We start from the raw sequence: 58,784 nt of genomic DNA on the forward strand, positions 1-58,784 counted from the left end.
CAAGTCAAGAGTGAATGGGATCGGAAAGAACAGCTCTCACAAGACGTAAAATAGAAATTGATGTTTTACAGAGCTGGAGAAAGGGATGAAAAGATATGAATGTGTTTAGGGACACCATTATGAAATGAATATGTGATGAATTCCACCTCGCAGTCCAGTTCTAAGCTCAGCAAACATCGTTTGCACTTGTCTTGGTCAACTATGCGCTTTTGTTTGTTTTGCCATGCGTCTTTGTTTTGGTTTTGGTCCAGTCTCCATCCCTGTCCCGTCACTGGATTGTTCCTCAAGTGTGTGCACCTGTTCTGTGTTTAGCCCTTAATTAATCTGTCTATTTATACCCTGCTGTTCTGTGTTTCATTGCCAAGTCTATCATCTATAATACATTCAAGTTAAGTCAAGTCAGAACCTTAGATCTTGTGTAGGTCTTATTTATTGATTGATTGATTGATTTATTTATTAAACTCATGTCATTTTTTTCAGATTTTGTTATGGATTATCTCAGTTTTGTTGGCTACCCTTCTTTTCTTTTGCATCCTGCCTCTCACTCCGATGAGTTGAAGAGAAATAACTGAAAGATTTGCAACACAAGTAAGTGTGCGCAAACTTTTGCACCACAATTTTTCATACAAATTACGCTCGATTCGTGATCTAGACAGAATACAAAGATGGAACATGAAGGAAGATATGACAGTGGCTTTAAAGATGGAGAAGTACTATGGCGCTAATGCACACAGGAAATGTGGCCATGTGAACATCACTTAATCCTTTGAGTGAAGACCGTTTATCCGCTGGATGAAGAACAGGCTGTCGCTTTCTACGAATCAATATTATTACATAATGACTTTTTAAAAGACAGTAAGAGACAAAAGTGCACAAGAAAGTGCACAGTAATGACATGAGGGATGAAGAGTGAAATAATGCTTTAACACACACACACACACACACACAATCAGGTCAGGATGTGGAAGCTTTCTTAATATGTATTTGACACCAAGCATTTTCTGCATATATAAATTTTAATCCCATGGAATGCCAATCACTACTAAATCTGAATTCTCAAATCTGATTGGTCAGAAGGTATTGATTAGTTCTTCTAATTTTCTATATTCTAATATATATATATTTTTTTGTCTTATTAACTTAAAGAGAACGAGAAAACAAGAGAGGTTTGTGAAGGAAGGACTGTTCATAGCTGTTGCAACCTAAATGATAAAAGAACCGAACATTAAATGTAACTATAAATGGATAAAAAAGTATGAAAAAACAAAACAAAACAATTGTCAACACTGGAAAATTGCTGTGGTATAAGAGGAATATAACACTTTGTGACATGCTGTTATTAAAAGGTAATCAACAGTCGTATTTTATTCTTTACATCGACCAGATCCACATCTTATAGCTTCACAAGCACTTTTCTTGTTCTTCATCAGCTGTGCTCTCATCCAAAATAAATCTATCTGAGCAACATTGCTAAGTTTATCCATCATTGATTTAAAAGGTTTTTTTAGTAGACTGCAAGAACATGATGTGTCTTTCGGAACGTGTCCAAATCTCTCAAAAGAAGGTTGTGTATCGGTTTACTTGACAGACTGAATGTACTATGCGAGTCCCCCATGTAAAAATAATACCAAGGAAGGAAGTCCAAATGTTATCGAAACCATCCTCTTCCTCTATTCATTTCTCTCCTCGCTCGATCTTGCTTAACCCCGCCCCCCCCCTTCATATTTCATTTTTTTTTTCTTTCTTTGCCTAATACTATTTATCTGCTCAAAAAACTCCATACTTTCTTCTTTCTACATAGTATGTTTTAGTAAATACATACATACATACATACATAAATAAATAATTCCTATGTACAAGACCTCTATGTTAAAATCTATAATAAAAGTTACTGTAGCAAAGCTTGACTATAATAAACCATTACCATAAATCAGAAAGTAAAACTGGAGCTTTGACATTTTTTAGACATTAGAATGTAGTTTTTAGTCTGGTACTTTTAACTAGGAGTTTCACTGTAGGGAGACGATAACTCCGCCTACAAATAAACAACTAAATAACTTCTATCTAACCGACGCATTTGCAAGCATAGGATCCCCCCCACCACCACCACCAGCACCACCACCATCATCCCCCCCTCCCCCACCCAGCTAGCCAGAGTCAGTGGGTGTAAATAACATGTTACCGTGTAAATCGAAGACTTAACACTTTGCTGCTTAAGATCAGGCCTTAAAACGTATGGACAGACTTGTTCCTCCAAAATATAACTTTGCACAAAGTTTCCTTAAAATACTGTTCAACTGAAACCATACCCTCTTGCTACACATGTCTTTCCTGACCAATTTATCGTTATAAAACTGTGACAATAAACGTAATTACATTTAAGTGCCCAGACTGAACGACTCACGCTCTCCAAAAAAACAAGACAAAACAAAAAAAAAACAAATCCAACCTTGCCTTTCGGCTTTCACTTCACCATGGATACAACATCCCCATCCATCCACTGCTGCTGATAAATGATAAACTCTTCAAGCAGAAAATGTTTGATGGCTCAAACGCCAGCCGAGCAATTTAGCAGGACCATTTTACAAAGTGCCTCGTGACGCCCTTTCATTCAGAGGTATTACAATGATTTACACAAAAGCCTTTCACCAATTTGTACAGGCAATGCAATACGGTGTATAACCGCTCTGCTGGATTTCCATATGGAAGAGTAGCTGGAATGTTCTACCCTGATCAAACCAAGCACCACTGCGGGTGCTACAAGAGGAGCAGAACAAAGGAGATAAGCAAAGTGTGTGCTGATATTACACCACCATTACGCTCATCTCCATGTCATCAGGATTATAGACGCTTCTGTCTGGGATTATAATCTCTCGCATGAAGATTCAGCAAAAACAAACTGCTTTCAACAACACCTCATTGCCAAATGTTCACCTTCTCACTCGCTATCAGACAGACAAAACCAAGATACTTCTCATGCAGGGCTGCATTTGTTTTTGTTTTGTTTTTGGGATTCGTTCAGTGCGAGGCTAAGCCAGAGGAGAAACATATGGTCAAGACATATCTGGAGTACATGTACTTAGTTATTTAATCAAACGAAACATTTTAGGATTGCGTTAAAAAGGCATGCAGGTCCTCTGGTTCTGTTTAAAAGACACTGAGTCCCATAATTTAAAACCATTACAAAGACTCTAGAGAATTTAATGTAATATAAAAAATGCCCTAGGAGCATGTCTACACCTTAATCTTCATTACTAAAATTCTCTATGAGCTATGAATATAAATAATTGTGTGATTTTAAAACTATTACCCCACAGCTAACTGGTTAGTTAAGAGTTAGGAAGTTTAATAGTCATATTCTAAGTGATAATATACCCCTTACACCCGAGCGCTGTTCAATTCTTAATTCTGATTGGTCAGGATGTGTTTACTAATTTTTTTATAACAATAATTCTGATAATAGCATGTTTATGTACATATGTCGTTGTTTCTATAGTAACAGCTCCCTCACAGGGACATGTATATTGGACGCTTAATGGATTTAAAAAAAAAAAAAAAAAAACTAAACTTTTTTTCCCCTTTATTTGGAAGGAGTCTCCAGTGTCAGCACTTTGTACCAGTCAGAGTTAAATCTATAACTTGAAACTTTCCAACACAGGAAAGTCTTAAGAACAGAGGGCTTCTGCATTTTGTTCTATGTTTACCACTTTCTATATGGCTTCTGTTAATTACACAGGTAGATGTTGACATGCTAGGCATTACTGCCTGTCACAACCTCCTCCAGCAACATGCTTCATGCAACCAGAGCCATACAGACCTTCCCAGTGACCAAGGTCGTCACAAGCCCCACTGGCACAGTTAATGCATGCACCGTGCTACTGGTTCCGTATGGCATAGGTCAGCTGCAGGGTCGTCAGCCAGGTACCACCGCTTAACAACCCCTGCTCCTTTAACCCTGGAACGCCTCCTGGTGGCAGAGCAGAGGCAGGGACATCTCCCTGCCACCCCCTGCAACTAGACCTCGGGTTAGATGTTACTACCCCAACACTTCTTTCTCCTCACCCAAAGCCAAAATCTGCTCTTCTAATGCAGCTACTCTTCAAGTGAAAGAAAAAAAAAGGCGAGTCTGATGATGAGCAATAACGGGAACTAACTTGTTGACGTTCTACAACATTAAACCTAAAGATAAACAGATTTTAATTGAAATTGCTATGGTATAAGAGGAATAAAACACTTCATGCACATGCTGTTATTGGAACGTATTCCACTTCAGGATTCCACCTCCCTGTCATTGATTATTTTCATATAACCGCATAGCCTGTTGCGTTTCTTCCCCCTTACATAACACGACAATTTTGTTAATCCTATTCCGTAACCTGACCTAAGCCAGCGAGTTTAGCTTACAGGTTCTGTGGCAAAGTGTCCAGGTAGGACCAAGCTTCCTGGATTAGTTTTATAAGGAAATACTGAAAGCGTCTGAGTGTTCAGTGCTGTGTTACCAAATTTAACACCAATATACATATACTCTTAGTCAGGAAATACATCAATAAATAAATACAGTTCTCTTAAAAATCCATGTTCAGGGGAAACTCGTACACAGCCATACTTTCTTAAGAATGTATGGAAAGAAACACAATAGCTGAAAACTACTGATGAAGAGGCTAAAGCCACTATTTTACAAGAATATTCGTCTAATCAGAAAGAGAAAAGCCGAGAGAACGCGCTGAACAGCTTTGAACAGTCTGACAGAACATATAAAGGGGAATTGTTGGAATATCAGCTAAGCAGCTTCTGTAAGTGTGGATGGTTTTAGAGTTGGTCAGTGTTGGTCTGTCCTCATGACCGTCACCAGCCTGACCTTTCCTGCGTCACTGTGCCACACAAAAGAACTCAATGATTCACTCCGTCCTTTCTTTTAAAACGACGATCAAGCTTCTGCTGCGTGACCAAACACAGTGAAAAGTGTCTTTCATCTCTGAATGCTGCATCATACAGATTTAAGAAAGAAAAAGAACTCATGGCCAATATAATGATACAATATCAATATATTAAATGATTTGGGCCTTATTTAAACGATCTTGTAAAGTCTTTTTTATACCAAAACAAACAAAAATATTCCTGCTATACTTACAAAAAATTTCATTTTTCATCCGTAAAACATCCAGAAATGATCAAGTGTGCTCATGGCACAGCTGATTAACATTTAGGGATGCCTAAAAAAAAAAACTCCATAAAAGGCAAAGCTCAGAGTGTAAAAGAATGAAATGACTACTAAACGGTGAAATAGTGCCTCCTAGAGAGCAGCATGCACCGAATCTTCCAATAATGCAGCTCAGTCACTGCAGCGAGTTCACAGACACACGCTAACTAACTCCATTTCTTTTGTTTCAATCAAACAGCAAACATATTTGTCTTCATTTATGGATTTGCTCTAAAAGATTGAAAAACTCCGTTGTTATTATATTTAACATTCTATTTACCGTTCCATTTTTCCTCGCTGTCTATGTATTTCCTTTTTTTTTTTTTACGTTATCCATTAGCATTAAAGTGCTAATATGAATTACAATATTATGTGTATTAATATTATGTGTATTAATATTATTACTAATATGAATCACAATTAAAAAAATAAAAAAACGTGCCAATGTTGAAACATTCATCCTGAAGCTTTCATCATAAACACTCTTAAAAATGAATTAGCATGTACAGAATATCAGCGTAATATATAAATGTTTTTTCATTTTTAATCATTAATGTATAAAGTATCATGAAAATGCCCCCCCCCCCCCCCCCCCCCCCAAATATGCCTACCCATGCTTATGTCTCTCCTCACAAAAACACAAAGATCTGGAAAGTTGTGAGGAAAGGTTTTTTTTTCGGGAACATGAAGTGCACGGTTAGAACATAACCCGCTCTTACAGTAATGAGAATGAGGAAAATGTTCTCTGTGGTTTTTCCAACTTTTCCATCATGTCCTGAATCTTTCTGACATATCCGTAAGGCTCAACAAGGACCAGGATGTAATTACACACATTCCGTGCAGCCAACTAGTGTTACTATGTTCAAGACAAAAGAAACTCACTTGAGAAGAACAAGCCTTAGCTGCGCCAGTGATCTCTTTTACAGACCTGAAAGACAACCCCCCCCCCCCCTCTCCCCCACCACCAACACACACGCACACGCTCCACCACACATCATCGCCTACTTCTGAACAGTTCACTGGCCTTGTTAAAAGTGATTCCACATTTCTCCTTACCATGGTGGGTGTCCAGCACAGCCGCGTCGTCCAGCTCCATAACTTCAAAGCACTGTGAAATCAAATTCAGACATAGTGCTGGAGCAGTTCAGTGATCCGAGAAGCCTGTTTATCCACACAGGTCGCGTGCTGCCTCTGTGCTCTGCTGGCTGAGCTGCTGCGTCTGACAGTTAGAGTGGAATGGATTGGGACGAGGCCGGCTTTCACTGCTTCTCAGGGGCCTCTCTTTTCTAAACCTCGCTCCAGCACTCTTAAAGACACAGCGCTTGGCTTTTTCACTATCTCTGTCTGCCTCCCTCCTTCTCTGTCCCTGCCTCCTGTTTAACCCCCCCCACCTTACTTTCCCTCCCTCCATCCCGTTCACTCACTGTCATCCTCTCTTACTTTTTCGATGTCTCTCTAACAGACTGTTGCCTCAACATCCGCTCAGAATCTTTGCCCGACCTGCGTTCACATCAAATAATTGCCGAGAGCCAGCAAATGGCTTTCATAAAATAAAACCTCTAAGAGCTCCAAAGTCTGAGAGCATTAGAGACTGGCTCGAAGAGATCGTTAAAAAAAAAAAAAAAAAAAAAAAAAAGGGGGCAGATCAGTTTCCCCATTTTGTGTGCTTCACCTCAACCTCTTAATCCAAACCTCAAGCAGTAATACTCAGCCAGAACTAACCAAAATTACAAGCAAAACCCAATCCTTAACCAAAGACCTACATCTGAAAGCAGGTGGAGAGATTGTTGTGCATTTTAGCATTACAAAAATTTAAGTGAATGCAACATTTTCCTTTTTTAAAATTTTTTTTTTTTTTTTTTTTTAAGTGAGGTAGTGTGTGTGTGCATCATAAAAGGTGCATTAAAGCTGCCATTTATGATTCTTAAAACTGTTGTGAGACCTATAACAAAGATATCTAAGAAAAACTATGAGTTGCTATGTACCCATTCATTGAATCAGGCTAGTTTATTTATTTGTTTATTTAGGGGGGTATTTAGGGGGGGTAGGGGCTTGGAGGGAAGGTAAATGCGGTTTGCCTGTTTTTATTTATTGCAGGTTGCAAAGGACTCTAAAAACTGCATATCGCTGCTTTAAAAGGAATGAACTTGATAATTAGAGCGTCAGTTACTTAAAAGAGAAATAATAAAAATGTACACAATCATGCATTTACTCTACTGTAAATGTACTCAATGTTTGGTGGATGAGGTTTGCTTCTTGACGTCCTTTTGTTCGTTTTTATAGATTATTTCATTGCCATCAATACTTCCAATCAAAATATCTGTGAAACTGCTATAAGCAGTGAATGTACCTATTACAGTCCAACTACTATTCAGAGACAAAATGAATCAAATTTATCAGTTGGAACAAATTTGAATCAAATTTATTGAATCAAATTTATCAGTTGAAACAACCACAGTAAGGCTGGGTAACCTTACGTTTTACGTTAATCTATTTACACCAGAGTTTGGATCATCAATCCCGTTCGCTCACAATCTCTCCTCGGCTCAATAAACTAATTGGACTCCTTCGCGGACTGATATTTTGATATTCAATTTGAAGTCTATTCCAACGCAGTGCCAGAAGATAACGGCGCACGGCTCATAAATTGTTCACAGAGGACTCGTTTTAAAAAACGAAGCGTTTCTGTAGAGTCGGAGAAACTCTGCAGACAGGGCCGATTTTTAAACAAAGGCATCCTGTGACAGCATGGTGATTATTCCACCCACTGCAGATTAGTGCTCTGTGGCCTGCTGGAGGTTAAACTGGACAGAGAGAAAGCACCAGAGCATTCACTCTGTCTGGAGCCTCTGTACACAGTACTCGATTACAGGTTCACTCATTACTGTATGTGTCTCGGTGTACATCAGGCAACTATATCATTTGTGTCCCCTGTCTTACTCAAAACATATATTTTACAAGATGCTTGTAAATGTTATGGAAAAAGTACATGCATTTCACGTATGATTGTGTGAGTGAAACTTGTCATTCCCAGGCTACTGAGTAACACAACTCATCACCTGGAGATTGCAAGGTCGAACCCCGACGATGCCAAGGGAGCACAATTCGCTGGGCTGTCCCTTGTCAATCACAGTGACACTAGCCAATCGTGTGAATCCGAGAGCTCACGTATGCAGAAGAGGGCAGAAAGCGCTTTCCTCCGAGCATGTTACACTCCTGTGATGCAGCATGAGTAGCAGTTTGAAACGATGTGATTGGCTGGCTTCATGTGTCTCAGGGTAAGCACATGTTAGCCTTCATCCTCCCTGGTTGGTAGCTGTTGTATTATAATCACACGAAAACATTACAAGTGGAAAAAGTAAAGCTTTGGCAAATGAAAATGTGTGAAATATAACACAGTCTCTAAAAACCATGTGATGTTCATGTGACCTTTCCGTATTTCCATTCGAAGGATACAAGAGATGAATGAAAAAAACCTTGTTGGTGCTTCAAATAAAATCAAGAATAATATAAAAATAAATCAAAGCTCATGAAATAAATCAAAATTATTATAACACCGCTACAGTCCTTACTAGTACCTGGAAGCACTGTACCAATCCAAAATGAAGTCCCAGGTTAACCACCTGAAAGGTTTTAAACCTGTAGCTGGCCATATTATTATTAATTGCAAATGCTACTACTGCTACTGCTGCTACTACTACTGCTGCTCCTACTACCACTACTACTGTTGCTGCTACTACCGCTGCTGCTACTACCTCTACTGCTGCTCCTACTACTACTACTGCTGCTGCTTCTACCACTACTGCTGCTGCTACTACCTCTACTGCTGCTCCTACTACTGCTGCTGCTACTACCACTACTGCTGCTGCTACTACCTCTACTGCTGCTCCTACTACTACTACTGCTGCTGCTACTACCACTACTACTGTTGCTGCTACTACCGCTGCTGCCACTACCTCTACTGCTGCTCCTACTACTACTACTGCTGCTGCTACTACCACTACTGCTGCTGCTACTACCTCTACTGCTGCTCCTACTACTACTACTGCTGCTGCTTCTACCACTACTGCTGCTGCTACTACTACTACTGCTGCTGCTACTACCACTACTGCTGCTGCTACTACCTCAACTGCTGCTCCTACTACTACTACTGCTGCTGCTACTACCACTACTGCTGCTGCTACTACCTCTACTGCTGCTCCTACTACTACTACTGCTGCTGCTACTACCACTACTGCTGCTGCTACTACCTCTACTGCTGCTGCTACTACCACTACTGCTGCTGCTACTACCTCAACTGCTACTACCACTACTGCTGCTGCTACTACCTCTACTGCTGCTGCTACTACCACTACTGCTGCTGCTACTACCTCTACTGCTGCTGCTACTACCACTACTGCTGCTGCTACTACCACTACTGCTGCTGCTACTACCTCTACTGCTGCTCCTACTACTACTACTGCTGCTGCTACTACCACTACTGCTGCTGCTACTACCTCTACTGCTGCTGCTACTACCACTACTGCTGCTGCTACTACCTCAACTGCTACTACCACTACTGCTGCTGCTACTACCTCTACTGCTGCTGCTACTACCACTACTGCTGCTGCTACTACCTCTACTGCTGCTGCTACTACCACTACTGCTGCTGCTACTACCACTACTGCTGCTGCTACTACTACTACTGCTGCTGCTACTACCACTACTGCTGCTGCTACTACCTCTACTGCTGCTCCTACTACTACTACTGCTGCTGCTACTACCACTACTGCTGCTGCTACTACCACTACTGCTGCTGCTACTACCTCAACTGCTACTACCACTACTGCTGCTGCTACTACCTCTACTGCTGCTGCTACTACTACTACTGCTGCTGCTACTACCACTACTGCTGCTCCTACTACTACTACTGCTGCTGCTACTACCTCTACTGCTGCTGCTACTACTACTACTGCTGCTGCTACTACCACTACTGCTGCTCCTACTACTACTACTGCTGCTGCTACTACCTCTACTGCTGCTCCTACTACTACTACTGCTGCTGCTACTACCACTACTGCTGCTGCTACTACCACTACTGCTGCTGCTACTACCTCAACTGCTACTACCACTACTGCTGCTGCTACTACCTCTACTGCTGCTGCTACTACTACTGCTGCTGCTGCTACTACTACCTCTACGGCTGCTGCTACTACCGCTGCTGCTGCTACTACTGTTGCTGCTACTACCTCTACTGCTGCTGCTGCTACTACTGCTGCTGCTACTACCGCTGCTGCTACTACCGCTGCTGCTACTACTGCTGCTGCTGCTGCTACTACCGCTGCTGCTACCGCTACTACTACTATTACTAGTACTGCTACTACTACCTCTACTGCTGCTACTACCTCTACTGCTGCTGCTACTACCTCTACTGCTGCTACTGCTACTACCTCTACTGCTGCTACTGCTACTACCTCTACTGCTGCTACTACTACTGCTGCTGCTACTACTGCTGCTGCTACTACCTCTACTGCTGCTATTACTGCTGCTGCTGCTACTACTGCTGCTGCTGCTACTACTACCTCTACTGCTGCTGCTACTACCTCTACTGCTGCTGCTACTACTATTACTAGTACTGCTACTACTACCTCTACTGCTGCTGCTACTACTACTGCTGCTACTACTACCTCTACTGCTGCTGCTACTACCTCTACTGCTGCTGCTACTGCTGCTGCTGATGCTACTACTACTGCTCCTACTTCTACCTCTACTGTGGCTACTACTACTGCTGCTACTATTACTACTGCTACTGCTGCTACTACTACTACTACTGCTGCTGCTGCTACTACTACTACTGCTGCACCCACCACCAGCACCACCACCACCGCTGATACTACTACTACTACTACTAATAATAATAATAATAAGAAGAAACAACCATCAAATTGCTCTCCACAGTAGTACAAGGGTACATTAATAGTCCAAGCACCAAGACAAAAATATGTTGTATCTGGGCTATTAGTTTTATTTATTCATAGCTACCTGGCAGAAGAGTAGCATCAGTAAGCTACCAGTCATCAGCCTCCCCCCCCCCCCCCCCCCCAGGGTTAATAAATGAATAATAAATAAACCAGGGTTAATAAATGAATAAATAAATAAATAAATAACTTTCGCAAAACAAGTGTTTGTATTTGGTGTGTATATGTAAACAAAATGCGATTCATGGTTCCATGGTGAAATAAAATGCAGAATACAGAACAGGCAATCACTTTGTGGTTAAACAGTGTACAACGACTTGAGGATGCAAGCACAATGTACTACATCAGACATTTACTTACTACTAAAAGCACTTAACTAGCTCACTCAAATTTATTAAATTATATTACTTTATTAATAGGCACTGTTTCAAAGATGATAAAATGTTTGGTTGTCCAAATAGGTTTAAAAAAAAAATCCCTAACAACAATTTCCATGGGGTGTACTTATTTTTTCACATGACTACGAGTCAATTATGTCCAAATCTCTTTGTACTGCAGAAAAAGTGCTATACACGTTCAGTGTTTGATTCATGCACTCACTGCTGTGTGGGGTCTGGGTGCTCTTATCCTTATAGAGCTGCCGTTGCTCTGGCGGACTGATGTGTCTCAGGAGCCACATAGTGCACGACTCGGCTCGTCGCTCTCCCAACGGTAACCAACTGATCTGTGGACAGTTTAAGTGGTCAGATTATCTATGGGAAACAGCACTTCCTAACAGTTTATTCAATTCCTCACGGAGAAGCTAATCCCTTGGTTTGCTGATCTGCTAGCTTGAGATCTGCTGCCCTCTAGAGTACAAAAGCATCACATGTTCTATACACACTACAGAGCCATCAGCATCCAGACCAGTGTTTAAGGTTCTAGCATACTGTATCTGGTTGTAATCATCAGCTAAAGCTTTGAAGAGCTCAAAGGAGCAAAGTTTGACTCTTATAGTTATGTCTAAGATGTGAAGAGCACTTCTAAGCACTCAGGGGAAAAAAATATTGCATCATGCGCCATTTCTTCTATGATACTTAGTACCCATCATGTCAGGTAAGGGGTCCCCCCCCCCTTTGACTGACTAAATAATTCAGCTTAAGTTATTCAGGGCTTTCATTGCAGTTCCAAACAATTTCTCAGATATTCTATGGGACATCCCATAATCAGGTCAGTCAAGGTTCCCAGCGTTCCATCATGATCATCGGACAACCCTGACCAGAATAAAGTGCATACTGAAGATGAATGAATGAAGAATGTACTCATACCTGTCCTCAGTACTAGTCCTCAGGAGTTCATGTTACAATATTCCTAAATATAGTCTTCTACACTCATGGAAGCACCCACCTCTGCTTTATCAAATAGCACCAGCTCACACTTTGTGAGCAGACAAAGCTTCACCCTCCAGCTAACTGGCTCCATCAGTGGCTGCCCACAAGATATCCAGTGCACTGATGAGCGGGTCATATCTGCAAAGCAAAAAAAGTGTACATCCGATTATAATGCTGCTTCGCTACACTGAATAATAATGACACTTATGGTCATGTATGGTCACGAATCTGCATTAAACAACGAGATGATTCTGGAAGTTTTTCATCTGGTGCCATTCTAATGAAACATATGAAGATGACTGCCTGAAGAAAATCAGATTTCCCCACTCATTTATGACATGGGGTTGCATGTCAAGTAAAGGACCGTGGGAGACCTCAACAGTCAATGCAGAGGTGTACAATGAAATTTGACACTTTTTTTCCTTGTTCCATTGATAGAAAATAGGTTTGGTGGTGATGAAGTCATTTTATAGGATGATAATGCATCTTTTTGTGTGTATGCACCGGCCAGCAAACAGTCCGGATCTCAAGTCTATTGAAAATTTATGGTGGAAATTATAAAAATTGGTCGATGACATTGTTCACTGTCCATTCTGCAAAGCTGATCTGTCAACCACTACTCAAGAAAGGAACCAGCTTGATGGAGAATATTGTTTTCCATTAGTGAAGTCCATGCTTCAATGCATTCAGGCCATCATGAAAGTGTGTAAAAACCATCATGAGTCTGTAATGGATATCCTGACATGGGCTCGGGAATACTTTGGTAAACCTTTGTCAGCTGACACATTTCGCTGCTGCATCCACGGATGCAAGTTAAGGCTTTACAGTGCAAAGCAGAAGCCGTACATCAACACTGTCCAGAAGTGCCACCGAATTCTCTGGGCTCGGTCTCATCGGAGATGGACAGTAGCACGGTGGAATTGTGTTTTGTGGTCCGACGAGTCAACATTTCAAATAGTTTTTGGACAAAACAGCCGTCGTGTTCTCTGTGCCAAAGAGGAAAAGGACCATCCAAGCGGTTATCAGAATCAGGTCCAAAAGCCACCGTCTGTCATGGTATGGGGGTGTGTCAGTGTCCATGGCATGAGTAACTTGCACATCTGTGAGGGCAGCATTAATGCAGAAAGATATGTACACATTTTGGAGTAACACATGCTGCCATCCAGAGCAGGACAACGCCAAATCACATTGTGCCCGGATTACAAGCGCATAGTTGCGTAAGCAGAGAGTGCGGGTGCTAGCGTTACCTGCCTGCAATCCTGACCTGTCTCCCATTGAGAATGTGTGGCACATTATGAAGTGCAAAATAAAGCAACGAAGGGCCTGCACTGTCACGCAGCTGAAGAAATGCATAATGGATGAATGGGGAAAATTCCACTTGCTAAACTTGACCAACTGGTGTCTTCACTCAGAGTCCAAACGCTTAATAAGTGTTATTAACAGAAACGGTGATGTTTACACAGTGGTAAACAGTCGACTGTCCCAACTTTTTTGGAGTGTGTTGCAGTCATCAGATTTAAAATGAGTGTATATTTTCAAACGTAAATTAAATTCGCAAAATAAAACATCAAATAATGTGTCTTCAATATAGTACAGGGTGAACTCAATTTTCAAATGCCTTTTTTTGCTGTATTTTTTTAAAATTTTCCATACTGTCCCAACTTTTTTGGAATTGGGGTTGTATGCGAGTACACACACACGCACACACACACACATATATATTATATATACACACATACATACATACATACATACATACACACACACACCATTACAGGCAAAGCCCAAGCAGATTCTATAGCTAACAGAGCCAGGGTTGATTCAGACTTCAATCCACAGCATGATTAAAGCTTTCAATAAAACAGACTACCCCCTGCTCAGATGTCAAGTTAAAAAAAAAAAAAAATAGATGAGTACAGACCTACCAATCACTTTCATCCAGCCCTGGTAGTGACAGCGGGTCATCACCCGATCCATTGTGCCGCGCTGTCTTCTACTTCTTCATCTTGCTGACACTTTCTTTTCTTTAATTTTTTTTTTTTTTTTACAAAGACCTTTGGTTATTGCACTGCCTTAGTAGGTCAGAGCTGACGGAGTCAGCGGCAGAACAGCAGGAGCGATCTCTCAATGCCAAATCAAACTGACACTTAGCCTGCAGCCATAAAAACTGTTGAAATACCCAGACTTTTCTGTCTGTCAGGAGGAAGAATTAGCTTTGTCTAGAAGACTAGCTTGGATTACAAAGTGCACAGCAGTTACAGGGTCCCAACACCATTCAGCACCTTAATTAGATTAACGGATTACAGGACAGTAGCTTCGGCTTTTCTCATTTCAGTCTTCTATTGAAACTTTGATACACTTACTCAATTCTGTATAGAACCACTGATTTCATAGGGCCACTGATCAGTCCTTAGGAAATCAATGGTTCTAAGGAGGATTGAGGAATTGAATCAAAAGGTTCAGACTTGGATTAGGAGGTTGGAGCAATTTGGGATACAGAACAGACCACAATGTCTTTTTATGGACCTCTGTATACACCTCTAGGTAAACAAACAAAGATTAATTCAACGCAGAACGTGTGGAGCCCATGAAGCCGAAACATTTTGGATTAGGAGTATGGAGCAATTTGGGCTACAGCCTGTAACCCTGAAAAGACTTGGATTAGGAGTATGGAGCAATTTAAGAGACAGCCTATGACACTGAAACTGACTTGGATTAAGAGAATGGAGCAATTTGGGATATGGACCATGAAGCTGAACCCTCTTGAATTAGGGTTATAAAGTCGGTGGGCGTTACCTATTGATGACCGTGTTCCAGGTTCACCAAATTACATTTCTTGTATATACAATACAGTATACGAGTGTGAAGGATACCGATTATTTATTTATTTATTTTGGACTGTGGCAGCTACACATTAGATCTTTATTACCGCCACCAACTCCTGGTGCCATCTAGTGTCCACTACATTTATTACATTACTTTTTCTAAGATTGACCAAATGAAGTCAGTAATTCACATCAGATTGGATAGAAAAGGATCGGAAGTGAACGGAAAGGGAAAGAGTAAAATAAGAGAAAGGAACAGGGGAAAGGAATGAAAAGGATGCGGAGAGGATTAATGGATGAAAGGAACGGTGAGGAAAAAGATAAGGGAAAGGGAAAAATAATAAAGGGCTAAAAAGAACTTTAAAAAAAAAAGAAAAAGAAATGGAGAGAAAATAAAAACAAAATGAAAAATCAAATCAGTGCATGATACATTCTGACAAAATGCTTTTTATTGTTTAAAACTGGAGTGAATGGTTCATGAGTGGCACACCAATAATTACATATTGCAAAACCTATGTTAAATATCTAACATATGATAAACATAAGCAGAAAGGTTCCTCACACACAGCTTAAAGCATGTTACAACACTGTTATTCATAGGAAACACTGAACTGTTCTCTCACTAGCTTTACTTACAGCCACATCAGGATGTTGTGGAAGTAGATCAGATCTGGGAAGCTTGCGGGCTGATGCTATTCACAGTTCACTCTGAATGAAAAGCAGACCAATTCAACTGCTACTCCAGCGATCCCAACCAAAACAGGCAGCATGAAATACAGCTTTAAACAGAGCTTGTGTGGATGTGTTTGGCAGCTATATCGCCACAGCAGCTCTTTACTGGAACTAATACAAGATGAAAAAAGGTGTGACTTTAAAACAAGATAAAGATTAAAAAAAAACAAAAAAAAAAAACACAACCAAACAAACCAACCAAAAAAAAAAAAAAAAAAAACCCAAACACCTTCAGAATCAGCAGCTGAACTTACCAAGCATTAGTTCAATGTGATGATGTTAAAGTTTTGGATAATGACTTATATTATGTCTGATCTACGTCACTGAATTTGTATAAATTTGCATAAAATGTTTGTACTTGGGGAAATATTTCCATAAAACGTTTTATATAATCGATAAGACGCACAAAGTAAGTGCTTCGTATAAAAGTTTTCTTTTCTCTTCTGATCAATTATAAAATATATGACATATCAGTTAAGCAAGAATAGTTGCATAGCTGAGAAAACGTGTTAATAGTGCAATACAATAAAAGGGGGCTAAACATTTGTCCAATTATATACAGGTAAATAATAAAGTATATTTCTTTTTAACACTGTAAAAAAAAAAAAAAAAAAAAAAAAAAAGAGGAAAAAAAAAAAGACTAATAATGTCAAAATAAACTCATCATACTAATATGATACACTCGGTTTTTAAACTAGCTTCCAGTCAAGTGAAACTTGGGTAGATTAAAGGTTAGGGCTCGGATACACAGTTATATTGAAGCAATATATAAAGGAAGAAAAGTCTTTGGAAGCGATACGACATACCAGGATACAAGTTTGAAATGTGTACATAGTATATGGGCGTACAAAGGCCAAAGTTTTCTATTGCAAATGGATTTGTACACTGATTAAACTTTAAGGGCTTTCATGGGCGAGTCTTTAGAGGTCACAGCACTACCGATTTAGTGCATTCTCTGTTCACACGCAGATATTCGGCTAAATCGGACATTCGGTCCATCATTGTAGGTGGAGATTTCTATATAAAAAAAATGGCTACATAAGTCAGACGTGCTCACATTACATTTGTGATCAATGAACATGAATGACGGGTAAATGTATTGAACAGAAAACCACCCAGGTATGAAATCTGTAAATACTTTAAGTTGTAATATTGAACTTGAAAATTAACCTGCATAAATAAGTGCTACACGGTGAAAATGGAATTAACGTACTGTACTTTTCCCATCGTTATTGTTTGCCGCCGCATAATTAAGAGTAAGTACTGAATGCTCATTTGGCTGAAAATAAAAGAGGCCGATCTGACCCCCCCCCCCCCACCCCCACAGTACTCTACATAGTGGACAACATGGCTGAGTAATTCTAAATGACTCACGTTCGCACAGCAGATGAAAATTTATTGACAGATGCTGGAAGAGCGTGTGTCTTACACGTCTTGTAAACACGCCCTGTTTCCATGTAGGGAACCGAGGCCGTGTTCCGCTCTGAAGAGATGAGCCCTATGCATGGCACGTCCGTTCACGTTTGTCTACTCGTGCCAAAGTGAAGTGATGACGTGGCAAAGCGTTCTTCAAAATGATCGTCCTTGAAAGGAACGACCAAATGGCAATTTTGACCCCTAGACAGGGATCCTTCAGAATTTTCACTGTGAAGCGTGTAGCCGTCAGAGGGAGTAGGGGGGATAGTTGTGTTCAGAAAAGACCACATCCTTAAGATAGTTTCATTTACAGAAGGAGTATGCACCATGCCTCCTTCTGTAAACAAACAAACATAAAAATTCATCATGCATTAACTGAGTTGATGTGGGCGTGGTTAAAAAATGTAATACCGCGGCACGTGAAGGCAAACTGCCATCATGTTGTCCACTATTCGTACTGGCGATGGTTTAACACCCTTGAGGGTCAACATTTAATAAATGTTTTGTGTCATGGCTATATAATTTTAAAACATTATCTCACACAGACTTTAAAATTAAACCAGTCTGCAAGTGCGACAACTGAAACTAGAAAAAACGACAACAAAAACAAACAAAAAAAAAAAACACAAGTTTTAAGTACTAGGATGTTAACGGGCTGAATCGAGTGAGACAAGTGAGTTTTGTGCTGTTTATAGTGCCCTGTCAACAGGACACTGGGACAAAAACCAACAACAACAATGAAAACACACTTCATTACCCAACATGGGGTAAGTGCACAACCTATGTGTACCCATATATATTTCTAAGATCCTTTAGAAAACTACAATTGCACTAGAAAACTAGAATTCTGGAACTCAATCGTTTACCTGTTTGTGTAACGTAAAAAGAAGAAAGAAGGAGGAAAAAAAAATAAAAAAGGATAAACTACTGTAAGCAAGGTGACATTCTATAACGGTTTGCTCAAGTGTTCTTCAATCCCAACCCTGGAAGGTCACAGTACTCCAAGAGTCATCCATGACATCACTTTAACTATGATCTTAATGACAGGATGATGTTGGACAATCTGACTGACCACTTGGGCATCTGTGCCCATTTCATCTGTTCATTTTTTGGAATCTTGAACTCTGCCCCACTGTGACTCCCCAGGCCTGGAAGTGAAGAACCCCCATCTTGAACCTCATCTCCATTCGCATGCCCTCAGATAAGTGACTCAGTAAGGCGTGGTGCCTTCCCATTCCACCAGGTACTGCACCTTGCCCTCTGGCGTGACCCTGCGTGCCAGAACCTGGTACTTTTCGCCGCACGTGAGGCGCCCTGCTGCGCCGAAGTAGCTGGTAATAGAAGACTTGAGGTGTGAGAGGGACGTGTCATCTTCGCTCAGGCTTTCAAAGGTGTGGCTGTCGATGGCACCGCCCATTACGTCCCCGGACTCGACCACTGGCGTACCCACTGGACTCAGCTCGCTCTCCATCGCCTCCCGCTTACTGGCCAGAGCACTGTAGTTGGATGAAGGAAGCTTCCTCTTCCTGCTGCCCACGTTCTTCCTGTACATGTGGAGGTGCGAACTGATTAGTGCAAAGATACATTATTAAACCCCCCCCCCCCCCGCCAAAAAAAAAACCCAAACAAACAAAAAAAAAAAACAAAATTCACATAGGATATTAAAGTTAAACAATATTAAACAAGATTGTCTGGTTCGGTTAAACTTGCCAATTTCCTGGGAAAAGGAAGCCCCCATTCCCATTACTTTGAATGGGGAAAACTATTAATAATTCCTACTACTAAAACTACTACTACCACCACCACCATTCCTTAATTTTTTTCTACTCTCCTAATACCTTCTTTTCTCAAGTATGTTGGGGTTTTTTTTGAGTCTCTTCGCTTCTTAATGGCATGCACCAATTGTATAACCATTTTGCAGGATTTTTATCATAATGAAAATGCAAAACACAGCTGGTGAAACAGTAAAGAGTTCGCCATATTGCTGGGAGATTGCTAGCTTGAATCCTGATGATGCAAATCTAAGGGAAATTTGGCAGTGCTCTTTGACGAGGGATCGCAAGTATACCATCCCTCCCACCCAATCACAGAGACACTAGCCAAACATGGGGGTGTCTAAGCACTTATATACAAAAGAGGGTAGATGGTGCTTTTCTCAGTGCGTGTTACACTGCCCTGTGATGCAGCATGAGCAGCAACTCCAAATATATGCGTTTAGCTGGCTTCACGTGTCTCAGAGGAAGCAAATGTGAACCTTCTCCCCACCTGGTTGGTAGCTGTTTTATGATAGGCAAGAGCTGGCTAGGGGGTGGGAATGTGCAGATGACCAAATTTGAAAGAAAATGGGGGGGGGGAAGCTAAATTAAAACACCTACCCTTATGGTACCAGCTCTTGCTCTAGTACTAGCTCTAGCACGGACTTGCCAGAGCCATTTCTCCCTGCAACTCTCACCTGGTTTCCCACTCAAGCTAAGCAGGGTTGTGCCTGGCCAGTACCTGGATTCCCTCCTGGGGAAAACTAAGGTTGCTGCTGGAAGTGGTATTAGTGAGACCAGCAGGGTGCGCTCACCCTGTGGTCTGCGTGGGTCCTAATGCCCCAGTACAGTGACACTATACTGTAAAAACGGCCCTGTCTTCCGCACGAGACGTTAAACCGAAGTCCACACTCTCTGTAGTCATTAAGAATCCCATGACACTTATCGTAAAAGATAAGTGTCACACACTCACTGGCGAAATTCCCCCATTGGCCCTTCTCTATCACGGCCCCCTAATAATCCCCATCTCTGAATTGGCTACATCACTCTCTCCTCTCCACTAATTTCTGTCGTGTGGTGGGTGTTCTGGTGCACTATGGCTGGTGTCACATCATCCAGGTGGATGCTACACACTAGTGGTGGTTGAGGAGATTCCCCCGCCCCCACCATACATGTAAAGTGCTTTGTGTGTCTAGAAAAGCACTATATAAATATAACTGTAACTAAATGACTAGCATGACTGCTCCTTATTATTCTGTGGCTTTCAATTTTTACAAGCCTGCTCCAAAAAACGAGAACCACCGTAGTCAGAGGCAATAGTTAAATTAGGCAAAGCACACATTTATGTAGCATATTTTCAGGGGGAAAAAAAATGCTCGAAATTTGTATAATTAATGGCTTTAGAAATTAGACTACTTTTTCCTGGAACAATTTGTGGTAATGCATTACCAATGTTCAGTGCGGCTCAAAGTAAACACGGTAAGTGCCTCAGCACACGTCACATCAATTACCTCTTACTTCATCATGGCTAGAAAGTTAGATAAAAGTACATCACATGCCTTGAACAGAAATGAAGCGGAAAACGCCGGAGCCTTCCTTTAACATGCTCAGCGTTAGGACCGAACGCTCATATGAAACTGATTTCAGCGTCCTCCAAAAACCTGAACGACTTCTACTGCTATCATCTGCCACTAGATGTAGGTCTTGCTCAGTGAAAGGCGTTTCGTTTCTGTTCTTGGAGCGAGCGCCTGGCTCTGTGGGTGCGTTTCGCCATTTAAAGGTCACAGTACAGATGGACGTCTCGCTATTCTTTTTTTTTTTTTGGTTCCTTCTTCTGCTCTACTTAATCTTTCTGGGAGTTTACTATTCTGCATAGTATGGTCGGAGGCTGAGATAACGGCGTAGAGAGTTATGCACAGCAAGGCATTAAATCCTCACACTGTGGCACTCCATTTGAGGATGATTAGAGCTGCTAAATCAGGAACTAGAGGCTGCAGTCTGAGTAGATGAAAGCGGGCGCATGGGAAGCAGATACTCATAAGTGGTGTGTTTGATCTATCCCACAGTGAGCACCCACAGCAGGGGACATCCTCGGGATTCCAGAGCCGGCATCGACCCGTGTGCTTTTAGGCACACACATCCTCTCGAAACACGCTGAGTACAAAGTGACTGCTAATGAGCAGAATACGGCCAAAAATAAATAACATGGGGGAATGTCATTCAGACGTCTTGGTGGTGGTGGGGGGAAGGGAGACTATTCTTTCTCTGCCAGAGACACACATTGTTTTTAATGCCATATTTAATGCTGACTTAGAAAGACAGGGTAATAAAACCATTTACTGACTACACTCTGAACTGACCCAGGGGACAGTGAGTGTCACAGCTGGGAATTAGATGTTCTTGAGATGTCCAGAATAAAATGGAGCACTGAAGAAGAAGAAGAAAAAAAAACTAACTGGATAACTGGAAATAAAATCACAACAGCGTAAGAATCAACGCAAGGACAGAGCACAAATCCTGTATCACACCGATTAGACGGTACTGATTACGTTTCTATAATGGCAACTGACGGTAGTTCCAAATCAAGAACTACCGTCTTTTGTTGGTCACATATACATTACAGCACAGTGAAATTCTTTTCTTTGCATATCTGAGCTTGTTAGGAAGTTTGTTGGAAGCTTGTTAGTCGTTTGTTGGTCACATATACATTACAGCACAGTGAAATTCTTTTCTTTGCATATCTGAGCTTGTTAGGAAGTTTGTTGGAAGCTTGTTAGTCGTTTGTTGGTCACATATACATTACAGCACAGTGAAATTCTTTTCTTTGCATATCTGAGCTTGTTAGGAAGTTGGGGTCAGAGCGCAGGGTCAGCCATGATACAGCGCCCCTGGAGCAGAGAGGGTTAAGGGCCTTGCTCAAGGGCCCAACAGTGGCAGCTTGGCGGTGCTGGGGCTTGAACCTCTGACCTTCTGATCAGTAACCCAGAGCCTTAACCATTGAGCCACCACTGCTAAATGAACGGAAAGAGTCTCCAGTGTCAGCACTGTCTTACAGTCAGAAGTAAAGCTTTACAAGATTTCCAACACAGCAAAGTCTTCAGGATGGAGGGCTTTTGGATTTCAGGAAGAAACTGAGGCTGATGAGGGATCGACTTTTATAGCTGCTATAACATAAGTGATGAAACGAATTAACTTGTTTTTCGTGCGGGTCACAACTTTAAAACATACAAAAGGCTTTAAGTTAAGGGAAAGTGCTGAGGTAAGAAGAACAAAACTAATTCAAAAATAATCAAATTTCAGGTGGTAGCTGTAACTCTGCTTCGTATCAGGATGCATTGTTGATTATTTCACTATAAAAATTTATTTTTTTTTTTTAAAAAGTATGCTCGTTCCCGTTTTAATCCTTACATAACTGAGCAAAATGCTCTCACAGACTTGAACTGCAAAACACTTTTATGGACACCGCTCACTAATCCCTAGAGCATATTTTGCCATTGGCTAGAACCCGAATTCTCTTCACAGACTGCCTGGAAATCTCCAGTCCAGAGGCACGTCACGGTAAATAATCCATAATGTGTCATCACATTTCTCCACAAGCTGCCAGGAGTGGATAATCCAGCGCTCAGTGACCTGATGGACAGCTGTTGCTCGTCTCTGGCTCTAGAGCAGCACTGACGCATGTGGGGAGGGCCACAGCAGTGAAGGTGAAGGAGTTAGGATCTTTTCCGGCCTATCTTTTCTCATCACGCTGCAGGCGCAGGGCTGGAAATCATGGCCAGGGAGCAGGAGTGATAAAAATGCAAGTGTTGAGCTGCTGGCCTTGGTTAACAGGCTGCTTCAAAACCAGGAAGATTATAATGATAGAGGTGAAACAAGGTGAGATTAAATTCTCCCAAAATATTATCCATCCATTTTCCATACCGCTTATCCTACACAGGGAGGCGGGGGAGCCTGGAGCCTAATCCCAGGGGAACTTGGGGCACAAGCCGGGGGTCTCCCTGGATGGGGTCCAAAACATTGTGTTTCTTATTAAAAAAAAATAAAAATACATCTCATTAGGCAACAGAAAGTGCAAACACTGGTACGTTCTGGATTCCTTGAATACGCAAATAAATACAACCCCTAACCCTACATGCCAACCCTCTTCCTCAGTAAATCTGTTATGCATGTTCTTCAGTCGTGTATTGGGAAATGACTGGATCTTATAATTCATGATGCAATAAACATGCATGTCTGTTAGGACTGAACATACAGCCCGGGGATTTCAGCATGGTTTACAAATCCCTAATTCTAACAAGAAGCCAGCTAAACGACATGTTTGTGCTTTCGCCAGTCCCTCGTGTTTTTATCAAGTTTAGGAGGCTTTAACATGATGAGTCAAAGATGAGCAATACCACAGTCATTCTTTTCCACACAGTCAGGCAACAGGAGGGTTGACTCACACGCAGGACTGATGGAGGACTAACCTCCGCACAGCTCACGCAGGTTAGTGCAATCAAAAACGCACGAAAACTTGTGTTTAAAAAGGGGGAACTATACAGCAGCCCCATATGTTTGAATTTAAAATGTCGAGTTTGTTTTTAAATGAATAGAACCCATCATGTTGGAAAAGAAATAAAAATACACGCACTGTTGTTTGTCTTTTCTCGATCTCCAGAAACGGGACTATTTGTAACCCAGTGATATTTCTCTTTGTTCTGGTCTATGACTTGATCTCTCTCCCTGTAGCGGAGTAGAACACGCTGTTCATAAAGTGTAAAAGGTTTTTGTTTTTTTACCAAGCTTCACTAAACCCTCACGCATTTATACCGACGAAAAATCATTGAAAGCAGCCGTTTTGACATTTATATTAACACCTGGCTTTATGAGTATTTTTTACTCGTTCTCAATACTCCCACAGAGAGAATGAGAGAGTTTGGCTGTTAAGCTTTTACACAGACTCTTGTTTTCTGTTGGAGATTATCAGGTTGATCTCCCGTGTCACAATTAAATCACTTTATAGACTAGAAACCCAAAAATAAATAAATAAATAAATTCTGTGCTTGGATCTGGCAATGGACAGTATGCACCTCCGCCTGTCATGTTTCTTCTTCTTTTTAAAAATTGTTTATTCATTCATTTATTTTTTTTTTGTAAGAATAAGGACATTTCCACACTTGGCTCATTTAGGGGTCATTCTCACGTGTGTCCTAGAAAACTGTTTTTGGAAAATGGGAGACAGAAGCTACGTTATTTATTTCTTATTAAAGTGTATTAACTAAAACAATTTCAGAGGACATCTCCACGGTCACTGGTTCGATCCGGAGCTCGGGTTACTGCCTGTGTGGAGGTTCGCATGTTCTCACTGTGTTCACGTGGGTTTCCTCTGGGTTCTCTCCAGTTCCACAGACAACCCAAATACATGTTGCTGGACAATCGGCTATGCTAAATTGTCCCTAGGTGTGAATGCAGGTAAGTGTGCGTGTGTGTGTTTGTGTGTGTGTGTGTGTGGTGCCGTCCCATCCAGGGTGTATTCGACCCTCGCACCCACTGTTATAGGCTCCGGACCCACTGCTAGCCTGCTCGGTATAAAGTGGTTACTGGGTATAAATGAATGAAGAATGAACATACCTCCCATACTACTGTCACATTTGAAACAAGAAATAACTTGGCAAGTTGAACCCTAAATGCAGCAGCAGACCAAGTTTCATACATCAGAGCTCTTGAAGCAAATCCCAGACCACTGTGTTGAGAAGGGTTTCACCCTCAAGCAAATTTACCTAACTCTTGATGCAAAAAGACTCGGGTTCAGAAAAATGGAGAAAAAGCCAAGGCTACAAAATCTTTTAGATTTTTGGAAGGAAACTTAAGGACAAATCACTATGAGATAAACTACTACATATTAAAGCTGCAACAACTGATCGATAAAATAGTTCACATGTGAATTACGCAGTGTTGGGCAGTAGCAATTCCATGTGAAACACCTCACTTAAGCAGCTAAACTTTTTAATTTTTTTTTTTTTTTTAAATGCTGCAATGATTTAATTTCTTAACACGGTGAGTCGCTTTCCTTCATTCGATTCACAATGAAAGTACTGAGAATCAATCCCAAAAAGTCGATTCCCTAATTCCAGGCACTGAAGTGCAAGTCAAGCCTAAAGCTTTCGATTCCACACACAGAAAATGATTCACATTTTTGGTACTGCAAGGAAATGAGTGTGTTGCTGCTTAACTATGTTTCCTCCTCCTATCCCAGTCGCACTTCCATACTTGTTCCGATATTTATGTTTATCAGTCCCTCCGGGATCCTGTGATCACAGAAATGAACGCAAAAAATAAATAAATAAATAAATATAATAATAATAAAAAAAAAAAATCGAGGAAACACCACAATATTCGCAGGAGATCGCAACTGCTCAAAATTACCGCAGATTTTCCCACAAATTTGGGCGGAGACGCGTCATATGACATCACCATGCGCATTCAGTCAAGCCCCACTCCGATTCACACGAGTACAGATAAAAGGTCTGATAAACATCACTGGGAAAGATGTTTTTGATGCAATTTCGCCAATTCAAGTAGTTTTCTGCATAAAAGCACAAAAAACCCAATTGAATCGCAGATTTTTGGGGAAAAAAAAACAAAAAAAAAAACAAAAAAAAAACCCACAAGTAAAAAAAGCGTTTTTGGCTGCAACAATCACAAAAAAACTTTTGTGTAAAAAAGTGTGTCATGACTTGCTTAATTATATTTTTTACAGATATTTTTAAAGAAATTTTTTTTTGCTATTTGGCTCATTTTCAAAACAATCCAATTATTCAATTAGGAAAAGTGATTAATTGATCTACGTAATTAATAGAATAAATATCACAATCATTGCAAAATGAATTGCATATACGCCCCTTTAATGAATTAAGAGGCCCCTGAAAGTGAGACACGTTCTGTACCTGAAGTCGTAGGACACACTGGTAGTGGCAGAGCCTGAAGTGCTCGCTGCATCTGTTGAGTCCTGATCCAGACTGAATGTCCGTCCTGAACTAGTACTATGAAAAATGAGAGAGGGAAAAAAAAGGTATGCACAAACTTTAGTTAATTATATTCCCTTTTCCTTCATGTCTCAGAGAGCACTTGAGAGCCCAAAGTCAACACAATCTCTCGGTACTGTACAGTACAGTGCGTTTACCGCATCTCATCTGGATGGGCTGCCCCCAGCTGAGCTCTCGGCGTACAATAGAAATATCAGAATTCAAAAACAAGCCCCGCTTGTTTTGGGAGCCGAACCAAACATGGCCTTTTCTGAATGGCCGAACTCTTTCTCAAGACGTCAACAAGCGCTCACAAAGTCCCTTACTTGTGCCTGAAAGTGCTCCGATTGTCCCCGCACTGTTTACCGCACTCTTATATTCAAGCCTGCTAGGGAGATGATAACCTTTACCGAGAAGTGTAATTAAATCGCTTCATTCTCCTTCTTGCTAAAAATTATTCCAGCTGGAGGCGGGGAAAAAATAAAACCGACAGAACCTTTTCGACTACTCTAAAGGGGGAGCGCATGCAAATTAAAGCGATTGTTCAGAAGTCAATAATTGGCTGTTTAATTCAATCGGAAGAAAAGAGAAAGGTTAAGCGTGCCACATGCTCAGACATACACGCCCACAGAAAGAGAGAGAGAGAGAAAAGAAGGAAAAGTCAAAGGAGCAGAGCTGGCGCACGATTATTATTAAAAGATTCAATTATTATAAAGCGTGTGGACAAAGAGAGGTGGCGTTCTACTTCTTAGCCACTGCAGCGCAGATAAGACCACCAAGTGGGAGGATAAAAAGATGAACCTGAATGCTACAGCTATAGCAGAAAAATAAAGTGCTATAAAATATCAAGTGTAAATGTTTGCATACGCCTAAACACAATTTAAGCAGACATATACATATGTATACACACACACACACACACACACACACTATATATATATTTATAAACCCAGCAGAAAATTTAGAGTTCTTATCATAACATCATTGGATTTCCATTTCTAAACATAATATAAGTATTCTCTAATAACTTGGAAGCCCAGGAACTGCCCCCAGACTCCAGTGTATCCTCTGAACATCAGTTTGCTCCACTCAATTATATATTGGGCTTATGTTTGGGACTGCGGTCTTGCTGCTGATACAGTTCCAAGTCTATGCGAGCAAGTTGAACAATAGTTTTGGCTCGTTTCCACTGACAAACCATGGGGGTGTAAACTTTTGTACTCAGCACTTATACTACAGAACGCTCAGCAAAAATGGAAGGCCTTAAATATTTCATATTTAAATATATAAATTCCAGATTTATAAACGTCAACACGTCATTATTATCCGTTTAGAGTTGCATTTAACGTTGTGAAAAAAACCACGAAAAGAAGTTAGTTCCAGTTATCGCTAATGTTGTAACAGCTAGAAACGGTCGTTCCCCTCGACAGACTCTCCATTCTCTATTGAACAAATAACACAAACAAATAAAACAAAACAAGAAACCCCAGCTAGTGATGTTACTTAAATGGAAAGCCCTCAGTCCTGAAGACTTTCCCCGGGTCTGAAAACCTAAAATGATACCTTTACCTCCGATTGTTAGAAAGAACTGACGCTAGAGACTCCTTCCAAAAGCGCTAAATAAATAAATAAATAAATCTCAACAATTACACAGATTCTCAATCCTTTAATGTCGAACGTCCACTATACAAGTACCTGTGTAAGTTGTTACACTCACGCATTAGTTCATTAATACAAATCTGTGATTTGCCTTGCAGGTGGAACTACAGTCAGAGCTGCTGTTATTGAAAACTGTATGAACACGATGAACTATCCGAATCAAGGGCTGGGATACAATACATACTGTATATACATTGCATGTTCTGATCGTGAGGATAATTTGAAGCCGTTTAATCGTGCTGGGGCGTTTCCCCAGCCCTTCAGCTTTGTCTCACCTTTTCAAACTCTGCAACTCGTCGAGCGTAAAGTCGAAGATGTTAGCCATGTGGTGATTGGAGCTCCAGGTGGACATCATCTCATTCTGCAGGGAGAGCATCGTTAAACAACAACAACAACAACAACAACATGGCCATTATCCTGCTCTGAATAGTTAACGCTCAGGTACAATTACTGTTACTACAATGGGTCGGCTGTGCTATTACTGCAAACTCTGACGCGCTCTTTGAAGTTCGGTGTTTCAGGGCATTCGGGATGCCATTAGCTGTTCTATGCTATTAGCGTGATGTGTCAGGAGGTTGTTGTTAAAGAAAAACAGGCCTAAGGACCGGAACTCGGAGGGATTTGTCATTAAAAGCTTTAGATGCGAAGTGTAATCGCTTTAGGAGATAGACAGAAAAGAAAGCTAGTGTGTAAGAGAGAGAGCGAGAAAGAGAGAGAGCGCAAGAGAGCGAGAGAGAGACATGAAATGTAAAGTCTGTGTGGCATGAGTGTGATGAGAGAAGCAGAAAATAAGATCACAAAGGAGCAAAAGGATGTCAGAATGCGAGCGAGGCTCTAAAGAGGAAGCAGCAAATATAAAATTGAACTTGAGTTGGGTGAGGCTTAAAAAGTCAATGCCGTCATGCACAATAGACCGGAATGAAGTAACGTAAAGAGGAAAACAGAGCGGTGAAACAGCAAGCAAGGGTTGCAGCAGACAAGTCTTTCTGGGGTTTGATACAGACAGAAATCCAGTTCAGAACGTTGCAGTTAAAGGGGCCAGGCTAAGAACTCTATCTTCAGCAACGACACACTGTTCTAAGGTGGTTAGAAGCGGAGCTTACGTTGGGAATAGCATCCTCCAGCAGCCATTTAGATCTCTTCTTCCTCCGCTTCTCCGCAGGACCAAAACTAGCGAGGAGACGCAAAAGCAAAAACAACTTTCACTTAATCATCAGTGTTCAGAGGTCCCAACATCGCGAACAACAAAGTCCTTGAGAATAGAGAGCGACTTATCACATAAAACGCCTTGGGTCGTGTCAGTAGAACGGACGGCTCCGTGCTAAGAGCAAAAACAGTTTTGTGCTTGAACGCCTTTACCAACAGAAATGTTTGGATTCATGAGCAACCAACTGAGAGTTACAAAATCTAGTACATGTACATGTCCGCTCTGCAGCCGGGAGCATGTCAGATGTTGCACATGTATAAAGTATATAAAAGTATACATGTATGCAAACTTTAATAAAATAAATAAATAAATAAAGCTTAATTTTTTAAGGGGATGAAATGAAATCAAACAAACCATGAATACATTAAAATATACATATTTTGCATACATACACACACACACACACACACACACACATATTATATATATATATATATATATATATATATATATATATATATATATATATATATATATATATATATATAAATAAAAGGGATGTCACGAGAACCGATACTTCGGTACCAAGTCGATACCAACATTCTTAAAATGCTACAGTACTTGTTTTTCTGCAGTAGCATAGGTACCGTTTGTAATGAAGGTACTGAGGTTGCAATTGTTCTGGACCTGATGGGGGCAGCAAATGCGCGCAAGTGTTTTAGTTGGTCCACAAGTGGTGAAGGAGAAGAAGAACGCCTACAAGCACACAGGAAACACTACAGAAGATTAGCTTAACTTAACAAGTTTAGCTCCGCCCCGACTCGTTGAGAGGAAAAGAGAGGAAAGCTAGTATCGGTTTCCGGTGTGCAACCGATGCTATCGTTCATTTCAAACAAAGCGAGGAAACACCTGGAATTTGGCGATGGTCCTATATTATATTTGTTTGAGGCAGCTGGCATTGTGGCCTTGAAACCAGCTAACCTTATGCTCCATGTAATGTTAGCGATAGCCTGTTATTTGTTAGCGACGCTAACACAGTGCAATGTTTTAAACTACCTCCGAATGGGCCACCATGCATCGCCACTCAGCCCGTGTCCTGTCAGCTAAATGTAGTCTAATGTCACTAATAATTATTCAAATGTTCATGCTTTTAATAAATCTTTTTGGCCTGCCACTATATCAGGGAATTTAAACTAATGCTTGCATTCAGAGTACAAGGGGTGGGTGTGTGTGTGTGTGTGTGTGTGTGTGTGTGCACGCATTTAGGAGTGCACCTTGGCACTTGTTAGTCATGGCCAGACAGTGTTTGATAACTAAAATATCAACCCCCCTCTCTTTTTTTCAGTATCAGCCAGAGGAGGATGTCCTTCAGGAGTTTTTAATTTTATTTTAAAATAAGGTTTTCTTTTTCTTTTTTAAAACCACACCCTGGTATCGACTTTGGTATCGAGTATCGTGTACTTTTGGTGGTATCATTGCTGACTACTGGATTTTTGGTATCGTGACATCCCTAATATATACACACACACACACACACACACACACATTTAAGAAAGCCCTATATGGTACTTGCTGAAAATTAAAATGGCAATGGACAACTCGTTTTACTCATTTATACTCGGCCCTTTGTTCATTTTAAACAGACAGAAATTCACAAATTTACAAGTCTAACTTCCCAGAGATAAAGTAAAATTAAAATACAAACGTGTCTCCATCCTTCCCCCTTCAGGGAACTGGCTTTTCCACCTACTGAATTTTTATCCGTGTTTGCTCTGGCCATTGCTTTAGCCAAATAAATAAATAAATGAATGAATAAATAAATAGATAAGAATTCAGAAAAGGCATAGTTTTCAGGTGTCTCCTGTATTGCTGTAGCAAAGGCTTAAAAAAAAAAAAGTCATCTCAAATTCTACAGCTACACCGTAAAGATTGGCAGCTTTGCAGTATTTAACACGAAGACATGTGCAAGCACACATAAGTCATTCCTACTGTTTCAACAGACCTGACGGATGAGATTATAAATAATATCTGGGACAATAGATTAGGTAGCGCGTTAACGAAACGCATCAGGAATTTTCAGCCTAATCTCTCTCCTCCTCTGATTAACAACAAGATTCCCCAGCACTGAGAAAGGGAGAAAAATATTTACTCAATTTAAAATGCAAGCCTAAGGGAGGTTGTTGATGCAGTAAAAGTATATGAATTACGTTATATTTTTTAAATAAATGAAGCTCGACATTGGTATTATTCATGATTTCTGAGGTTTTTTTTTTTTTTGATTGATTGATTTTTATCGCTCCAGTGTTGGAAAGACGCCCTGCATCCCAATTGGCATACTTATGCTATGCACTAAAACTATGTACTTTTTTGTGAAGAAAAAACGTACATACTTTTGAGTGGGTAGCAAAAGAGTATGCAAGGGGCCATACTGGGACATACCAACACGTGGTGTAACGGAAGAGAACGATGTTGCCTAGTTACGCACACTGAAGAAAAGCTGAAATGTAGCAGGGCGTTTGCTTACGGTGACGTTCGTTATTCCGTATATCATTTCCACATTTCATTTACACCTCTCGAAAAATGCATCCTTTGAATTCGCCAAAGCAAACGGTCACACAAAAGTCCTCCCTCACGCAAGGACTTGTACGCAATATTAGCTGAAATAGTGTCCATGGATCCCTACTTCGAAAATTTCCCAGAAACAGTAGACCACCCTGGTACCTTAGGATACTCGTTTCAACACACTGCCATTTGGGACACACTAACTCTAATCTCGGATACTATTTAGGACGGACATTACGCAAACTAGAACACAGGGTTGGATAAAACGATACCCTACATTTAGGGAAGACTTTCTCTCATGCCAGTCCCATCCTTTACTTTATTCTTACAGGGTAACAGTTTTGAATTTGTGTTATGCAGTTGCAGATTTTAAACACGTGACTGAATTCAACAACTAGTCTTAGGCTTCCATTAAAAGCACCAACCAGGGATGGGCATTTCAATTAACTGCTCGATTTTTTTCAAGCCATTTTTATACTAATAATTAAAAACTCTTCAAACAAGAAGTGACATGTATGGCACAAATCATTAAACCTTTATCTGCTGAATGTACGCGAGTGCGTGGGTGCAGTGTTCTAGGGAAGGAAGTACACCAATTAAAACTTTATAACTTTCTACATGCAGTCACATTCCACATACAAAATTGGTTTCATCTTACGAGCAAGGAGTTATTCATGACATGTTTACCTACCTAAATTAAGTGACTTCTTACCACACAGGGAGACAAACACTTGAATTCTTTAAGAGCAGCTCTGACATTAGTTATTGCTGCAAGGCAAATCTCAGGTTTATATCAATGTGTTAACCCGGATACGTTATCGTTTCTACAGTAACAGCTCATTCAGACGGACACGTCCACAAATGCTCCGGTTTTCTTTGAGGTGTTTATGTAACATTATTTTATTTTTTTGGAAGGAGTCATCAGCAAAACTCAGAGATGGCAAGGTCTTCAAAACAGAACACTTTGTGGTTTCTTATATAAATTATAAAAAAAGAAATAAATAAAAAAGTTCCAACACTGGCAAATTGTTGCTGTATAAACACTTCAGGATGTGCTGTTATTAGAAAATAATCCATTTGTGTGAGCAAAAGAGCAAAGCCCTCATAACCTGCAGGCAGCCACACACATCCTCACTGATGGATTATATTTCCTGCACTCTCTCATAACCCTTGTGTTTACTTTCTCCTAATAGTCAGAAATTTTTAAAGAAATCTAATATTTGAAAAACGTGGGCTCGTCGAAATACAGAGAAAGGTCCAAATGACTGTCCGTGTTAAATACACTATAGATGTGGTGGATAGAAATGAGTCTGAAAAGCTTGTACAAACCTATCGCTGCGTCTAAAATTACCACACTGAACATAATTCCAAACAAATATAATAAAGAAGCCAATTAGTCAAATGAGAGATTTCTCTGCTTTTCTAAACAAAGAATAAATGTCTAACTGAGAGGGAAAAAAAACATGTGAATTGAAATGGTTTTTCCAGTGAAGTGGTTTTTCCGCTGGGACAAGAACATCAACCAGCAGGGGGATGTACCTGCTGTAATTACCTCCCCGCATGGCGCTTTAATCCCAATCACAACTTCAAAGCCATGCTAATAAATAAAACAAATTTTCATATATTCTCACTCGAGATGAAAATGATGAGCTTCACGTAGGTGTTTGGGTAAACACACGCTGCACCGTTTCAATTATAAAGCGCTGCAGTCTGCAATACTGCACACAGGTGTATGTTTAACCAGAGCTGAGGTTAATATTCTAGACCCAAGCCATATAACCCAAGCCATATTTCAGAGCCGAGACGCAAAAACGCCACGTACGGAGTTTCTTTTTCGTTTCGAGAGAAGAGCTTTTACGTGCGTGTAGTGCAAACACAACACATCCTATCTAAACTGCTGAGTTTGAGGGTTGTCTGTGCGAATGAGTGACTGAGTGTTAACCGACAGGCGCTGGAGAAAAACGAACAAGTGTAGCGCACGTCTGCGAGAGAAACACTATGTGCGTGGAAAGCACCACTCCAGGACTGGATCAAGTGCACTCCATTAACAAATCGTGTTTACTGGAGAATGCTTGTGTGCAGCAGTGCGTTTCTGTGAAGGCCTTCTCACAATATGACAATATGATATAGATATCATAATGAATATCATCACTATACACTTTTCTGAGATATATATACAGATACATATATATAATATGTGTGTGTGTGTGTATATATATATATTTTTATATATATACATATATATACACACACACACACACACAACCTGACTGAAAGCAGCTAATTTGATGTTCAAATCCTGTCCATATTTTTTTTTGCCTTTTTTAAATTATTATAATTTTTTTTTTTACAAATACAGCAATGTTTTGCTGAAAGTTTGTCAGCAAACCTATAAATCATGAAACATACTGTGCATCATTGTAATGTATTCAGCTATCATCATATTTGTCTCATATCGCCTACCCCTGCCACTCACCCGTTGCGTGTTGCTCCTTTCTTGCAGCCTCTGCGTCCTTCACTTTTTGGCGTCTTCTCTGGAAAGAGCTTGGAGGGGGGGTTGGGGGGAACTCTCGTCCTCAGCCGAAAGATACATTTCCTCTTCTTGATCTCCTTTCCGCAGAGAAACCTAAACAAACGCTTCCACGTTATAGCCCGAATGCAATTTGGTTCCATCCTTGAAAATCAATCTGAATGTGGTGATATACAGCGTTAGACGGTGTCCAAATAAAAAGCACAAGTTAGAACAACTGAAATTTATTAGGAAGAATGGAAAGTATGTATTGTTGGGAACAGCTTGCTGTAACAACGCAATTACCAAACAATCTCAGCCCCTATCTGATAACTGAGATGGATGACTTTAGTCCTGTGTTCTGAATTTGTCCAACATCGCTGGTTATCAGATTTCACGACATCGCCTAATCACGAGTAGCAATGAATCTTAAACATTAACATACGTGATCAATTTGAGAAATTTACCTTCCGTGATGCACGTACACACGTAATAGCACTACTTTTACGTTTGTTCTGTCCTACGCTTATTCATATTCAAATATATTTAAATGTAGAGAACTGTAATTATTTAAATCCTTCAGTAACAACTAAGACATGTCGTTTGAAGAAGAAACATTCCTTCTCATACTGAAGCCCTTAGCAGATTTCAGGAGGAAGAATTCAGCCATAACTACTACTTACTACTGACTGGAACAACTACTTTTTTCTAATATCCGAAAATGTTTATTGTTAAAGTAGAACATCTCTAATCTGGAAAATAATCAACCACCCCAACGTTTTTTTTTTTTTTTTGCTAATTATTCTTATACTGTTTCCAAATGTTTTTCTGTGCAAATTTAATATCGTGGAACATCCACGAAACGACGTCCTGTTGACGTCACCTAAACAGCCACTTCCTCACCAACCTCTCTCGTCATGTTACTGAGAAACTGCAAAGCACAAAGTCCTCCATCCTTAAACTGACCCATGTCTTAAAAAGCCATTTTACATTAATGTTAAAATAACGGCTTCTCGTGGACAACGTGTCGTAATCAACGCTTACCCATTTTTAAAAATCCATTTAAGTGGAGTTTCAACCATTTATGTCTTTGTGAATAAGTTGTTACTTTAGAGACGATGTTGTGTGAGAACAAGTGTATTAATATAAACCTATGATTTGCATCGCAGACAGAACTACTGCTACAGAAAGTGAACACTTTTGGACCAATCAGAAGTGAGATTTAATCAGTGCTGTGGTATATTATATATGTATATAGTTCTAAATGTTTATTAAAAGAATTTAACAGCGGTCAGGCGATTTGACTCAACAGGTTTCCTGTTCTTTTCTCAGTACAGGGTAAAGGAACATCTTATCCGTGTTAGCATATGTTAATGTATGAGGTGCATAGAAATAAAAAAAAATATATATATATATATTTTAAATGGAGCAGGTTTCAGTTTTAAAGACTTCATTAAACAAATCAGAGTAATGATCTCCACCTGTCCAGACAACCACTTTGGACAGAGACAGAAAAAAAAAACGTGTCTTACTTGCTTTTGTAGTTGTTAAGAGCATCAAGGATGAGCTGGCCTCTCTCTGAGGGAGGAGTGTTTGCAAGCTGATGGAACATGTAAAAGAATAAAAGTGAGAAACAGACCTCGCGCCGTGGCGCTACATGACACGTCCTTCTCTTTGCACCTTGAGCTTTCATTTTTAAACACAGGCGAATGAATGGGACAAGTTTTAACACTGATGTATTGTACAACCCCAATTCCGAAAAAGTTGGGACAGTATGGAAAAAGCTAATAAAAACAAAGAGGAGCGAGTTGTAAATGTACTTTGATTTGTATTTAAACCAAAAAAGTATAAAAGACAAGGTATTTGATGTTTTAGTTAATCAACAGCATAGTTTTTTTTTTTTTTGAAGGTAAACATTTATTTTGAAATTGATGCATGCAACACGTTCCAAAAAAGTTGGGACGGGGCAATTTAGGACTAATTGCGATGTGACGAGTTGAAATAAGAAGGTGAGGTGAAACAGGCGAGGGAATCGTCTAATCATATTATATAAGGAGCCTCCAAAAAAGGCCTAGTCCTTCAAGAGCAAGGATAGGTCGAGGCTCACCAATCTGCCAACAGATGAGTCAGCGAATAATCCAACAATTTGAGAAGAACATTCCCCAAAGACAAATCGGTAGGATTTTTGGCATTTCACCTTCTACAGTGCACAATATAATTCAAGGAATCCGGTCAAATCTCGGTGTGTAAAGGGCAAGGCTGAAAACCACTTGAGCCTGTAATGGATATCCTGACATGGACTCGGGAATACTTTGGTAAACCTTTGTCGGTCGACAAATTTCACCGCTGCATCCACGGATGCAAGTTAAGGCTTTACAATGCAAAGCAGAAGCCGTACATCAACACTGTCCAGAAGCGCCGCCCACTTCTCTAGACTCGGTGTCATCTGAGATGGTAAATGGTCTGCACTTATACAGCGCATTTTTTAACCGTAGCGGTTCCAAAGGACTTTACACTGGTTCTGAGCCACAGCCACCCATCAGATGGACAGTAGCATGGTGGAATCGTATTTTGTGGTCTGACGAGTGAACATTTCAAATAGTTTTTGGACAAAACAGCCGTCGTGTTCTCCGGGCCAAAGAGGAAGCTGTTCTCGGCGTCAAGTCCAAAAGCCAGCGTCTGTCATGGTATGGGGGTGTGTCAGTGTCCATGGCATGGGTAACTTGCACATCTGTGAGGGCACCATTAATGCAGAAAGATATGTACACATTTTGGAGCAACCTATGCTGCCATCCAGAGCAGGACGCCAAACCACATTCTGCCAAGCGCATAGTTGCGTAAGCAGAAAGTGCGGGTGCTAGCGTTACCTGCCTGCAATCCTGACCTGTCTCCCATTGAGAATGTGCGGCACATTATGAAGTGCAAAATAAAGCAACGAAGGGCCTGCACTGTCACGCAGCTGAAGAAATGCATAATGGATGAATGGGGGAAAATTCCACTTGCTAAACTTAACCAACTGGTGTCTTCACTCAGAGTCCAAACGCTTAATAAGTGTTATTAAAAGAAATGGTGATCTTACTCAGTGGTAAACAGTCGGCTGTCCCAACTATTTTGGAGCGTGTCGCAGTCTTCAAATTCACAAAGTAAAACATAAAATAAAGTGTTAATGATGTGTTTTCAATATAGTACAGGGTGAACTGAATTTTCAAATGACTCTGTTTGTTTGTGTTTTGCATTTTCCATACTGCATTTTCCACACATCAAAGATGATCGCTGATTGCAACTGTCTGTACTCAAAAGTTTCTGGCTGTGAACGAATGCCAAAACGACAACCAATTACACTGTGAGTCAGGAAGAGTTTTGCATCTGTAATGAAAGCGCTCTCTGGCTGTGTGACCTTGCCCAGCTGGAAATGATCCCAGTTGTTGCTGATGAAGCTGAGGATCTCCTCCAGTTCAAAGTACTTTTTCTTACTCTGTACTCCCAGGTTGTACAGGGCCAAATGGACCACGTCCACCCTGATGAAAGATGATGACAGTGAATTAAACTCAAAATTCCTGGGAAGCAATCAGCAGACATTCAGCTGCGTTTTAACATTACTTAAAGGAAAACTCCACCCTGAACCGCATAACCACAGAAATATAGTTACACCGAAATGTTTACAGATTCTGGTGCTATATTTTCAATATCCCTGTGAGAAGTTACCGGTTGCCTGGTGTGCTAAATTCACCCGGGTACATTGTTGCTGCTAGCACGGTTACAATGCATTTAAATAAGAGACAATTTTTAACAATCTCATACATGAGTCATAACATAACAACAAGTATGCGCTTCCTTTCTCACACCATTTTCCAGTGACGCTCAAAGTCATTTTAATGAGATATCAAAACACAGAATTAGCGGAGATGTTGGTGAAAATGCTAGACTCAAATTTCCGGAATGAACGCGGCTAAACGACAAAATTGCGCCGAATTACGTCGTGTATCTAAAAGGTCGTAAGCATGATGGTCTTGACGGTGGGGATTAACATGAAAGCTACTCTGTTTGAGCAGAAAGTACAGATGAGGAGATGAGAGCGCTGGACAGACTAAAGGACTAAAACGCTGCTGCGTCACTCTCTTTCGGTAGAAATGAAGTGCAGGCTAAGCGCACTGCACCACTATCAGTCCATACAGGACTTCACAGAGTTTATTTGTGTAATTGTTGCAGACAAAAATGCTGCAATTTGCAGAGTTTTTTTTATGCTTTTTTTTTTTTGCAGAAAATCACTTGAATTGGCAAAATTGTTTTGCACGGTCTTTCGCAGAGATGTTTGTAGGTAAAGGAGACATTTTAGCTGTACTCATGTGAAGCAAAGAGGGCATTGGCTGAATGTGCATTGTGAGGACATCGTGTGATGAGTTTTGGCCCAAATTTGTGGAAAATCGGTGTTAATTTTGAGAAATTGCAAGCTCCTGCGAATACTTCCTGGATTTTGGTCGTTAAAATAAAAAAATTTTTAAAAAAAGTGTCAACTCCGCATTATTCTAAAATAAATATCGGACACCACTGAAGATGTTGATTATAAAGACTGCACCTCACTCAGGATGGATTTTTTTTCTTTCTTTCTTTAAAGCACCCAACATTTCAAAATCAAACGTTTCCCGGACAGCTCACAATAAATCCACATCATCGTTTACATGCTAGATAGAATCCAAAACCTCTCTGACCAAGGAGATTAAAGCCACTTAAAACATTAGATATTCGCAGGATGAAATCCAATTATGGACATTATGGACTTTAAATGTCAGAAAGAAAACAAAAGAAAAAAAAAACCCCGGCATTAAAGCCAAGCAAATTATGCGATAAATAAGAATTTCTAAATATATCTCCTGCTCATCTCAAAGCTGCTTATCATTCTGCTTAATCATTCTTTAACTGGATAATGCAAGAGGAAAATTGCAATATGTGACGTGAATTAGAGCGGCTGTAACGTTATAACATGACGGCAATCTGCTCTTCAATCAACTGACCTTCATCTAACTAGTAAAATGATGAAGATGAAGATGCATGTGGCATTCTGGGATTAAACTGTAGTTTGGAAAACAAACAAACAAACACATAGCTTTCTAGTTATTCCTCTATTAACGTCTACGATACAGACATATAACAAATGGAAGAAAAAAAAACAAACATGTTTCGGTGGGGGTATTTAGTTATTTTGCTGGCATGATCGTTATTATTTGGCTCCACTTGTCGCATCATGGCCAATCAATACGAAACCCTTCTGACTGATCACTTTCAGCCCATGATAAAACATTGCCATCCTGTTGGGAACGGTCTCTTCCAGGATGACTCCGCCCCCAACACCTTATGAACACAATTTATGCCGTTTTTTCCTTTAATTTTTCACCAGTCTGTACACTTCTCAGGACGCTCGAGTCATCTCCAGTATTTCTAGTCCTGTCCACATCGATCCATGTCCAGCACTTCTATACATTCTACACATGAATCTCTGAGAATCGAGCACTTACCAGCGCAGCGCCAGGCGTTTGATGTACTCCACTCCCTTATTGCACACGGCACAAATGAACAAGTAAAACCTGTGAAAAGAAAAGGAGGGGAGGAAAAAAAAAAAAAGTAGCAGAAATGGACAGGGAGTACTTTATAAACGGCCTCTGAAAGGAGATGAATGGTGTTTTATACACAAGACAGCAATTTTAACACAATGATCTCCAAATATCCCCTAATGCATGCCATTTCCTTTGTACGCTACTGCACTGAACATACCGTTATAAATCACTTATCACGGGACGCTTTCCATAAAACATTTCATTATCTCAGCTCTTTTTTATTATTTTTAAAAAACAACATATCTAGCTTTTTTTTTTTATAAACAAGGTAAATCTTAAAAACACCCATTTTAAGGCCTTTTACATGTGGAGGTGGGAAATATAATAATTAATAGAGCATGCCTGGGATTGTAGTCCTGACTAAATCGGTCATGTCAGTAATTTTTTTACAGACCGTGCTTTCACCCACACTCTGGAAAACCTACGCCTACGTATTTAACCTTCTATACGATGACCAGTAGAAATAACCCCAGGTAATACACATCCCACTTGTATATGTATAATGCATGATGTATATCCCATTTGAACTGTCATGTGCATCAAAATACCATTACATCTAACTGGAAAAGAAAAGATGTTCTGTGCTTTTTCTTCAGTATTAAAGCACTCCAGTATGCGTTTTTTTTTTGGCGCATGTGTACATGTGAACACATTCCTATCTGTGATTCATACAGAGATCACTTATCCTGTGCGAATCATACACGATCAATACAGATATTCCCCCGCAACATTACTTAGCCGACATACAGCAGGAGAAATCTTATCCCAGCAGGCTAAGGGTTTCACTTGGTTTCACTGTGCTACACGTCATCTTTTTGAAAAGCAGAACTTGTGATCACGTGACATAGATACGCACCTATCTCCGAACATCATGGACTCCTGCAGGCACTGCGTGCACGCTTCGTGAAACCACTGCTCGCAGCGGAAACACTGCAGCATTTTCAGGTACCATCTAAGGAGAGATGGAAAGAAAAGATAATGGGACCTAATGCTGCGTGTTCTTATCACCGAGACAACGCAGACTAAATCTAATAAATCAATTACGAGCTGCTCAACTGCACGCTGAGCCAAATCAAACAGTGTGGAATGTGCAGCATGAGCGAATACACTCAACGCAGTGTGAGGGAATCAGAAGGAAGCGCACAGGGGGGAGCATACTGAGCCACTATACTGTTCAAGGTCAGAGAGGAACTGAAAGAAAGAGAGTCAAAACCACAGAAAAAAAAAGAGAGAGAGAATGAAGAAACAGGAGGTGATGAACAAAGGTAGAAATAGTGTCCTCACTCTCCAGGTCCCCCGCAGTAGCAGTAGCACTGCTGGTGGTTGGTGCGGTGCAGAGAGTCCCACTCCAGTTCCTCAGCGTTGTAGGTGAGCACCTGTTTCATGGCCTGCAGTGCTTTAGCTATGGGGCCCTTCTTTAGTGCGCCCCCTTTCTGACAAGACAGAAAAATACACACACAAAAACAAGCTAGAACATCAATGCCAAGACTTCTCACTACTCCAGCAACCTAATCCCTTCCACATCTGTAGTGACATTATGTGCAATTACCACCGCCAAGAACCAGTTTACTCAAAACACACTTGGTCTAAAGACCACACAGCCAACAAACATTAGTGGATATTTAATTTAAATTATTATTTTTTTTAAATGCACATTCTGCCTCACAGCTCCAGGTCCCCTATTTCGATCCAGAGCTTTGATTTGTCCGTGTGAAGTCTCATATGTTCTCCCCGTGTCTGTGTGGGTTTCCTCTGGGTAATCGGGTTTCTACCTTCCAAAAACATGCGGCGACAAAGCGACCGGAGACCATTTATTTTTAGCGAGCGCTGGCGAATTCCAGAGACACGAGCGGCAGCAGCTGTTGGCGATTAGATCTGTCCAGTGACGGGACAAACTTGAGAAAAAAGTAAAACTTTATGCAAATTTGGTGCGACTTGGTGCAGCAACTACCAATGGGAGCGAAGGCAGTAGAGCACACGTGATCCGTCGTGCTGCCTGCGAGTCCGAATTGTTTCGTGGACCCAGCTAGTACGGCGCTCGCGCTTTCGCCGCAGACAGATGGCTGCAATGGCAAAGAGTACACGCTGCTTCTCCTTCATCTCGTAAGACATGATGCATATATATACACTGGTGAATTTTATACACAACTTTATACACTCTCAAACTGGTTTGTTGTTAAAAGTGGAAAGCTCCACCCATCGATAAATGTTACTGTGGCAACCAGTAGTCAGAACGCCTACTGGCAACTTCATAGTACAGCGTCTGGTGACTTGCAGCGATGAAAATCACTGTATGCCTGAGTGTATCTTTACACCAGTGACCCTGACCAGGATGAAGCAGTTACCATAGATGAGTGCACTGAATCTATATCTGTAAAGCACTTTCAAAAATTCTTCAAATGAAGGTACATATTTGTAAATTAAGCTCGATATTGTTCATGCTATATAATTATATCTACATCTTTAGAGTCATTTTCATCGCTGGAACTTCCCAGAGAGAAGTGTTTGTGATTACGTGTTAGGAAACAGGGCTGGATAATGTGTCCTAACAAAATACTTGTTCTCACAATATATTACGGGCCCTGATGTACTAAATGTTTGTGTGTATAAATGCGCATGCATAACTTGACACTAGGCTTGCTGCGATAGTCGGTGTTACACTGTGTTCTGCATAAATTAGATAACTACAATAAGCAGGTAATGATCAAAAAACTAATACTGTGACTGCAGGTGATCGTGAGAAGGGATATGCTCTTGAGTGGAGAGCGTGTGATGAAGTCGTTGGTTGAGAATCATGGGAGTTTGTAATATACAACCTTGGGAGCTCCAGACACAGATGTGACGAGCTGATTTACTGACGAGGTCTATGGAGAACCGTCGTTAATACGAGCAAAAAACTTACACCACCTCTTCTCCATTTGGTTTAATGAATATGGGGTGTTTTAGAATACTGGGTTTCATATTAGATCACCGTACATTTGCATATCCCAAGCCATTTACTATTTAAACTGAGTCTTTTTATTCACTTTTACCTCGTTGCCACTTTTTCCACGTCTCACAACTTTTAGTGGGCATTATTCTTGACTTTGCGGTACTCGAGAAGGCGGTCAGTAAGCACACGGTGTACGTGCTCTGGTGCTGGTCTTTATGTACTTTGTTCAGTGTATTGTTGATCGTTTTTACGGCTGAGCTGCACCAAACCAAATTACCACCAACACTGTTGTGTGGTTATCTTCTGTCTTGTATCTCTGTGGGGAATCTATGAGTAACTGCTATCATACACATATACACATCCTGCCTGACCCCCAATGAATTAGCTTTTCCATCAGGGGAATTTTTATTCATGTTCAATCTAATTACTGCGTTACCTGAAGAAGCATAAAAAAAAGTGTAGTTGGCTGTAGCAAAGGGTCAAATATTGCAAAATGCTACGACTAAACAGTAGACATCTTCACCTCTGATAATCCAATAACTGCCCTTATGTTTCCTTTACGTGTTTTTCTTGTCTGCGGTAATCACCCATAACACTACAGATGCAGTCAATAGAGAGCGTTCCTTTAATGCTGCTACTATAAGGTCATGAGGTTGTTATAAGGTTTGGATCGATTGTAAGGAAAACAACAAAACAAGACTGAAAGGCACGAGGCATACACTCACTCTCACTGCTAAGGCAAAAATGCACTTCCTGCAGAACCAAGGCGAGAGGTCAGCTGAGCTCTCCACTTGCGGCATGTGGCACAGCTGGTGGTAGCCTGTCAGAGGAGGATGAGGGCGGAGAAAGAAGAAAAAAACCAAACAGAAGACATTTGAGGGTATTTGACAGGCTGCTGGTCTCGGAGGCACTTCTGCGTTGTAAATACGAAGAGTCTGAACTAATCCCTATGCCGAGAGAGTGCAGGGAGCGCCAACTCCCTTGTGAGCAATTACACGCAGCACAGTCTTCCCCTCTGCCTCATCACCCAGGCTCAAAATACTCTTCTGTTTGCTTTGAAGACTGCATGGATTTTCAGCCGGAATGATGATGCCACAGCTCCGTCCCAGTTTACTGATTGTCTTCCTATATCTTTGAAACGACAGAGGTTAACAGCGAGTGCTGCGCTAAAATTTTCAGCGCGGTCACATGACAAACTAATATCTTGTGAACAGTACAAACCACCATCACTCAGTGCGTTTACATGGACAGCAATAATCCAATATTAACCCGATTAAGACGATACTCTGATTAAGAAACTAGCATGTAAACAGCGATTATTGATGACCTTAATCCGATTAAAGTCATACTCGAAGTAAACACAAATGGAATTAAGTCGTGTGGAGTACTCCTGTTTTACTCGCATTATCAACGTGTATTACAGACATGTAAACACTTTAATCACACTATTAACGTCGTGTGGGAGTTTTCACCGCATTTTGCGACAGGACACGTACACACACAGCAGTGCTCAACCGTTTTATGGCAAACAAGAGAGCACGGCTTCGTCCGAAACTGCGAACTTACCTACTACGTAGTAGGAGAAACACATGTATATAGTAGGCAAAGTACATGTGTTTCAGCTACTATATAGTAGGTACGTACGCGGTTTGGGATACAGCCCACGGTTTCAAGCAGTCGTCGATTTGCACGTACAGCATGACAAATAATTAACTGCACTCAAAGCTTTCGTGGAATTAAAAATAAAAACACCCAAAACTGTATACGGTATCATAACGAAGACGAACTGTATGTCGATATGTGAAATTCTGGAGGGAACATCGGACGGCGTGGCGCGGTGACGTAATGACGTGTGCCGTTAATCGATACATGTTCTATAACATTTAAAACAGGAACATGTAAGGAGTATTCTAAAAGTGACTCATGTAAACACCTTAATCAGAATGTTGTCTTATTCAGAATAAGGTCAGTAATTAGATTACTGCTGTCCATGTAAATGTAGTCACTGTAAAGCCACCTTACCCCATCATAAATGCATCAACACATCAATCAACAAACAATCGTGATCCTCGACTCCCCGATCTCTCGTTCATAGACGGCCATCTAGTTATACAGGTGACGCGTCTGCATGATGATATCCCCCACAGCTTTGCCTAGCAAGATTTGTTGATTTGTTCACTAGCTAGTTTTATTTCCCTTTACCATTTAATAATACTGAGCCAGCTTTATTTGGAGATTTTCTCTAAGGGTGCTTTCACGCCTATTCGTCCGTTTGCGGAGTCTGAACCAAAGCGAGATTGATAGGTTTGGTTCATTTACTTTCACACTGCATGCAACATACACACAGCTCTGTTCTTTGGCTCAGTTTGGGACTCATGTGTCAGCTCAGCAGCTCACAACTACAAAATATATATATATATATATATATATATATATATATATATATATATATATATATATCTCACAACACAAAATACATAGCATGCCTGATTCACTTTCTGCAGGTGAGTCGATTCAGAGTCATATAGTTTTCTCTGTGCTATCAAACTGCACTTGGAAGTAGACAGAGACTGCCTCACAAAGACATAGTTTTAATCTGCATCTGGATGTGACTGCCATGTTCTCACCTGGCCAAGAGGGGAAAAAAAAAAACACACCAGGGTTCGATTCAAAACAGACTACAACCCTGCACATGTGAAAGCACCCGAACACTTGCTCTGTTTAGGAATATTCTCTGACGTACACTATTTATTTATTCTTTTTTAAACTTCATCTACAGATTTCTTTATTACACTGTACTGTCGTGTCACACATGCTTTCACACCGACGTGCAGCTCTTGGTGCATCTGATCGGTTGATATTTGCATAGATGAAATTCTGTTCCACAGACTAACCTCATGCAAATGTGGGCTTGGGGGAAGAAAAAAGAAAAAAAAACAAAAAAAAAAACACCACACACACACACTGAACTATTCTCCATTTTCGATGCTGAGTAGTGACTCACCGATTCCACATTTTCCACAGATAAGGATTTTATTCTCAGACACCACAGTCATCTCGGAGCACACGGAGCATTTGGGCTCTTCTCCCGGAACGCCAGCTGAGTTTCAAAAGAAAAAAGAAAAAGAAGAAGAAAAAAAAAGAAAGAAAGAAAGAAAAAACACAATGCAGCATAATTACACATTCACATCATGTACATCTCAGTCAGTGCACGCGTGTGCGCGCACACACACACGCCACAATAATTCACCTGCACTCAGATCATCCAGGTTACATTTACCTGCTGAAATTCACAAAACGCTAATTAATGCGAGTGCCCTGAATTACATTAAAGTGACAGAAATCTCCACGCGTCTTCACAGCTCCATGGAAACAGGAGACATGACTCCAGTACTGCAGCAGAGTGTTGGTGAGGAAGAAATCCTGGACGCTGCCTACCGTGTTGTATGTCTTTCCAAAGCACCCAGAACTTGGAGTTGTCTTCAAACGTCACGAAGCAGCTCTGCTTTGAAGCGCTAACCTACACACACACACACACACACACACACACACACACACACCATGTAATGACTCACTCTTAATTGCTATACATACACTAGATGTGCATAACTGTATGTACACTGTGCACATTATACAACTCCATGATCCTGAGAAGAGGACCCTGTTAAGTCCGGTGTTATCCAACCACGCAAGTTCAGGTTCAGATCTAGCTAATCGTGGTCTTCATGAGCCTGTGAGTATTACTGGACGTTTTAGACAATGCATATAGATGTTTAGAGTTAGAAGGGCTGCACAATGAAACCTATAATAATCATCTCATTTGTCATTTTCACCCATTTAGAAACAAAACGACTTGGGATCATTTCTCTGTCTAACAAAAATCAGCCCCCTCCCCCTAATTCACAATTCCATGCCAGAGAGCTGCTGTATGGAGGATGGACGCTTCACATAATCAGTGGTTTTCTAGAAAGAGATGTTTAAAGAGAGGAGTCTCCAGAGTCAGCGCTTTGTAGGCCAGGTGTAATGCAGTTTCTCAGCAACATAACAATTTACTCTTTTTTGTTGTTGTTGTTGTTGTTGTTGTTGTTGTCCTCTTTTAAATTTAAACAGAGGGCGAGAACAGGAGATAACTTCACGGTTCACGGGCATTCCACAAAAAATAAATAAATAAATACATAAAAATTGATAGAAATGGATACACAGTACAAGCCCTTACTCATCATTAAATAACGTTAGCGTTGGCAAACTGCTAATCGACTTTGGTGGCAACAGAAATTCCACTTCAGGCTGGGCTGGAACACGTCGATTATTCTCCTGTGACGGCGTTCCCGGGCATGTTTTTACTCCACAGATATAAATACGTGACATTCTCAATTGGCTTGTGTTGCATATTGAAACAGTCTTTACGTGGGAAGCAGAGAGCGGAAACTCGGAACGGTCAGACAAACCCCTTACGACTCAACTTACATACTAAGGCATGTTGTCCAGAGACTGAAAAGTGACGAGAGGAACACTAATAACAAAATACACATTGTCTTTAAGAGTAAGAAGCGTAAGAGCAGACCAGCAGATGGATGGAAAGTCAATTAAAAAAAAAAAAAAATCGAATCTAATCTCAGCTTTAGATAAGCTCACCAGTACCACATGTGATTACGTTTAATTAATGAAGAAATCTCTACTCGCAATTAAAATATGAATTACTTACGCAGCCTTACACACAAGTCGGTCTGTGGCGTAATTATCATTTCTACTAACGGCAAGTTAGATTCGTGTTGTAAACCATAAAGGCAGTTTTGCTTTCCTTCAAGCTTAGATTAGACCTTCGAGATTAGATTTGATGTCTTTAACGTGATGAACAGAAGTTCAGTTGTGCTGACTGCAAGACAGCTTTAATAGTGAAACCCGCACACACCGCTATGCTCCAGTGCTTCCAGTCACACTGACTCACCCTTTGGATCTTGCCCAAGTAATACAGGCCATCAGACCAGCGGCAGAGTACGTACTGGCCCACGGTCAGCTTGCTCTCCAGGTCGCTGCAGTTTTTGTCGTGCTTGGGCAGCAGCCGCTTGGCCTCCAGCTCCTCCTCACCTACAGCCAGGTAGCCATCCCGGCACGCTCCCTCCAACATCCTTAACACACGCACCTAGATTTCCTATGGAGAAACAGAGAAACGCCAGGATACATCCATGAAATATAAGAACGGTCGCACGTGTTGGGGTCACTTCCTGACAAATAAGAACATGAAAATGATCTTAATTATACAAACAAAGCGCACGTGCTGAACGCTCGGACGCCTCCGGATCTGACGTTACAATATTAGCTTTGACGCGTTTCCTGTAGAATCATGATTCTCCTAGTACGTGTCTGACTGAGGTGATAATATGAAGTTGGCCATCAGAGATCATCTTCGTTGTAAGACTCATACTACACAACCCTTTACTTTCGACGACACCGTATGGATGAAAAATCCTTGCAGGGTAAAGGTGGGACACTTTTTTTTGTTATATCTGGTGTAGTTCTTCTCACATTCAGGTAGCTATCAAATCAGTCCCTCCAGGATTCTGCAATTTTGCGATCGCAGAAATGAACGCAAAAATCAAGCAAAGTGCCGCAGATTTGGGCCGAGACACGTCATGTGACATGTGATGTCATCAAGATGTGCGTTTACACCCCTAAAGCCCTCTTCGATTCATCTGCTTCGAACACGAGTACAGCTAAAAAGGTTTCATTTACCGACAAACATCACTGCAAAAGGCCGTGCAAAACAATTTCACGCAACTGCTATTTCGCCAATTCAAGTAGTTTTACGCAAAAAAAAAACCTCCGCAAATTGCATCGGAAATTTTTTAAAAAGTAAACAAGTCAACAAAATCAAGCGTTTTTTTGGCCACAACAATGCATGTTAAAAACTTTTTTTTTTTTTAAATAAAATGTTGGCCAACCAATCAGGATGAAGTGGCATCTCGGCTTGCTTGTAATTACTGAAAGCTCAGCTGCCGCCCTAGCATTCATCCTACACGTCTGTTTTGGAGGCTGGAATCTTTGGAGAAGCTGTTTTTGTTCAAATTACGCCGTTAATCAACTTCACAGCGGGTCTGACAGTTTACCTCCGCGAGGTGTCGTGCGAATATTCATCACGTTACCAAAAGTCTCTTTTACTCGCTCTCATTTTAGATGCATTCGCGCTCGGCTTTTAACTGATTTTATAAAATAGAACGTGAGCCCAGGCTTTTGGGTTGAAGTGAGCAAGCGCTGCATGAACAGCGGGATGAATTTCGTTAGCTTTCGCTCGTCAGCGGACTACAAACGTGCGTCCCGTTTACGACATCTGTACGAGCGGGTGTAATATGTCTGTAATTACAGCTCCATAGCAAATTCAATAACACTGCAGTAACTCATGTTAAAGTCGGGCTGGACATTTCACGTAAACGTTTTCAGGTAAGAACAATCTGCGACATGCACATAATATAACAAGAGCGCAGCATTAGTGTAACAGTATAATCCATCCATGATATCGGACACAACAGGACGGTTTCAGTGATCATATAGCGATTAAATATAAAAATACTCAGGGATTCGGTATCTCTAAATATCCACCGTGTGAGAAACAAGACGCTCATGTCATTTTTTTATTCATATCTGTATTCTGCCAAAGATGTTATGGACCATTTGGTTGTTTTAGAGAGGATCAGATCTAATATGTTGTTAAGTTTAATATAGATGGTTGGTTTTATGTTTGTGCTGCGAGTTTAACAAGTCACTTTTTCTGTGCTGTGGAACTGAGGGAGCAGGCGGATCGCGCTTAAAAAAAAAAAAACTTACTAATATTTTTAATACAAATTTTGTTAGAGATGTTTATTTGACAGTCCCTCGAGGATTTTCATGATTTTGTGATCTCAAATGAAGGTGAAATCCAGCAAACTCCGCAATATTCGGAGGATTCCGCAATTTTTTACAAATTACCGCAGACTTGGGCAAAGACGCCCAAATATTCAGCCAAAGCCTTCTTCGAGTCACACGAGTCAAACATGAGTGCAGTTAAAGGGTCTCACTTATCAACAAACATCACCGCGAAAGACTGTGTAAAACTATTTCGTGCCAAAAAAAAAAAAATCTCACAAATTTAAAAAAAAAAAAAAAAAAAAGCCGCAGCAAAAACAAGCATTTTGGGTCTGACTTGATGACTTCTGTATCACTGAGTGAGTAAAAAGCCATTTTCGATTCCCAAATATTTAATTAAACAAATAATTAAACGTTACAGAAAATGTTTGAGTCAGTAAAAAAAATAAATAAATAAATTTTGTATTTTTAAATCTATATATTTATTATGCAACATACCAGGTTTCACACACACACACACACACACACACACACACACACACACACACACACAACAAAAACTCCAAGAAGCAAAAAGAAAGAAAGAAAAACTTCCAGCCAATTTCTTTATAAAACTCCACAAAATGTACCTGAGACTACTGGTGTTTTTTTTTTTTTAAAGCAAAAGGTTGTCACACTGCTCTTTATAGGAGTTTTTCCTCCTGAGACTTTTACACCATACTGTACAAAGTGAGGAGGAAAAAAAAAAAAAAAGAAAAAAGAAAAGATCTCACAGGCGTGAGACAGAAGTGAAAAGCTGGAAAATGGAATGAACCTGAAACTAATCAGTTGTGTACTGGGGTCCATTTGATGTTAGAGCCACAAACACAACATCATTTCACAGTGTTTTGGGTCAGTCTATTGCATTCATGTTTACCACTCCATAAAACAAGCCTCCTCTGCTGTTGACTGAATGAGACTTATTCGCCCGGAAACACAGCCAACCTGGGGGTCTAAACCGTGAACCTGCTCTGGCACAAAAAAATAAAATAAATAAATCAGCCTCGTGAGTGAATACAAAGAATATTTATGTCCTCCAACGATGTAAAAAAAAATTGTTATTATAAATATATGATATTTTGATCATTTTTGCTCATCCCTATATTAAAGTGTGATTAAAATTGATAGTTGATTTTTTTTTTTATTCCTTACTTTTGCACAAATAACCTGAAAGATATGCTGAACATGATTTTTTTTTTTTTTTTATAAAAACTAAACAAAATAAAACAAAACAACAGACTCGATGGCTTCACTGCTGCTCACGTCCGGTGTAAAAAGCGCTCATTTGTTACCATAAACTTCGCTCTGCTAGAGCGTGCGGTGTGAAACAGGCGATTGCTTTAGAAGCCTTGGAGACTAGCGCTAAGGGGTGTTACTTTTCCGACACACGCGAGGCTTTTGGCCAATCACGACGCAACGGGTCAACGCAAACAGAGCACTCTGGGCTTTTCAGAAGGAGGCGCTTCGGTAAAATCGGAGCGTTTTAGGCAGCCTGGGAATGGAGGAACTTCAATAACGTACAATATTTCACACATAATGCATTTTTTGAACATTAAAGTACATTAACGTATTCTCTTACAACCAATAAACAACATAATTAACGTTTAAACATCATGATCGGACCCCTTTAAGTCGCTGAGAAAACCAGAATGAATGTTTTTGTTTGTATGCGCCTCATTTCAGTCATTTTATAGACACTCTATGGGCCACAACAGATTTTGGGGGTCAGAGCGTCTTAAACATGGGCAAAAACCAGTTAAATATCAAACACACCCAACACTTAAAGACCCGAGTCTACATGAGCTCTTTTGCGAACAATTGTGTTTTGTTCCTTTCTTTGCTTGTTAAATATGTTATTAATCCTTTAAACTCCTGGCTTATTTTTCAGGGATTTATCTATAATAAGCAAAGAATAAAACCACAGCTGGGCGATATGATGATATAATATTGATATCGTGATCAATTATGTTGCAATACGCTTTTCTGAAATGTTGGAGAGAGAGAGAGAGATGGATACAACAAAAAAAACCTACATATAGTTATATACATCATGTATTTTAGAAATGGCTTCCAGAATCACGATGACATTTCTGTCATATCACCTCTAAATAAAACACTTCGAGCCATGCCGTTAGAGGAAAACGATCAACGGCCGGGTTGCGTGACACGAAGTGGTTATGGTCATCACCCCAAACTTGATTATTTTCCAATAACGGTACATCCCGAAGAGTTTTATCCATAAGACAAGTTAGTTCCTGGCGTAGGAACACGTCAGGCCAGCAAGAGCACCCCTGAGGTATGAGCTTCCCTATGCAATACATAACCCACACATAGACCAACACTTTTTGTTTAGATAAACTCCACTTTCTGCCTGCCTGGGATGGTCATGAATACCTTTTGAAGCCCACGTCAGGTTATCCGCAAGATCAAGGACCAGGACGGCCAAAATACACCCAAGAGCAGTGCCATTAAAGATAAGACTGTAACTGGCGTTAGACTAGCAAAAACACAGTTCTTTCAAACGCATCAAATCTGAAAACTGCTCAGGACACTCAATCTCATATATATATATATATATATATATATATAAATATGAACTCAACAAGCAGGTCATGTTTGGTGTCATATGCATTTTAAAACCATGCTTACAACTTTAGAGTAGGTTCCATGAACGCATAAAATGACAAGTTCATGAGCTAGGCATTTTAGGAACGTGCAAAACTCGTCCCCAAAGAGCAATTTTTTTTGGGGAGGCTGGGAATTGATGGCCCCAAGACGTCTCTTTGAACAACAACCAAATCAGCAGCACTGTATGATGAGAGGCAGGAACCCTGACCTGCCTCATCACACCTCAGTATAAAACCCAGAATCTTCAGGTATTAGACTTCCTTCCACCTGGATTTCTGACCATCATGTTCTCGACTCTTAATTCGGTCTGATCCCCTGTGGATCTTAGCCAAGTCTCCTCTCAAGTATATCGGAGAGTAGGATAATGAGTGGAATGAACCTTAATGTCAACCAACTTTTCAGTTGCCATATATCTTGTATTATACTGATGCAAACCTTTCTTCTCATCACTGAGCTTTATGTTCTACACGCGTGTTTCTCTCTCATCACAAATGTCTTCTATAACTAATCAACAGATTCACTTAATCTGATGCAAATCATAATACTCGTCAGATATTAGGCAAATTATTGCCATTTCTTATCTTGTGATGCAAACGTTGTCAAACCGGGTCTCATTTTGAAATCACTTAGTCTACTGGACCGGACCGGAGCCCTGTTTAACAGTTATTATTACTGAAAATTATCAGAATTTGATATTTTAATGAACAGTAATAATTTAACCACCGTACAGACCCTACACTGTTATGATCCATGTTATTACAGCTATAAAGCATCATTCCATCAACAGCCCCTCTCTGTTTTTATCTCTCTCCTGAAGACAAAATAAAAATGTTAGCTAGTTACAGGTACATTTATAAGCGCTTTAGAGAAGGGCCAATGGGCGAATTTCACCAGGACACCGGGGTATATCCCTACTCGTTTACGATAAAAGTCCTAATGACCACAGGGAGTCAGGACCTCGGTTTAACGTCTCATCTGAAAGACCGTGCTGTTTTTACAGTATAGTGCCCCTGTCACTCTACTGGGGCATTAGGTCCCACACAGACCACAGGGTGAGCGCCCCCCGCTGGCCTCCCTAATACCACTTCCAGCAGCTACCTTAGCCTCTCCCATCCACATATTGGCCAGGCTCAACCCTGTTTAGTTTCAGTGGAAACCATGCGAGAACTGCAGGGAGATATGGCTCTGGCCAAATGCAGCTTCTTAAATGCAGTTGAGAAACCACGAAAGCCCTCCGTCCAGATGACTTCCCCATGTCAGAAAGCGTTACGCAGACACTACAGATGTTCTACAAACACAAAATAAACTTCATCATATCAATACATAGATATGGAGCGTCCATTATACAAGTCCCTGTGAACGAGCGGTTGCTATAGAAACGTTAACCTATTAGAACGAGCACGTTAAAACAAACCTGCGATTTGAATTAAAGTAGGAACTACGGTCTGAGCTGCTGTTATATAAAACTAATCAACCAATCAGAATCAAGAACTCAACAGTGCTGCGGTGTAAAGGATATTATTCGGTAACTACATAATAACTAATACGAAAAGTCTGTAATGACTAACTTTAATAATGTGAGCGGGAGTTTAAAGGGTTAAAAGTGAGAGGGTTGTATTGCTGAAAACGGCTTCACGTGTCCCGATGCATTTTACTACGTTCAGCTACTACAATCAGGTAAAGCAGCAAGCCCAAGAATCGTGATTTGTAACTGAACTGATTTTCAGCTTACCCCTCCTGTTTAACCAGCACATCTATTTCATTTTCACAGCCGTACGCGAAAAACGGGCGACGAAACGCAACTGGCACAGACAACCGCCGCAAAAAACATGCATGCCACAAACGGTTCTTTTCAGCAGTTCCATACATTTTGAACATAAAAAAATAGACAGAAAGTACCATGCTGTGTTTCAGGGACAGTTTGATGAGTCAAACTCAACCAGCAATGAGTTAGACAGAGAGCAGCATGGTTTCAAGAAGGAAGTCAGCTACAGACCTGCTGAACCGGGGCCCGGCTTTTGAAAGGCCAGTCGTCAAGTGCAGCCCTAGCGAAGTGTTTTAACAGACTGAAACTTTTTTTTTAAAATAATGTACAAATGCAAATCATGTAGAATGAAAGAAAAGACAAACACACCCTGGAGGCAGTGCAACGACTCTCAGCTTGCTGTAGCTTACTCCATCACATGCATTTCTGTCAATTATTTATCATGAGAAGAATACTAAGACTTTATTAATCCCCTAACCCTCTGTGCTTTTATTAGCTTTAAAAAAACAAATAAATTTAAAAATTCACTATTAAAACAAGGGTTGGGCGATATATCGATTTAATATCAATACCGTGACAAATGATTCCACAATACACTTTTCTGAGATATCGCTGGTATGGTGATAATTTTTTTTTTTTTATGTTTTTAATAATTATAAATTAAATGGTACTGAATGCACGCTGTTGATTGGACATAATTGTTTTTAAAAACGTAAAAATCTTCTACATAGTCATTAAAGTATCGTCAAACTCGCTTTGTGCATTTTACTACTGTTCAGCGAACGGTAATTTTGTTAGCTAAATAATATAGCGCGATACGCATCATGTATCATAGAAATTAGTGCTGGGTAAAAAAAAAATATATAGATTCTCCGATTTTAATTGATCTTCAATTTAACCAAACGATATCGAGCCGGGAAATCCCCGAATCTATTCTCAACGCACGCAGAGGATGTGAATATTATCTGCAGTTCGCCTCTCGTCCTGAAGATGTCGCCATCGTTCATGTTTTGAATTTTGAAAAAAAACGGTTGTATTTCTTACACACGTTTCAACTCGTTAATTAATTTCACTGTTGCACATTTACAATGTTTTTATTTTTTTCACAGTAATGTGCAGTTTGTGCTCACCTTGTGTGCACTGCATGCACATATTTATGATTTCTTGTTGCAGTGTTTGTTACTCAAAGTAAAAGTAAAAAGCAATTAAACAATTGTGTGTGCCCCATTGTTAAAGTAAATGTGTATTTCAGTAATATAGCTAAGTAGGAGGGTTTCAGTTACCAGAATTTATATTAAAACATGGATTCCATGTCTGCAAAGCTAACCTATTGAATGAAATATTGATAACGAATCAATACTGAATCGAATCAAATCCATATAAATGAGAACTGAATCGCCAAATTGGTCGCAATACCCAGCCCTAGTAGAAATGTCCTTAAGTATCGCGATACGATATTATTGTCGTAACGCGATACGATATTATTGTCATATCGCGATACGATATTATTGTCATATCGCCCAGACTCGAGTCTCTATCGTCAGGAAGCGCTTTATCCTGCTCGGGGGCGGTGTTGATCTGGAGCCTATCCCGGGAAAACGCGGCGTGATGTGGGATTACATCCTGGACACGCGCGCGCACACACACACACACACACACACACAAACCAACACCCCAAGAGAAGGCACTTCACCTCCTGTCGTGTTTTTGGGAGGAAACCAAAGAACCCAGAAGAAACCCACATGGGCACGAGGAGAACATGTAAAGAGGCTGAACCTGGAGATGTAAGGTGGCACTTTGACAGTCATTCAGCATGTCATATAAATACCTGGGTGTGGTTTTTAACTCCTTCAGCCCCCTAAAGACATACCAGCATGTCCTCATATTCGTCATTTAATTGTCAGTTTAAAAAAAGATGAATAATTCATAGCAACAATGTGCTTTAGGATGAGCTTCTGAACAGTAAGGGGTTAATGTTGTTATGGAAAAGAGCACACTTGGGATGGCACTGGTCTACAGAGACAAACCCATTATAAAGCCATTATAACGCATGATAATTGCTTCATGCTTAAGAGAAAAATAAAAAATAATAATTTAAAAATAAAAAAACACAATGACAACGTGTGTAGTGTTTGTTTACCTCTCAGTGCAGAGCCAAGTCCCCTTAGAATGCAGTTTACTTTGTGGCAAAGGATAAAAAGTCAAGTAAATATAGCTAGCTATTATATTAGGAACAGGAATTTTAAGTTTGCAGAGTATTAGCATTTATGCTAATTAGATGAAAAACATGGAGTCTGGAGCTAGCTCTGAAGCTAATAATATTTCCCTCCCTGATTCAAGATTCAAATGCAGCACACAACTAACTTCAGCTCGTATGACAAACTTTTTTCTTCCCTTTTTTAAAAAAAAAAAAAAAAGCAAACTCTGAGCTCTCTCCCTTTTCAGGCGTTCGGAAAGTTTAAAAACAATGCAAGCTACGAGAAGTTTTGTCAGGAATAATAATAATAATAATAATTAAGAGATAAAAGCAGCCACGAGCGCTACACTGTAAGGCACTTTGCATCCAGCAGCGTTCACTTTGAACTGAGTTACAGTTAGCTTCGCCTAGCTGATGGCATGCCAAAAATAAATAAATAATGATTTTAAAAAATCCCTTTTCTTTCATTACCGTCTTGATTGCTCTCCTCGCCCCGGGGGGATAAAATGTTCCCTCGCAAAAAAACGTCTGCGCTCCACTCGCGGTGCGATATTTCCATTCGCTAACGCAAAAGTTTCTCCAGCTTCAGCTGAACGCGCAAACAGACTCTGTGCGAGTCGCCATTTTTTCACCTTTTCCCGCGAATCGTTTACGTTTTGCTTATGTAATTAACATCGCCCCCTCCGTCATCGCCAGACCGGAAGTACCGCTTCTCACCGCCTCTCGCAAGGGCTGCGTCCCAAACCGCGCGCTAGACCATGACATAGTACAGAAAAGTAGTACGCCAGAGCTAACGGTACTGTGGTTGCCATGGCGCTACAGGTGGAGGACTGTTTAGTGACGGTGAACACGGATTGGGATGCGGCCTGAATCTGAATCATCAGTGGGCTGCGTGCAGAAATAATGAAATAGGGTTTGGTTTCTTCAAGTGAGTAAAGAAGATTATAGCGGAGTTTAGACACATATGCTTTTTAAAATGATATATTATTTAAATGAGATGTTTTAAAATGAACATTTTAATGCAACAGCCTAGTTAGTTATAAGAGTATAAACATTAGCTGGGTATGTTCTGAGTTTATAAATTAGATAAATATTGATTTAATATATGAGTTTATAAGTTAGATAAATATTGATTTAATATATGAGTTTATAAGCTGGAATAATGTTTATTTATTCGGTGTGTTATTACGCATCTACTAATCTGAACTGATGATGTATTATGTATAGCAAGAGTGTCCACAATTATTATTATTATTATTATTATTATTATTATTATTAATTTATTTTTTGAACACCAACAACAATAGTAATAATGTTATTAATTATTATGTAATCACTACTACTACTACAACTACTAATAATAATAATGATGATGATGATGATGATGATGATGTTTAACACCAACAATAATACGTTATTAATTATTATGTAATCACTATTATTGTTGTTGTTAATAATAATAATAAAAAGCATAATGGTGATGATGATGATGATGATGATTATCATTAACAACAATAAGTTATTCATTATTATGTAATCCATATTACTGTTATAACGACAATTATTATTATTATTATTATTATTATTATTATTATTATTATTATTATCCAGCCCATCCTGGGAGCACTGGGCATGAGGCAGGAATGGGATACTGTAAATGCCTGGTATATTAATCATCAACCACTCGTGTGCAATTTGTATATTGGGAGCAAATCCCATTCCCTAAATTCCTTTTTACTCGGTAAACAAACCAAGCAAACCATCATTATAAGAAATTTTGTCAATTTTGGATCTACTATTTATCTTATACCCTTTTAAATTCCACAGAGATTTGGATATTCCCACAATCCCACACCTCAGCCCTAATCTAGTAATGTAATATTACTAATAGTATACCAGAAATATTAATGTAATCATTTCACATTGTTTTCGTGTAGTTGGATGGGATCTAGTTTTTCCAGATTGACATAAATTCATGACTATTATTTCTGCAATTACCATAGGCTTACTACTGTAAATGCCTGGTAAATTAATCATCAACCACTGATGTGTAATTTGTGTATTGGCAGCAAATACCGTTCCCTGCTTTGAAGCCTGCATAGGGTGTCTGCGAAAACCCATCACATGGTCAAACTTGGACTTTTTTTTTTTACTTTATATAGTTCTGAAAACTACTTCAGTTTTCCCTAAATGGAAATATATGTCCATATTTAAACCTCAAGTGAAGTCTGGTTACTATCAAAAGTGAAAAATGAAGAAAATTGCATTTAAAGATTTTATTCCAATTCCACTTAAAGAGCCTAGCTCTACATTTATAACCTAATGTACTCATGGTGTGCTCTTACTGCTGAAATTCTTGAACTGGCTCCATTTTTAGATCTTGGCAGGATGGCACCAAGGCAAGGTTAGAAAATAATCTAAATAAAAACATTTAATTTCTTCTCAAATAAGTAGAAATGTTATTGTGAGAAAAAGACTTTTGGTCAAAACTTTCACACTTATACGTCACAAAGATGCCAAGCTACCATCATATGCTAATGGTAACTAACCCCATCCAGCCAGCCATTTTCTGTAGCGCTTATCCCACACAGGGTTGCAGGGCGCCTGGAGCCTATCCCAGGGAACTCGGAGCACAA

At 40.2% G+C, this 58,784-nt stretch overlaps 1 protein-coding gene across 2 annotated transcripts; it reads right to left on the bottom strand.

Annotated features, from left to right (window-relative positions):
* Positions 1 to 17,421: 17,421 nt before the first annotated feature.
* Positions 17,422 to 57,410, bottom strand: phf19 (PHD finger protein 19). 2 transcript variants are annotated; one of them, XM_053625578.1, is made up of 15 exons: positions 56,620 to 57,409; positions 47,628 to 47,831; positions 46,118 to 46,199; positions 45,684 to 45,779; positions 43,405 to 43,499; positions 41,032 to 41,180; positions 40,604 to 40,699; positions 39,649 to 39,717; positions 37,533 to 37,653; positions 35,668 to 35,735; positions 34,103 to 34,252; positions 29,021 to 29,087; positions 28,193 to 28,278; positions 26,181 to 26,276; positions 17,422 to 19,044 (listed from the first exon to the last, which is right to left on the bottom strand). In XM_053625578.1, exons 2-15 carry the CDS (start codon positions 47,805 to 47,807, stop codon positions 18,711 to 18,713), a joined length of 1,689 nt encoding a protein of 562 aa, XP_053481553.1. In that variant the 5' UTR covers positions 47,808 to 47,831; positions 56,620 to 57,409; the 3' UTR covers positions 17,422 to 18,710. The 2 variants fall into 2 exon arrangements, with proteins under 2 accessions (XP_053481553.1, XP_053481554.1); XM_053625579.1 differs by lacking the exons at positions 28,193 to 28,278; positions 29,021 to 29,087 and having other exon boundaries at positions 56,620 to 57,410.
* Positions 57,411 to 58,784: the final 1,374 nt, after the last annotated feature.

The sequence above is a fragment of the Ictalurus furcatus genome, chromosome 5 (assembly GCF_023375685.1).
Source record: "Ictalurus furcatus strain D&B chromosome 5, Billie_1.0, whole genome shotgun sequence".
In the NCBI taxonomy this organism is placed as follows: domain Eukaryota; kingdom Metazoa; phylum Chordata; class Actinopteri; order Siluriformes; family Ictaluridae; genus Ictalurus; species Ictalurus furcatus.

What these genes read in the sequence shown, in the direction of transcription:
- phf19 (XM_053625578.1), bottom strand. Translation starts at nt 47,807, where the DNA reads ATGTTGGAGGGAGCGTGCCGGGATGGCTACCTGGCTGTAGGTGAGGAG. An exon ending in CTTAACAACTACAAAAGCAA is followed by an intron (nt 34,253 to 35,667) that starts GTAAGACACGTT and finishes GCGTTTGTTTAG; the next exon opens with GTTTCTCTGCGGAAAGGAGA. An exon ending in TGGAGGATGCTATTCCCAAC is followed by an intron (nt 28,279 to 29,020) that starts GTAAGCTCCGCT and finishes CTCTCCCTGCAG; the next exon opens with AATGAGATGATGTCCACCTG.